The sequence below is a fragment of the Ranitomeya imitator genome, chromosome 2 (assembly GCF_032444005.1).
Source record: "Ranitomeya imitator isolate aRanImi1 chromosome 2, aRanImi1.pri, whole genome shotgun sequence".
Lineage (NCBI taxonomy): Eukaryota > Metazoa > Chordata > Amphibia > Anura > Dendrobatidae > Ranitomeya > Ranitomeya imitator.
The window spans coordinates 329,969,762-330,041,850 of record NC_091283.1 but is presented as its reverse complement, the minus strand read 5'-3'; the positions used below and the strand labels follow the sequence as shown (position 1 = coordinate 330,041,850).

Below are 72,089 nucleotides of genomic sequence, written 5' to 3'. Positions count from 1 at the left end.
GTCTTTAAGGTCAAAATAGGCTGGGTCATGAAGGGGTTAACCGAAAAAAGGACTCGTCTGGCTACCCAAAATGTTGATGATCTAACCTTCATTAAAATGAACCACTCCTGGATTTCGAATTATTTTGCCCCACCTTTCCCGGCTGACACCTAGCTTTCCTATGAAAAGGTCTTGCTTGTGGACTGGTCTGACTGAGTTTTCCAATCTCGTAATTTGCAGCAGCTGTTTGTCCAGCATACGACATGTTTACACCTCCCTAAATGGGCAAACTCCCCCAACGGGGCCGTGGTCTCGCCACTTGGCGCAAGCACCCGTGAGAGTGCCGTTTGTCTGAAGAGGTGGGTGTGCACGCTTTTGGTTGACGGCACTGCCACTGGGTCCCTCATAGTACAATAAAGTGTCTCTGGCGGTGGTGGCGCGCAACCAACGTCAGACACACCGTTGTAACATGAGGGGCCCTGGGCCTGTACAACCTATTTTAAAGTGCCTACAGCCTACTTTTCTTATGGTAGGCCTACCAAGCCTGTCTGCGGTCCCTCCTTCCAATAGTCCTCCACTGACCAGACCAATGCTGGCCGTGTACTCCTGGAACCTATTTTAAATTGCATAGAGCATCCTTTTTTTAATTGTAGGCGTACTAAGTCTGTCTGCGGTCCATAATTGAAATTCTCCTCCACTGACCAGACCAATGCTGATGAACTACGCTGTACCACGGTTCGAGCTACCCAGTCGACACTTCTTTTGCGAGAAAAGCCATCCCAGCCCTCCACCAGCATGAAAAAGTCTGCATTGTCCATGCACTCAGGCAATCTAAGAGTAGAAAGGTGCACCTGACAACAGACGCATGGACCAGTAGGCATGTCCACGGAAGGTTACGTGTCCATTACGGCGCACTGGGTTAATGTGGTGGATGCATGGTCCACAGGGGACAGCCTACTAAGTCTGTCTGCAGTCCCTAATTCAAATTGTCCTCCGCTGACCACACCAATGCTGCCTGTGTACCCCTGTAACCTTTTTTAAACTGCATTGAGCCAAATTTTTTGTTTAAGGCCTACTACCTGTCTGTCTGCGCCACTCAATACAGCTGTCCTCCTCTGAAAAAAGCTGAGCGTCAATTGTCTGGTTTTCAGCCTATAGGAATTTGAAAACTGCATTGGGGCTACTACTTCGGTAGGGCCTACTAACGGTGTCTGCCGCTCCAAGGTGTTCTCCTGGTTGCCTTTCCTGAGCTTCAATCTTCAGGCTCGTCTTAAATAGTTTTTTAATCGAACTGCAGTGGGGCTACTAGTTTGGTTGGGGCCTACTAAGATTGTCTGTCGCTCCAAGGTGTTCTCCTGGTTTACTTTCCTGAGCTTCAATCTTCATGCTCTCGTTAAGTAGTTGTTGAAACAACACTGCATTAGGCCTACAAGTTGGGTCTGGGTCGTAGAGACGGTGTCTGCCGCTCCAAGGTGTTCTCCAGGTTGCCTCTCCATAGCTTCAATCTTTATGCTCTCGTTAAGTAGTTGTTGAAACAACACTGCATTAGGCCTAAAAGTTGGGTCTGGGTTGTAGACGGTGTCTGCCGCTCCAAGGTGTTCTCCAGGTTGCCTCTCCATAGCTTCAATCTTCATGCTCTCGTTAAGTAGTTGTTGAAACAACACTGCATTAGGCCTACAAGTTGGGTCTGGGTCGTAGAGACGGTGTCTGCCGCTCCAAGGTGTTCTCCAGGTTGCCTCTCCATAGCTTCAATCTTTATGCTCTCGTTAAGTAGCTGTTGAAACAACACTGCATTAGGCCTAAAAGTTGGGTCTGGGTTGTAGACGGTGTCTGCCGCTCCAAGGTGTTCTCCAGGTTGCCTCTCCATAGCTTCAATCTTCATGCTCTCGTTAAGTAGTTGTTGAAACAACACTGCATTAGGCCTACAAGTTGGGTCTGGGTTGTAGAGACGGTGTCTGCCGCTCCAAGGTGTTCTCCAGGTTGCCACATAATCGAAGCTGCATAGAGCCTATTTTGTTATTTTAGGCCTACTAAATCTTTCTGCCGTCCCTCCTTCCAATTGTCCTCCACTGAGCACACCAATGCAGACCGTGTACCGATGTAACCTTTTTTAAACCTGAGTCGAGCCAACTTTGTGGTGTAAGGCCTACTTGTAGTGTCTGGCTGCGCCACTCAATACAGCTGTCCTCTTTACAAAAAATGACCTGCAATTATCTGGTTTTCAGCCTATCGGAATTTTAAAACTGCAGTGGGCCTACTAGTTTGGTTGGGGCCTACTAACAGTGTCTGCCGCTCCTTGCTGTTCTCCTGGTTTCCTGTCCTGAACTTCCATTTTCAGGCTCTCGTTAAGTTGTTGTTAATGTTAGACTGCATTTGGCCTACTAGTTGGGTTGGGGCCTACTATCGGTGTCTGCCGCTCCTTGCTGTTCTCCACTGAACAAAGCTGTGCAGCCTGTTTACTACTGTTGCCAATTTTGAACTGCATTTAGACTACTTACTGATTTGGGCCTACTCTCTGTGTCAGCCTCTCATTACAGTTGTCCTCCACTGAACAAAGCAATGCCCCCTGGTTAGTCCTGTTACCAATTTTGAACTGCATTTAGCCCACTTTATTCTTTGGGCCTATATCTGTGTTTCCTCCTCATCCTGCCCATTGCCCAGCCAGTGATAGATGAGTCTGCTGGTACATTGCCCCAGACCACTACATTCCCCTTGCACGCTACACAGCCAGAATCTGACCCTGCTGAAATTCAGGTTCCCCTTCCCACATAGTATACCACCTTACAAGGGGACAAAGAGGAAGGTGAAGATAAAAGTGCAAGTTCCATCATCAGGTGGGGGGGCATACTCGTTGGCGACGTCACTGGCACAGGGCCCCTCATAGTACGCAGAAGTGTCGCTGCCGGTGGGAGGCGCCCCCGCCGTGCAAACACACCGCCGTACTTTGAGGGGCCCTGTGCCAGTGCCAACGAGTGGGCCCCCCCTGCTTGCTCAGGATCACAGCACTTGCAAAGTTTAAATACTTACCTCGCCCTGCTCCACTGCCGGGACGTGGTCCAGATTTCTTGGGCCCACAAAATACTTGAACCAGCCCTACCCTCAACAACTTTAGCCAAATGACCCCCAATTTCCAATGCCTAACTATTATTGTAAGGGAAATTAAGATTGACAAGCTTCATTAAGAAGAATGGATGTTTTTGCCATTAAAATGGGCACTCTAGGTGTTTTCCTGGCCCCCACTCACTGCCGACTATGCTGCCCCATTGACTTGCATTGGGTTTCGTGTTTCGGTCGATCCCGACTTTTGAGATAGTCGGGTTTTGCGAAACCCGACTCGACTCTAAAAAAGTCAAGGTCGCTCAACCCTACTAACGAGATTTAAAGTCGTTACTTCTTTTGAGCTGAGCCTCGTATGTACCAAGTAGCGTTGTAGCACAGAGCTATACATTTTAATTTTCACATCATCGGCAATGTCACGACGTTGTAAAATGTCGCTAATTTCACCATCAAGGCGACGAATAACACTGTCGCGGATGTTATCTGTAGCATCGGGTCTTAATTTGTCTAGCTCCTGTTTGGGCACTAGATACATTTTCTCTGTATGCTCCATTATTTTCCTGCGAGCAGGCTTGTTATTATTGGAATTGCAAAAGCTAAAAGAGGACCGATAAAACCGCCGGCCTGCTTTAGTAGCCGCAATACAATTGCGGGTGTTGTAATATGGCCACATACATAATGTGCCCATATAATGAGACTGGTGTTATAAACCATGTGTAAAAATGAGAATCCTAGGATATAATTATATAACAAGTCCATCTTATAGGATAAAATTATATAACTGGCCCATCTAATAGGATATAAAAATAAACAGCTTGGTGTTATCCCAGAATCAAATTCACAATATCAAACTATATCAAAAGGGGAAATCAGCCAAGGAGGGACAGCTGGCTACCAGCTGTCAGGCAGGGGAGGGGCGGGGTTACACACTTTTTTTTTTAATCGGGGCTGATTACTTTTGTGAGCTCTGCAATTCAGTGTTTCACCATAAAAACAATCACAACTGCCAGTATTTTTGTAAAGCCTGTCAGAGAGAGAATTGTGTAGAAAGCAGTGCCGACCAACAGCCCAGGTGCCCTGTTTGCAGAGTTTATTGCCGCTCGAGCGAGTGCTTAGATTATCACAAACAATTGGGTGTAGGCGACCCAGCATTCTGCAGGCTTAAAACATTTTGTGATAAATGCAACCATTTTGTTCTCAGAAATAGCGAAACAGAGCATAAATGTAATGGTTTGCGCTGTCCTGTATGTCGGAAACTGAAAAACGTAAGCGACAGAAATTTATACGAGACACTCAGGACTATCTACAAAAACGTGTATATAGATGGCAAAATCCCTCCTTTCGTCCGAACTACCGAGGATACAGATATACGGACGGTTCTTCAGCCTCAAGCTCGGACAACGAACGTATGGAGCTTCATCGGTCTTTTTTAGGCCAAGGTCGGAAATACAACACACGAAGAGGACGAGGAGGGGGGGCCAATGTTTCAGAGACAAATCGTCACACCATGAACACCAGGTCTCAGGTAATGAGTCCAATCTAGTGATAAATATATCTAATAAATCATTGAATACATCGCAATTACGTTTGTTGGAGAAAGGGTTATCTTTTTGTCCAACTTATAAATTTAATGCCTTTCAGTTGAATGTTGATCTAGAGAGGTTTTACAGGAATCTACGATTAAAAGCATACTTCTGTGAACAAGCACCTATGACCACACAGGCAGTAGTGACCAAGGCTACACCCATTAATTTGAAGGATTTGGGTTTAAAACTACGGAGCAATTTTTCTCCACCAAAGAGTTGTGCACCAGTTGAGACTTTTATAACATTGATTGACAGGGAGGTTTCTAATTTTTGCAAACAAATTGTAAGAGGGGACTTTACATTCAGATCTAACTTGGGGCAAACAGAACGTACGGCTCTTAAAACACTAATGAGTGATAAGGATATAGTGATAAAGGCAGCGGATAAGGGGGGTGCAATTGTCATCATGGACTATTCATTTTATCGTTTAGAAATTTTATCTCAGTTAGCGAATAGAAATGTTTATCAGCCGCTTACTAACAATCCTACTCCGTTAATTAGAAATAAAATAACTGTATTACTGGACGAAGCACTATCAACAGGGATTATAGATAAGAAAACTAAAGAATTTTTGACTAACGAATATCCAATTGTTCCAGTATTTTATGTTTTACCTAAAATTCATAAAAATTTAGAAAGACCCCCTGGCAGACCGATAGTTGCGTCCACGGATTCAATTCTATCACCATTGTCTATTCTACTGGAAAAGGTATTGACACCACTTATCAAAAAAACACCAGCCTTTTTGTTAGATACAGGAGCTTTTTTACAAATTATTCGTGAATTAGGTAAATTACCGGAGGGTACGCTTTTGGTTACATTAGATGTAAACAATTTATACACTTCCATTCAACATACTAAAGGAATAAGTGCGACGAAGCAGGTTCTTGTCGATTCCCATATGGAGTCCACTGTAATCTCTTTTTTATTGGAATTATTGAAGTTAGTCTTAACAGAAAATTTCTTTATTTTTGAAGACACCTTCTATGTGCAGACTCAGGGTTCGGCAATGGGGTCCAATGTGGCCCCGCCCTATGCTAATTGCTTCATGTCAGTTTTTGAGTCTGATTACGTATACTGTAATGCACTATTTAAGTCCCATTGTATATTATGGCGCAGATACATCGACGATGTATTCTGCTTATGGAAGGGTACAGGTGAGAGTTTACAGGAGTTTTTCGACCAGATCAATTCAGTCTGGCCTGAGCTTTCTTTTACTTTGAATTTTGATCGTACGGAGATTAATTTTTTAGACACCAAGGTCATTCAAAAATCAGACGGTACACTGACGATAGATCTTTTTGTGAAGGATACGGACCGTAATAATCTTTTGCTGTATCAAAGTTGCCACCCAAAAGCCGTTAAGAGGTCAATTCCTCAATCTCAATTTGAAAGAGTACGTAGAATAGTTAGTGACAGTACCTTGTGCTCCCAACGGTTGGATGAGATGGAGACTAAATTTTTGCAGAGGGGTTACCCACGTCACATTTTACAACAAAGCCGTAGAAATGTGAGTTTGCGCTGTCCTGTATGTCGCAGACATATAAATAAATTCGATGCCCATCTTTGTTACATGCGGAAGTATGTAGCACAGGATGAGTCAGATTGTTATATCTTTTATGATTTTGAATGTATGCAGGAGACAGGCACGCACATCCCGAATTACATTTATGCTACAACGCTGTATGGCCACCCCTCCTGGGAGTTTGAGGGTGATACCTGTGTACATGACTTTGTACAGTTCTTTACAAGCGGTAAATTTTCAGATCATACATTTATTGCCCACAATGGTGGAAGATACGACTCATACTTTATTGTTAAGGAACTGATTTCTGAAAAACTACAAGTACAGTTGATAACCCAAGGTGGCCGTCTCTTGTGTGTGACGCTACCCGATTTGTCTATAAGATTCATAGACTCTCTAAATTTTATTCCCATGAAACTCAGTAAATTACCACAGGCCATGGGCCTTTCAGGCGGCAAAGGATATTTTCCACACTTTTTCAATACCAGAGAAAACCAAAACTATGTAGGTCCCATACCTGATGTAAAATATTATGGGGTGGAGTACATGTCACCTGGTGAGAAGGTAGAGTTCCTGGAGTGGTATGAGACACAGGTAAATACAACTTTTGACTTCAAGGCCGAACTAAAATCTTATTGCAAACAAGATGTTGAAATTTTGAGACACGCTTGCGAGATCTATAGAGAGCGTATTATGCAGATGACACAGAAAAATCTTAAAAAATACTGTAAGCGTCAAAAGCAACGGATTGTAGTGAGCAGATGTGTTGATCCTTTTCAGCTCATCACCCTGGCCTCAGTGTGTATGACAATGTACAGGTTTAAATTTCTTCCAAAAAAGACAATCGCCATTTTACCTGGTGATAATTATCACAAGGCAAAAAAGCGCTACTCGACACCAGCTATACAGTGGCTCATGTATGTAGCCCACTCCGAGAACATCGACATACAGCACGCTTTGAGAGGCGGTGAAAAACAAGTCGGGAAATATTTTCTAGATGGTTATGCCTATGTTAGCGGCCAACACATAGCCTTTGAATTTCAGGGGTGTTTTTACCACGGATGTCCCGTGTGCTATAATGAAAATGACACGAATAAGGTCACAAGCACGTCCTACAGCCAGTTATATTATACCTTTTTAGCTAAAAAACGTTACTTACAGTGCTGCGGGTACACAATAAGGGTGATGTGGGAGCATGAGTGGAATGAAATGGTTGAAAATGATTCTAACCTTCAAGCATTTCTCCGTCAGATGGAGTTTCCCATTCCTTTAGACCCCCCGTGATGCGCTTTATGGCGGCCGAACTAACGCCATTAAGCTCTATCACCATCTGGAAGAAGGGGAGACTTTACATTACTACGATTTCACCAGTCTGTACCCCTTTGCAAACAAAACTAAAACATACCCTGTAGGCCACCCAGACATCATCTATGACAATTTTGGATTCATTAAAAAATACTTTGGCATTGCTAAAGTCAAGGTCTACCCGACGAGAGATTTATTTTTTCCAGTTCTACCGGTAAAACTCAACAAAAAATTAATGTTTCCCCTTTGCTACACATGCGCTACAAATTCCCAGGCAGATATTTGTGCCCCTAGTGATGAAGAACGTGCGCTGACAGGCACCTGGTGCACTATAGAGCTCGAGATGGCGATAGAAAAAGGGTATCGGATCGCGCACATCTATGAAATATGGCATTTTCCTAAAACCACTGATGATCTGTTTGCTCCCTACATTAAATTACATCTTAGGGATAAGCAGGAAGCCTCTGGTTATCCTAGCTGGTGTACTGATGACGCCAAGAAAAGGCAGTACATTGACTCTTTTCTTGAAAAAGAAGGTGTCCAATTACGGCCTGAAAATATAGCTGTCAATCCTGCTAAGAGACAGATCTCCAAGATTTTCTTAAATTCTTTATGGGGAAAGTTTGCTCAGAGATCTAATCTATCATGTACCAGCATTGTTAGAGACCCAGATGAGCTTTTTAAGTATTTGTTCCTGCCTTACTATGACATTTCGATGTTGCATTTCCTTGATGATGACACCGCAACCGTTAACTGGAAATATGCAAAAGGCCACCACACACTCAACAAAAACATTTTTATAGCGTGTTTAACAACAGCGTATGCTCGGTTAGAGCTCTATTCGCTGCTGGACCGGCTGCAGGAGAGGTGTCTTTATCACGACACAGATTCAGTTATTTTTGTACAGAGAGATGGTGAGTGGCAGCCGCCTTTAGGCGATTACCTGGGAGAGCTGACCAGTGAAATACCCGATGGTACACACATCACAGAATTTGTATCCACGGGCCCCAAAACGTACGGATACAAACTCAACACCGGTAAAACTGTCTTAAAAGTTAAGGGGATAACACTAAATGTCGGTAACTCTCAATCTATTAATTTCAACAGTCTGAAAGATCTAGTTCTGGACTACCCGCGCAATTCTGCCACAGAAACTCAGAAACGTATTGTCGTACAGCAGCCGGCCATTGTGAGAAATAAAAAGTACTGGGATATTGAAACAAGGTCATTACGCAAAACACAAAAGTGCGTTTATACAAAGCGGCGACTATTAGACGATTTCACAACATTACCTTTTGGGTATTAGTCAAGTATTGTGATGGATACACGTCTGCAGCACCCATTCTCATGCATTCTAGCAGGGCCGTCTAATTCTGGAAAGAGCTATTTTGTAAAACAACTGCTATATAATATTGAAACTAATTTTTCTCAGAAACCTGATAATATTGTATGGTTTTATTCGTGTTGGCAAAAACTATATGATGAAATCTCTCTCTCTTTTCCCCACGCCAGATTTGTGGAGGGTCTGCCGAATACATTCGTAGATGCCGAATTATTGCCACCGGAGAAGGTGAATTTGGCGATTGTTGATGATCTCATGGAGAGTGCTAGTGAAAATTGTGAGATAGAAAAAGCCTTTACCAAGTATGTGCACCACAGAAATCTCAGCATTTTCTACCTGGTACAAAACATATTTTGTCAGGGTAAGAAAAGCCGCACGATAAATTTAAACACAAAGTGCATGGTGCTTTTTAATAACCCCCGAGATAAATTACAAATTTTAACTCTAGCTCGTCAGCTGTATCCCGGAAAAACACGTTTTTTCCTAGAAGCTTTTGAGGATGCCACGCGGGAGCATTACGGGTATTTGCTTGTAGATTTGAGAGCTAATACCCCTGAGGATCTACGCTTAAGGACCGGATTGTTTCCACCAGTGTTGCCTGTGGTCTATGTTCAAAAGAAAAACACTTCTAAAAAGTGAATTTTACGTGGTATCAGACATTCTATGCTGTGTACGTTGTGCTGTAAAGATGTCCGAGAGACTCCGGCGTAACTGGGCTCTCTTAAAAACTCTGGTGAAAGCAACCCCCGCTGTCCGAAAGTCTATTTTGCGCAATGCAAGCAATGATTTAATTACAGCCATAGGCGAGATTGCTTTAAACATCTTAAAAGGCAGGATTCCTCTGAAAGAGCGCCAAAAAGGCATATTAAAGAAGTGGCGTAAAGCTATAAGAACCCGGAGCGACAGATCTCAGACCATAAAGAAAAAGAAGCGGCTACTAACGCAGGCCGGTGGTTTTATCGGTCCTCTTTTAGCTTTTGCAATTCCAATAATAACAAGCCTGCTTGCAGGAAAATAATGGAGCATACAGAGAAAATGTATCTAGTGCCCAAACAGGAGCTAGACAAACTAAGACCCGGTGCTACAGATTACATCCGCGACAGTGTTATTCGTCGCCTTGATAGTGAAATTAGCAACATTTTACAACGTCGTGACATTCCCGATGATGTGAAAATTAAAATGTATAGCTCTGTGCTACAACGCTACTTGGTACATACGAGGCACAGCTCAAAAGAAGTAACGACTTTAAATCTCGTTAGCACTCCTGATCCTGGTCAGCAACAATTGCCAAAGACCGACTCTGATAAAAATCAAGAGGTCGCTGAAGTTGTCAGTCATATAAACCAAAGATATAAAAAGAATGCTGAATTTTTACTAAACAGGTTGCTGCAGAATAAAAATGTCACAGCCTGGAATAATAAAGCCGAATTTATTTTCAAAGGATCCGTAATACCAGGGTCTAACTTACTGGACTTGGTACGTAGTACAACGCAGAGTCATGCTCTGACCGGCCGGAATTTACCGCCGGGTTGGGAGTCATTTATGTAGGCTATGGCAGAGCTAAATATACCATCTACAGTTGTGGGTAATCCCACTACTAGGAAGCTTTTAGAGGAATTAAAAATTTCCAGCAGCGAGACACACGCTGTATCTACACCGCAGAAGCTAGCTCCGTCGCCATGTACAATTCAGTCTTTACATTCCCCGTCATTAGGCATCACACGCGGAACTCTAATGCCTAAAAAAGGTCTCTACCGTTGCTACAAACCATGTGGCTCACAATGTAAAGAATGTAGTGGATAAATGCTGAACTTGACTTGTTAGACTATATTATTTATTTCAGCAGGAAGTGTAATGATGTATGTTCATTGTACTTGTGATACTATTTATTTTGTAAGAAGTGTGTTGATGTATGATCATTGTACTATTTAATGTTTTTGCTTTTATACTCTGTAATAATTTTTATAGTATTGAAATGTCTTTGAGATGTATTTATTTTACAGCAATAAAATCTTTTTAAATTTTTACAATATCGTGTCTTTGGTTTTTTAATCGTATAAAACACACCGCTTCTTACTTGCGGGTGTTGTAATATGGCCACATACATAATGTGCCCATATAATGAGACTTGTGTTATAAACCATGTGTAAAAATGAGAATCCTAGGATATAATTATATAACTGGTCCATCTAATAGGATATAAAAATAAACAGCTTGGTGTTATCCCAGATTCAAATTAACAATATCAAACTATATCAAAAGGGGAAATCAGCCAAGGAGGGACAGCTGTTTTTAATTGTATAAAACACACCGCTTCTTACTTGCAGGTGTTGTAATATGGCCACATACATAATGTGCCCATATAATGAGACTGGTGTTATATACCATGTGTAAAAATGAGAATCCTAGGATATAATTATATAACAAGTCCATCTAATAGGATATAATTATATAACTGGCCCATCTAATAGGATACAAAAATAAACAGCTTGGTGTTATCCCAGAATCACATTCACAATATCAAACTATATCAAAAGGGGAAATGTTATGGTCTGGTGATTATGGAGCGACATGAGACTAGCTCTGAGCAGGTGGTATCTACACTGACCGCAGACCCTAAGCTCAACACACAACTAGAAGCAGCCGTGGATTGCTCCTAACGCTCCCTATGCAACTCGTCACAGCCTAAGAGCTAACTACCCCTAAAGATAGTTTTCCTGCTTCTATCTTGCCTCAGAGAAAATCCCCAAAGGAAAGACAGCCCCCCACATGTAATGACTGTGAGAGGAGAAGGAAATGACATACGTAGTATGAAACAAGATTGAGCACAGGAGGCCACTTCTAGCTAGAAAGGAAAGTACAGAAAAGAGCGCTGTGCGGTCAGTAGAAAAACACTAGAAAAAGTCCACCGCAGAGAAATGCAAAAATCTCCACACCTAACTAAAGGTGTGGAGGGCAAACTCTGCTGCCCAGAGCTTCCAGTTTAGCTAAATAGATCCATACTGATAAACTGGACAAAAGAGCAAAAACAAGGCAGTACAAAACAACAAGTCCACAATAAGTGAACTGCAAAGGAATGAAAGGACTTAGCTTAGCAGAACTTGGTCAGAGTGTCAGGAAAGTCCAAAGAGCAATGACTCCAGGCAGAGACAATTGAGAACTGGCATTGATTGAGGGCTAAGGCCAGACTAATATAGCCGAGCCCAAAAGACAATCAAAGGAAACAGCTGAGAAGCTAAATCCATGAAGCAGCCATACCACTAAAGACCACAGGAGGAGCCCAAGAGCAGAACTCACAAAAATACTACTTACAACCAAGAATGGAATTCACAACAGGGAAATCAGCCAAGGAGGGACAGCTGGCTACCAGCTGTCAGACAGGGGAGGGGCGGGGTTACACACTTTGATAGAGGCGTGTCCACCTGTCAGATTGAGTTTGACGAAAGGACCCGATTATAGACTACTGACTGGTATAGAACACTTAATTATTATTAGTATCCTATGTAGGTAATTAATAGCACCTCTCACTTTCATAGCTATATAGCATTAATTGCCATTCATATATACTGACACTTTACAACAGTGTTGTTTTTTAATATATTTATTATTACATATATGCTGCTTCCTCCTGTATTATATGTATCCTGCACGGATGCACTAGCTATGCACCTTTCACTTCTATCTATCACTGAGACACTTTATGTGCAGGCGCTGTATATCCCGTCAGTATCCTAGCGGTATTTACCATCCTGCGGTGAGCGCTTGTGGTTACTTCCGGTTTCGGGTTACTGTGGAGACGCGTCTGTAGTGTGGCTGACTCCGCCCCCTGTCCTGACGCGTCGGGGAGGGGATTGGACAGGCCTCATGTGACGCTGACCGGCAGTGACGTCCGAGCCGGCGTGTTGAAGCAAGCACCATTACAAACCGCTGCCACCACTGATTACACCCTCTATTTAAACTGTACAATAGCCACTATGTGCTGTGACTATCCCCCTGGACGAAGCATACCGCGAAACGCGCGTCGGGGTCCTTGTACTGAGCTGCATGTTTAGGTAATATGCCCTTATTAATTCTTATGCCTTTTATATGCACTATATGCACCTTTTTTTAGCGGTGCAATGTGTGAAATGTCCTGTTTAATAGGATAGGGTTCCTTTTTCCTTATAAGCACTATTGCTATATACTGAACTTCATGGTGTTAACCCTCTCCTTTATTTGATTATAGTCTACTGAGACTCTATAGATCATATATAGACATCTTGGACTTTTTTGCATATACCTGCCCCCTCCTCTTTATTACTGTTAGCTGCTTTGTATGTATGTATGTATGTATGTATATATATATACACATATACATACACACTTCTTTTTTCCATTAAGGCACATGACTTTGTAGCATGAATATATATACACTTGTGTAGCAACACACTATTATGTGCTCTGATTGAACTGCAGAGATAATTATGAAGTGGGCTTTGTATGATAGGACATTTAATAACATATAGGTGATTTATTGCTACTATAGGTACCTTCACACTCAGCGACGCTGCAGCGATACCGACAACGATGTCGATCGCTGCAGCGTCGCTGTTTGGTCGCTGGAGAGCTGTCACACAGACAGCTCTCCAGCGACCAACGATGTTGGTAACCAGGGTAAACATCGGGTTACTAAGCGCAGGGCCGCGCTTAGTAACCCGATGTTTACCCTGGGTACCAGCGTAAACGTTAAAAAAACAAACACTACATACTTACCTTCAGCTGTCTGTCCCCGGCGCTCTGCTTTCCTGCACTGACTGTGAGCACAGCGGCCGGAAAGCAGAGCGGTGACGTCACCACTCTGCTTTCCCGCTGGCCGGCGCTCACAGCCAGTGCAGAGAAGCACAGCGCCGGGGACAGACAGCTGAAGGTAAGTATGTAGTGTTTGTTTTTTTAACGTTTACGCGGCCCTGCGCTTAGTAACCCGATGTTTACCCTGGTTACCAGGGAAGACATCGCTGAATCGGCGTCACACACGCCGATTCAGTGATGTCTGCAGGGAGTCCAGCGACAAAATAAAGTTCTGGACTTTCTGCAGCAATCAACAACATCGCAGCAGGATCCAGATCGCTGCTGCGTGCCAAACTGAACGATATCGCTAGCCAGGACGCTGCAACGTCACGGATCGCTAGCGATATCGTTCAGTGTGACGGTACCTTTACCCTATCATTATATAATTGTTTGGCAATTATTTTAGGCATGTCTTTGTGTGTCAATTGATCTTGTGGTATATTCCTGTATGCAGACAGTATTATTCTGTCACATGTGTTTCCACTGGCTACTATGAGACTTGTTAAAGTTTTTATCTTTTTTTGTGATTAATAAAATATTGGTACTTATATTGGCATAAAGCTTCCGGTTGTTTTTTCTGATTGACCATGTACGTCAGAATAGTCATTACTCTTTCTCTCTGTTCCCTGCAACCTTGAGCAGAGTTGCTTGCAATAAGAAAATCGTCCAAGTAAGGGACTATTATAACACTGGGGAACACAATTTTTTTAGGAGTTAGGTCAGACAACTGTTCTTAACTAATTTTTGGATGCCGAGTCCAGAAATGATCTCAGTTTTTCTCTATAACGTCACGTTTTTGAACTATAGGATTTTTGTCTTCTCAAAAATATGTAAACTACTGTACCTAAAAAGTGGTTTTTTTTTTAAATAGTACAAATAGGCATTTATGACGAGAGGAAGAAGGAGCAGACATGATCTGAAACAAAGGAAATATGTACATATGTAAATAAAACACTGAGATGGAAAGTTACAAGCTTTGAAAACTAACAAAGAAAAAAATCATAAAAGATATATAAATTACAACTAAGCGCCCAATGTAAAGAGAAAAGCTATCACAAATCCTATTTATTCCTACTATAAATTTTTTGTGCAAAGATATTGATAATTACGACGTATTGGGAGCTGCACACACCTCTCACCACACTGTCTCAGTTGTGACCAGGGCTGCCACTAGAAATTTCGGGGCCCCATACTGGCAAAATTTTTGGGGCCCCCTTGAGACTCCGCCCAGGCACCACCCCAGCCACGCCTCCACGCTCCACCCCTCGAACTGTCCACAGTCCCACCGCTCTCTCTTGGAAAAACTCCACTTCTCACCTATCACACATTAACAGTTCCCATCACCAGATCACACATATAGCCGGCAGCTTTTGTTTTGGCCAAAAGATTTTTTAAGCCGCCACCATAACACGGTAGACACTTTTGGCCGGGCCCTACTCTACTGTAACCTATTAAATATTTGTTAAAATATGCAATACAATTTAGGTATATTTTTATTTATTTTTCAATTTTTAAAATGACCAATAATATCACATACAAGGAACAAATACCGCTACACCATGACCAGATGACATATTACCACCACAGTGATCGAATAATATCACATACAAAGAACAAATACCGCTACACCATGGCCAGACCGCATATTACCACCACAGTGATCGAATAATATCACATACAAGGAACAAATACCGCAACACCATGTCCAGACCACATATTACCACCACATAGTGACTGAATACTACAATTCTGATCAGTAACTAAAAAAAAAAAGCACCATACTATCACCATAAGTGCCATTATACACAGGAGATCTGTACTTAGTATGCAGTGTCTGTGTACAGATAATACAGTGATCACTAGTGAAATTATACACAGGAGCTCTGTATACAGTATACAGTGTATAATGTCAGTGTGTAGGTAACACACTGACTCACCAGTGACGTCTCTAGGTGAAGTCCTTCATCTTTCATCCAGCACAGACCGCCATCATTTCATCCAGCCAGGACTTCTCTCTGCAGGAAATAACACAGTTATCTCGAGCTCCGCTTGTAGAATACATTACTTAATTTTTCCCACCTTCTACATTACACCACATGAAGAAAAAGAGGCGACATAGTGTCACTCTACACAGTAACAGGACCGCCCCATTTAAAACCGTGTCCTCAAAAAATAAAATAAATACATCACTGCAGTAATAATATCCCTAAATTAGCCCCTATGGTAATAATATTCCCCATCCTGGCCACCGTGTGTCTCATTCCTGGCGTCAGCCACATGTTCTCCCATCCTGCCCTCATGAGTATCCATTCTGCCCCATATGATCTCCCCATCCTGCCCCATATGATCGCCCCATGTGATCTCTCCATCCTGCCCCATCTGTCTCCATCATATCCATCCTGCCCCATGATCCTGCACGATCTGTCTCCAATCATGCCCCATGTCTCCATTCTGCCCCCTATGTCTCCAACCATGCCCCCATGTCTGCAATCCTGACACTTGTCTCCAATCATGCCCCCTGTGTCTCCTTTCTGCCCCATCTGTCTCCAGTCATGCCCCCATGTCTTTCATCCTGCCCCGTGTCTCCAATCATGCCCTGTATCTCCATTCTGCCTTGTGTCTCGCATTCTGCCCCATATTCCAGCATTCTGCCCCAATGTCCAGCATTCTGCCCCCGGGTCTCACAGTCTGCCCCTGTGTCCAGCATTCTGCCCCTGTCACTGTGTCCAGCATTCTGCCCCAGTGTGTCCAGCATTCTGCCCCCGGGTCTCACAGTCTGCCCCCGTGTCCAGCATACTGCCCCTGTCACTGTGTCCAGCATTCTGCCCCAGTGTCTATTGCATTCTGCCCCACTGTGTCCATAGCATTCTGCCCCACTGTGTCCAGCATTCTGCCCCACTGTGTCCAGAATTTCTGCCCCACTGTGTCCAGAATTTCTGCCCCACTGTGTCCAGAATTTCTGCCCCACTGTGTCCAGCATTTCTGCCCCACTGTGTCTAGCATTTCTGCCCCATTGTGTCCAGCATTTCTGCCCCACTGTGTCCAGCATTTCTGCCCCCCCCCCCCCCGGGTCCCCCTGGATCGCAGCTCTCAAAGAAAAAAAAAAAAACAAGGGTTCTTACCTGGCCATGCTCCTGCGCCGGGCGAAGCTCCCTCCAGGCTCCACACAGACGCACTCGCAGGGCCCGGCAGCTGACAATGACGTCAGACGCCGGCGAGTGCGCACTGCGGCCCTATTCAGCTGCCAGCCTCAGACTGGCTGGCGGCTGTTAACTATTGACGTGCGGGCGCGGGCCCGCACGTCAATAGCGTGCCGCAGCGCCTGCAGGGTGGGCCCGGTGAGCAGATGAGACGGGGCCCGATGCGGGCCCCCTCTGCTCACCGGGCCCCATACGCCAATAATGCCCTGATGGCGGCCCTGGTTGTGACTACTCTTACAAGTTGCCACGTAGCTCTATATGAGTCGAATTGTAATCAGATAACAAGTCTTATTACAGATATCAGTGCAATTGTGTTTCTCTGGCAGGTAAGTTGTGGAGGAAAAACTTGACGTGCTAGAAAAAAAAACTGACTACATTTTTGGAATCAGCATGCCAATTTTAGTATAAATCAGCTCAAAAACCTAACTCAACAGAAAATTTTTTTCAAATTGTTCCCCAGTGTAATATTTTGTTCCCTTATGTGGGCCATCATTTCCGCTATTTTTTGTGAATATTCGCGGAGCAATTGAGATCCCGAACGGGAGGGCCCTGTATTGGAAATTTCCTATTTGTCCCTGTATGGAGACCGCCATCCTGAGAAATTTTTGGGATTGTTCGTGGATGGGCACATGATAGTATGCGTCGGTTAAGTCTATCACGACCATGTAGCAATTCGGGAAAAGGATTTTTATGGTAGACTTTATTGTTTCCATTTTGAGTTTCTGATTTTTTACGTATTTGTTTAAGTTTTTTAGATTTATAACCATCCAAAAGGACCCGTCGGGTTTCGGTACTAGAAACAGAAGGGAGAAAAAAAAAACCTTGCCCTATTTCTAGAGGGGAGATTTCCCAAATTACAGATTTCTGTAGTAGGGAAATAATTTCTCTCTCTAACGCCGCTTGTTCTGCTGCCGAAGTTCTTATTTTTGTCACTACGTAATTTTTTTTTCGGGGGGGGGGGGGGTAAAGAAACAAAATCTATTTTTAGACCAGATTGTATGAGTTTTAAAATCCAGATGTTGTTGGATATTTTCTTCCAGGCGGGAAGGAATGAGGGGAGTCTTCCCCCCACCGTAGAGAGAATGTCATTTAGAGGGCTTTTTGTCACGGGAAGTGTTGCCGAAAAGGTAACCCCTATCCCTTCTTCCCATTTATTCTGCTCTCTGGGGGGCTCTCCGACAAAAAAATCTCCGGTTCCGAAAGGACTGTCTGAATAGGGCTGGTCCCAGATTTGGAAACCCCTTCTTTTTGTCTCCAGCTTTCTGGAGGATGTCAAGGGATAGAACATAATTTTAGCTTTCTTTGGATGTCCCCAGGCTAACTCTTAACCCATAAAGTTCTTCTGGCTGCGTTGGAGAGAGCAGCGGCCTTGGATGTTAAGCGCACGGAGTCCGCTAGGAACGCTGCTGCCCTAATTACAGGGATTGAATCCAGCAACTCACTCCTGGGTGACCCATCTTTAATCTGGCTTTCAAGCTGGTCAATCCACACCATTAAAGATCTAGAGGTGAAGGTCGCTGCAACTGCAGGTCTCAAGCTACCCCCAGCCGATTCTCATGCCCCTTTAAGAAAAGTATCCGCTTTCTTGTCTAAAGGGTCTTTGAGGGTACCCATATCCTCGAACGGGAGCGCAAATTTTTTCAAGGCTTTGGCCACTGCTACATCCAGTTTTGGTGCCTTGTCCCAGGAAGTGGATGCCTCGTCTTCAAAGGGATACTTCCTTTTAAGCGAGGGCACCGAAGAATTTCTCCTATCTGGTTTCTCCCACTCTTTTTTAATCAGTGTCTGGACATTGGGATTTAGTGGAAATGTTTTCCGCTTTTTTTGTCCCAGACCTCCGAACATTATATCTTGGGCCGTTCTATCGGGTCTGGGATCCTCAACCCCCATAGTATCCCTAACTGCTCTCACTAGAATATTTTCCTCCTCCAGTGGCAAGCAATGACGGCCCGAATCTTCATCGGAGGAAGATAAGGAGGAATTAGAATTGTCAGAATCCACGTCCTCAGATGAGGACCGGACAGAGTGGGAATATACCGTCTCCTTCACCTTCTCCTTCCCTTTTTTGGAAGATGAAAGGGCATTCTGAACCTTGGATCTAATTATCGTTTTAAGTTCAGATGCGAAATCAGGGGTCTCTTCACACAATAATCGATGAATGCATGATTTACAAAGCTTTTTTTTCCAGGCTACTGACAAAGCTTTGTTACAGGTGGGGCAGGATCTATTTTTCTTTTTCTCCAGCCTCTTCTTTCCCTAATAAGGGAGAAGAGGGAACCCCATTATAAAATATGCACTTTCACAGAGATCACTCACCATTCGGATGTGGACGTAGGTACCGGTTCTGGAGGAGGGCCCGGGTCTGGTAGAGGAAGATCTTGAGGAGAGTTGGTCATTGCAGCAGATCTGCTGTGCTGCGTGGAATGACTGCAAGACCCACTTCTCCTGGTAGTCTTAGGATGTTTTCCTATGGTGCTGCTGTCTCGGCTGCAGTTCCTGCTGAAGATCGCTGTTCTCCATGCTTGCAGGGAGATAGTTGTGCACACATAGTGCACACATAGTGTGACAACTATCTCCCTATTTGAATCGGGCACCACCCTCGGCGTTCCCTGCTAATTCCGGCTGCTACGACACATCCTCCAGGGAGAAAAAGCTACCGCGCATGCACGCGGAGATGACCCGGAAGTTCTGCCGCATTTCCGGAGCGGCGGCCATCTTTGTACACCCGGAGCGTGCGCTTATCGGCACAGGAGCTCCGGGTGATCCAGTGCCCCTTCCTCCCTCAGAGTCGGCGGTGATTCTCCCTCCGCACACCCTGAAGAACCCCTCGGTTCCAGCGGTGGCGGCTTCGGGTGCCGGATGAGCCGCGGCAGGAGCCTCCTCGCTGCCGGAACCCGACTGTCTGGTCCATGATACGGCATCTTTCAGGTACCACCGAAAAGAGGTTCCCCGTCACGGACAGGTAACCAACTGATCTGTAGGTTTCCTGTCCCTGAAGGGCGGATCCTCTCTCTCCGTAGTGCTGTCATGGGAGACCGAGAAATCAAACCTCAGCACATGACGCTCTAGGCCCAGCTTTGGCACAAAGGCAGGAGACCAGCATTAGCCCAGAGGCTTAGGCCGTCAACACAACATTTCACAGTGCACTTAACTGTGCTGGCTCCACACCCGCTAGAAAAACAGGGGAAGCAGGTAATGCTGAGAGCCTACCATGGAGGGAAGCTGTGTCACATCAGGAATGCTGCATTACTGCCAATGATGCACAGGCTGGCTGTTGGCTGAGGGACTTCTCTCAGAGATGTGTCAGCCATGGGCCGCTTGACAGGGGGAAGGGAAGGATGAGACCCTACGATCCCCCCCCCCCCCCCCAAGTCCATACTGGTACAGCAACTGATGGCTGAGGGACCTCATATTCAGAAAGGTGTGAGCCACTGCTTGACAGGGGAAAGGAAGGCCGAGATCCCCTTTAGCCTGTGGACGTTGTACGGACTATCTTCACTCTAGGAGCAACCTCTCATAAAAACATCCCTTGTAGGGAAAACACTGGTGGGTGGAGAAGGGAGGGGCCTTTTAACCTCTCTGCAATCCTGTCCCGCTACAGGTCAAGGAAGGACTACATCTGTGGTGCTGTCTGGAGGGACGTAAAGGAAAAGTGTGTCTTATAGTCCAAGTAATATGGCAAGTTCTAAAGTAATTTACCTTTCTCAATCAATAATACGTCTGGCTGTTCTAAGTTTTTGTAGAATTTTTCAATAACGTATATGGTTTCTCAGAGTTATTTTTGATGGTCAACAAAATACGATTTTTCCAGTAATTCATATATCACACTCTAGGTATGATAATGTTTTCTCCTCTGTGTGATTTTGACTTCTAATTCCTCATGTTTGGTCCTGTTAAAATAAAAAAACTTGTATAAACCTCCCATGCTGGTGCAGATCCAGCAGTGTCAGCACTTGCGTTTTGGGGGCTCAGGTTATTATGTCACACGAGCCCTGTGTCCAATTAGCGCTGGCTTCACTGTTCTCACCTTCAGACAAAAATCGAACAATAAGAGGAAGTCAAAGAGAAGTCGCAGCCCTGGCTTCCAGTTGATGTTCTATACATCTCAGGGCAGGGACAGTGAAGCTGGGGCTGATTGGGCACAGGGCTCATGCTATGTAGCAACCTAATAGAGCCCCAGGAACATGATTGCTGATACCGCTGGAACAGCACTGACATGGAGGGTGAATATGATTTTTTTTTATATTTTAACAAGGCCAAACATGATAACAACCCATTTAAGAAAATACCTTTTCAGTTTAAAAGATTTCCCACATTAAGAACATGAAAAAAGCTTCTCCCCAGAGTGAATTCTCTGGCATTTAAGCAAATCTGATTTATGGTTAAAACATTTCCCACATTCTTTTTCCAAACGTTTTATTGGGATTTTAAAGTTTTAACTGGGAAGGGAAGACAAGGATGGGAAGGAGAGGTAGGGGTGGGATACGAGAGAGGGAGAAAGAAAACATAAGGACCTTCAAGTCCTTGTATAAATTGCAAAATTTTTAACAGGTAATAAAGGCTTAACATTGGGAAAATATAAACCAGACATTATTAAACTTGAGGGAACAGTTGCGTCCATCTAGACCACTTTCTTGCGTATCTGTCAAAATTGTTATTAACCAAGGCCAATTTGTTCTCATATGATTTATGGAAATGGATTTTATCCATAATGTCTTTAAATGGAGGGGGGGTCAGGCCTCTTTCCACATTCTGAACAGGAAAAAGGCTTCTCCCCTGTGTGAGTTCTGTGGTATATAACAAAATCTCATTTCTCGTTAAAACATTTCCCACATTCGGAACAGGAAAAAGGCTTCTGCCCTGTGTGAATTCTCTGGTGCTTACGCAAATCTGATTTCTGGTTAAAACATTTCCCACATTCTGAACAGGAAAAAGGCTTCTCCCCTGTGTGAGTTCTCTGGTGGTAATGAAGATGAGCTTTCTGGTTAAAACATTTCCCACATTCTGAACAGGAAAAAGGCTTCTCCCCTGTGTGGGTTCGATGGTGCTTACGCAAATCTGATTTATGGCTAAAACATTTCCCACATTCTGAACAGGAAAAAGGCTTCTCCCCTGTGTGAGTTCTCTGGTGGTAATCAAGATGAGCTTTCTGGATAAAACATTTCCCACATTCTGAACAGGAAAAAGGCTTCGGCCCTATGTGAGTTCTCTGGTGGCTAGCCAGATACGTTTTACGGTTAAAACATTTCCCACATTCTGAACAGGAAAAAGGCTTCTCCCCTGTGTGAATACTCTGGTGCTTACTCAAATCTGATTTCTGTTTAAAACATTTCCCACACTTGGAACAAGAAAATCTGTTCTCAGCTGTGTGAATTGTTTGATGTTTAAGAAAAGTCTTTTCAAGGGGAAAGCTATTTCCATATTCTGAAGGTGAAAATGGCTTCTTTGATTTAGGAGCAGTTCGTTTTTTAATGCTTATTTTACTAATTTGATTTTCCTTAGTAGTCGGTAATGAATCAGAAGACAGGACCTGTTTCAAAGGATCAGATGACAGACAGATGCTGTGAAGGGATGATGGTATATCTGGAGTAATTGCATTCACTTCAATTGCATCGTGTGGGATCTCAAGATTATCTGATTTAAAAATTGAAGAAGATGTCAGCTGTCCCTCTGATCTCCTGGTACAGTCATCTGCCAAAAATAAAACCAATTATTTTTCAATTAAATATCCTCAAACTTAATATTTTTGAACATTTCTATTTAAACTGTGAATAAAAATGGCAAGTTATGTAAAAACAATCGTAGTTACTTACCGATAACTGTATTTCTCTGATCCCATGACGGCACCACGGAGAGAGAGGGATCCGCCCTCAGTGACAGGAAGCCTACAGGTAAAAAAGGCGGTACCTTTCTCTCACATCAGTTGGTTTACAGAGCATTAAACAGAACTTCAGCTGAACTTAAATTGTTAAACCAAACAAATATTTTAATTTAGACTTATTAGAGGCACCGCGTGACTAAACATTAATAAGTAATCCTAGTGTGCACACCCACACGTGAAGGGAGGGAATGTACGGGTGCCGTCATGGGATAAGAGAAATACCGTTATCGATAAGTAACTACGATTTTCTCTTTCCCCCAATGACGGTACCATGGAGAGAATTTCATAGAATGTACATTTGGGGGGGACCACTGCCTCCAGAACCCTTCTGCAAAAGGTGAGGTCTGAAGAAGAGGTCAGATCTAGTCGGTAATGATTAAAGAAAGTAGAGGGAGAAGACCAAGTAGCTGCTCTACATATCTGCTCAATTGAGGCTCCGGCTCTCTCTGCCCATGAGGTCGCCACTGATCTGGTCGAATGAGCTCTGACCCCCTCTGGAATGTCTTCATTACACGAGGAATACGAAAGGATGATAGCATCTCTTATCCATCTCACCAGTGTGGCCTTTGAGGCTTTATGTCCTTTATTTGGACCCTGAAAGCAAACAAAAAGAGACTTATCCCTCCCTACAGTCCCTCCTGGCTGACAGATATGGGTCAGGCACTTCTTAACAACTAATGTGTGTGTGTGAAACCCCAAAGCTCTACTATGTAGTTGAATCCTGGTTTTGTTCCCACTCCCCCTTCCTCAGCTATGTTCGACTTAAAAAAATCTGTGGCCTGATTTTTCGTGCCTTTGATGTGAAGAGCTGATAATGAAGCTAGATTGGTCTCTGCTAACAGCAGGATGGATTTTGTTACGTCCATCAATGCTCAAGACCTGGTGCCCCCGTGGTGATTCAAATATGCCACCACCACCCTGTTGTCTGAGAACACCCTTACATGATGGGATTGAAGAGAGTCCAGAAAGTGGCTGATATGAAAGAACTCCTGGCGGTGAAATATCCTGTTTGAAGAACCAATTTTCTGCTCTTCTGACCAAGGACCTTGAGCAATTTGTCAAGATCCACCCCCAGCCCACAGGCTTGCGTCTAAGGTTAGTGTTGTAGATATTGGCAACACCCATGGGACACCCCTGACTAGGTTGTCTGGATTCACCCACCAAGCTAGGGAACGTATTGTTTTTGATGAGATTTTTTAAGTGCTTTTCTAAATCTCCCTTTAAACGAGACTCTGCCTCTAGTATGACTTTGGGCCCATCGGACCACTGGAATACAGGCTGTCATTGATCCTAGTATGGACATTGCTTTGTGCAAGGTGATGACCGGGAATTCCCTCAGTTGTGCTACCAGCTGCACCATGTTTGAAATTTTCCCCTCTGGAGACGGCATTCTTGCCTCTTTGAGTCTATCATTATTCCTAGGTACTGCTGCATTTGAGTTGGAATGATCCTGGACTTTGCTAGGTTTAACAGCCATTCTAGGTTTGTCGCTTTGTCCAGCTGTGGACTGCAATGGTGCGAGGATTCGCCAACCACCAGGAGGTCATCCAGATATGGACCTATCAGAATATTTTGCTCTCTTATGTGAGCCATGACCTCCGCCATTAGTTTCGTAAACACCCTCAGGGCCCTGGCTAGGCCAAAGGGGAGGGCTCTGAATTGCTAATGTTTTAACTCCCCTAGCATCATTACTGCCACCCTGAGGAATTTCTGATGATCTAAGTGGATTGGCACATGGTAATATGCGTCTTTTAAAATCGATGAGTCATGAAACAAGACGGATAAAGCGGTCAAACATGTCTTTATTGTCTCCATATTGAATTGTTGAGTCACTAGATATTTGTTTAGTTTTTTCAAATTTATTATTGTCCTGTAAGTTCCATCCAGTTTTATCCAAAAAAAATAGAGGGGAGTAAAATCCCATGCCTTTCTCCTAGTCTGGGAATTCTTGCAGGAAATTTTTTGCTAATAGATTCTGTATTTCTTTTTGGAGGCCTAGTTGCTCGGCTTCTACCTTCCTTTGAGGGGTTATGACAAAGTGACGGGATGCGATAGTATGGAACTTCAGATTTAGACCTGTTCTTATTATATTTAAGATCCATGCGCTCCCCGATATTTTTTCCCAGGCTGGAAGAAAGTAGGCCAATCTCCCTCCCACCTGGGGCCCACCTTCATTGGGGTGGTTTTTTGTTTTTGGGTTTGTTGAACATGAACCTATTCCCTCAAAATCTTTTATCCTCCCATCACTCCTTTTGACCATTAGGGGGCTTTCTACGTATGAATCTCCTACTCCGAAAGGGCCGTCTATAGAACTGGTTGGGAAACCCCAGGATAGCTTTTTTCTTATCCCCTGCTTTATCAAGAATGTCGTCTAGGGTTGGCCCAAATAAGAATTCTCCTTCGCAGGGAATGGAGCATAGTTTGGCTTTTGTTTGTAGATCGGGCCAGCATTTGAGCCATAAAGCCCTTCTTGCCATGTTTGAAATGGAAGCGACCCTTGCCGCTAACCTAACTGAGTCTATAGAGGCGTCTGATAGGAACGCAGCTGCTCTTTCATTATTGAGACCGAGTCCAAAACTGATTCTCTCGGGGATTTAGCTTTTAGTTGTGACTAAGTGGTCTAACCACACCAATAGGATTCTGGCGGTGCATGTGGCAGCTATGACTGGTTTTAATCCCCTCCCCTGCAGCCTCCCAAGCGCCTTTCAAGAATATTTCAGCCTTTTTGTCCAGGGGGTCTTTCAGGGTCCCCATGTCCTCAAAAGGCAAGGCAAATTTTTTGGAGCCTTTTCACCAGAAAGAACAAACAGGGTCGTCAAAGGGGTATTTTCTCTTTGGAATCAGGAGGACTTTGTCTGAACTTTTCCACTCCTTTTTTATTAAAGATTGTATTTTATCATTTAAAAGGAACGCTCTTCGTTTCCTCTGCTCTAGTCCGCTAAACATAAAGTCCTGCGCCGTTCTTTTGGGCCGGGACTCTACCAGCCCCATTGTTGTTCTAACAGCTTTTACTAAGGCATCAGTTTCTTCAAAAGGGAAGCAATTGCAACCCCCCTACGAGGACGAAGAAGATGAGGGTGAAGAGAGTGAGCTACTGGAACAGTCGCTATCTTCCTCACTGGTACTCGATTCCGGGGATCTATGTCTGGATTTGCGCTTTTTTTTTTAACTTTTAATACCTTTAATTGCATCTTCCACCTGGTTTTTGATCAGTTCTTTTAAGTCAGATGCGAATCTCGGGGACTCTTCACATATTGTATGTTCTATATATGTAGCACAGAGCATTTTCACCCACGCAGTGGGCAGCTGTAAAGAGCAGATTGCGCATACTCTGTGCTTGGATTTTGTTGCGCATTTCTTTCCCTAAGAAGACACAACAAACCCTATTTAGAAGATGAACTTTCACGAAGGTGATGACACAACTCGAACCGCTGATGGCATTTCGGATCCACCGGGGCCTCTGCTGCGCTGGCATCCCGAACTGCGACGCTGAGAAGAGACATCTCCTTGTTGCGGTCACCGCTGCGGGTGGTGGTGCTGTTGCTGCCGATGCTTATTTGGAGGGGACTGCAGGGTTTGCTCTACCAGTTGCTCCTGGTCACCCATAGTGAAACCGAGCATCGGATGCGCACTCTGGATTTCCCAGAGATGCCCTGTGGCCAGCGCACGCGCCTCACTTCTGCAGCGTGCGGCCTCCAGGAGGCAGCGTCAGAAGCAGCCGCCGATGCCCCAACTAGTAGCAGCGCTTCCCTGCAGGCAGCCGCCACCACCATCCTCTCCTGGGTCACAGGTGGACCGGCGATGTAACACCAGGTGACCGCCGCCACCTTCTACCGGCTGTAGGAATCCACAGAGAGAGGCAGATGGGATCCTGCTTCACTGCCTCTCCCCCTCGCACACGGCCCTCCGACCCCGGAACCGTGGCGCTTCGGGGAGAGAAGAAGACCATCATGCCTGAGGCAGGGCTCCCCGCTGCCTAGATTGGTCAGATGGCGCCCCCGGCCTCCCACGACGACTAGTCAATCAGGTATGCTGTAGGTTCCCCATCAGGGACAGGAAACTGAACTGATGTGGGAGAGAGGTACCGCCTTTTCCACCTGTAGGTTTCCTGTCCCTGAGGGCGGATCCCTCTCTCTTCATGGTGCCATCATGGGGGAAAGAGAAATTTGAATTATTCACCAAGAAAATGACAGTTCTCAGTCTAATAGAAAACCTCATAGGATGAACCAGTAGAGCGTGGTGTTCAACTGTTTGTTCATTCTGCCTCCCAAATATGGAATAAAAAGCCACCAAGCAACGTTTGTAGAAACAAAACTAAAAAAAAATATATATTATAATATATATATATATATATATATATATATATATATATATATATATATATATATATATATATACACACACACAGTGGGGCAAAAAAGTATTTAGTCAGTCAGCAATAGTGCAAGTTCCACCACTTAAAAAGATGAGAGGCGTCTGTAATTTACATCATAGGTAGACCTCAACTATGGGAGACAAACTGAGAAAAAAAAATCCAGAAAATCACATTGTCTGTTTTTTTAACAATTTATTTGCATATTATGGTGGAAAATAAGTATTTGGTCAGAAACAAACAATCAAGATTTCTGGCTCTCACAGACCTGTAACGTCTTCTTTAAGAGTCTCCTCTTTCCTCCACTCATTACCTGTAGTAATGGCACCTGTTTAAACTTGTTATCAGTATAAAAAGACACCTGTGCACACCCTCAAACAGTCTGACTCCAAACTCCACTATGGTGAAGACCAAAGAGCTGTCAAAGGACACCAGAAACAAAATTGTAGCCCTGCACCAGGCTGGGAAGACTGAATCTGCAATAGCCAACCAGCTTGGAGTGAAGAAATCAACAGTGGGAGCAATAATTAGAAAATGGAAGACGTACAAGACCACTGATAATCTCCCTCGATCTGGGGCTCCACGCAAAATCCCACCCCGTGGGGTCAGAATGATCACAAGAACGGTGAGCAAAAATCCCAGAACCACGCGGGGGGACCTAGTGAATGAACTGCAGAGAGCCTGGACCAATGTAACAAGGCCTACCATAAGTAACACACTACGCCACCATGGACTCAGATCCTGCAGTGCCAGACGTGTCCCACTGCTTAAGCCAGTACATGTCCGGGCCCGTCTGAAGTTTGCTAGAGAGCATTTGGATGATCCAGAGGAGTTTTGGGAGAATGTCCTATGGTCTGATGAAACCAAACTGGAACTGTTTGGTAGAAACACAACTTGTCGTGTTTGGAGGAAAAAGAATACTGAGTTGCATCCATCAAACACCATACCTACTGTAAAGCATGGTGGTGGAAACATCATGCTTTGGGGCTGTTTCTCTGCAAAGGGGCCAGGACGACTGATCCGGGTACATGAAAGAATGAATGGGGCATTGTATCGTGAGATTTTGAGTGCAAACCTCCTTCCATCAGCAAGGGCATTGAAGATGAAACGTGGCTGGGTCTTTCAACATGACAATGATCCAAAGCACACCGCCAGGGCAACGAAGGAGTGGCTTAGTAAGAAGCATTTCAAGGTCCTGGAGTGGCCTAGCCAGTCTCCAGATCTCAACCCTATAGAAAACCTTTGGAGGGAGTTGAAAGTCCGTGTTGCCAAGCGAAAAGCCAAAAACATCACTGCTCTAGAGGAGATCTGCATGTAGGAATGGGCCAACATACCAACAACAGTGTGTGGCAACCTTGTGAAGACTTACAGAAAACGTTTGACCTCTGTCATTGCCAACAAAGGATATATTACAAAGTATTGAGATGAAATTTTGTTTCTGACCAAATACTTATTTTCCACCATAATATGCAAATAAATTGTTAAAAAAACAGACAATGTGATTTTCTGGATTTTTTTTTCTCAGTTTGTCTCCCATAGTTGAGGTCTACCTATGATGTAAATTACAGACGCCTCTCATCTTTTTAAGTGGTGGAACTTGCACTATTGCTGACTGACTAAATACTTTTTTGCCCCACTGTATATATATATATATATATATATATATATATATATATATATATATATATATATCCAATAAAAAGTTCTATTCATCTTACAAAAACAAGTCCCCACTCAGGTCCATCATCTGTCAAAGGAAAAACAGAGGTTTCTACATTGTTAGTGGCTCAAAGGCTCTTGAAAAGCAACATGGCTTCCATAAACCAATCCAGCAAAATGCGCTCTCCCAAAGTCAAATATCCCCCTCACTTCTGAGTCTTACAGTGTGCTCAAACCACATTTAGAATTAATGTATTTGGCATTTACAGTCAAGAAACGGGGTGCTCACTGTTGAATGGGATGCTCTGGAGTAAAAAGTCAATAGATCAAAATGGTAGAAATTTATCTAACGTTTTGTTGTGCTGAAACAAGAAAATCCACAATTTTGGATAATAGACCCATATGAATACAGATGTGTTTAAATCATCAACATTTCGGCGCAAATCTGCCTTTCTCAAGATACATCTGTTTTTACAGGTGTAAAGCAGAAAGAAGCAGGAGGCGAAACGTGCGTCGGGGTGAGGGGACACCATAAGTACAAGGTAACATACCCTTTCACTGCATTGTATGATATTTGGCTTCCACACTGGTCCACTCTAGGGGGTTGTTTCGGGTCGCATACCTTCATCAGCATTTTTTGCCTATGTAAACAGAGGCCATTGTGCAGATTGATTACCTTTTTATAGGTTAGTAATGTATTGTTTGGGCTGTATATGCTGACTATTATATGACTGTGATGAAAAACTACCTTCTTGAGGACATTACCGCTTGGAATAGTGTCCAGATTGATTTGTTTCTTTGAGGAGTTACTTGCTAATATTTACTATATATCACATTGTGTGTATAGGTATAGATATCTGTGAATGGTGGTGTCCCCTACGGTATTGTTTGCTTTTTTATCATGTTATTTTTAATATTTATTAATAAACATTGGTTTTAATAATGATTTGGGATCTCTTCTCTCACATAATGATGTGGGATTAGTTGGTAGGTACAAAATGAGGGAAGGACAACCTCTTGTAACCTATGAAATTTTGAGACTACCTTTGGAAGATAAAAATAAACTGCATGTACGGAGGCTGTCTGGACAAAGCTTGTATATCACTAATCCTTCTTGCGGAGGTAAGCGCAACTAAGAGAGCTGTTTTCAGGGATAGAATTTTAATCGGGGAATCATCAATAGGCTCAAATAGAGCTTGCGTTAAAGCTAAGAGAACAATAATAATAATTTTTATTTATATAGCGCCAACAAATTCCGAAGCACTTTACAATTTAGCGGGGACATGTACAGACAATAAATTCAGTACAAGTTAAGACAATTTAAACAGTGACATTAGGGGTGAGGTCCCTGCTCGCAAGCTTACAATCTACAAGGAAATGGGGGGACACAATAGGTGAAAAGTGCTTGTTATTTCAGGTCTGGCAATTATAATAAATAGGGATTTTCATATAAAGCTGCATGATCCGGTCAACAGCCCATGTGTTTAAGTGCAATAGTCAAGTATCAAGTGCAGTTATCATATGCATGGAGGGTGTGGAGACAGATGAATAGTAGGGTGCAGATTCACATGCAGATAATATTTGGAAGGAGGGAACAGCACAAAGTTAGTTTACTGAGTAGTTGATTTGGTAGGGTTTTTAAAGCGCGCTTGAATAGATCGGGGCTAGGTATCAGTTTGATCGTCTGGGGACGTGCATTCCAGAGAGCTGGCGCAGCACGAGAGAAGTCTTGGAGATGGAGGTGCGAGGTTCGGATTACGGGGGATGTTAGTCTTAGGTCATTTGTAGAACAGAGGGCACGTGTAGGGCGATAGACGGAGATGAGAGAGGAGATATAAGGCGGTGCAGAACTGTGGAGAGCTTTGTGGGTGAGAGAGATGAATTTATACTAGACCCTGTAGCGAATGGGTAGCCAGTGTAATGATTGGCACAAGATGGAGGCATCAGTGAAGCGGCTGGACAGAAATATGACCCTGGCTGCCGCATTTAAGATGGATTGGAGAAAAGAAAGTTTGGAAAGAGGGAGACCGATCAGAAGAGAGTTGCAGTAGTCCAGACGAGAATGAATAAGAGCGACAGTAAGAGTCTTAGCAGTTTCAAAGGTGAGAAAAGGTCGGATTCTGGAGACAAGATTTAGGTCCCATGGAACTACTTTTTGTTTAATGATTGGTCTAGATCTCGTAACTGCCTTGAAGAATCTGACTATCCAATGATTGCTGGCCAAATTTCTATTGTATAGTGCACCTAGAGCCAAAACTTGAACCCTAAGCATACTTGTGGCTAGGCCCATATCGAACCCTTTTTGCAGGAATTCTAAAATTTGGTTAATACAGGGTTCCTGATCAATCCGTGTTTCTGAAACTGATAAGAATTTTCTCTAAATCCTAAGGCAAAAGTTTGTTGTAGAGATTTTCCTACTTTTGAGTAATGTATTTACCAGGTTTCGCTAAAAACCCCTCCCCCTTAGTAACGACCTTTCAAATTCCACGCCGCTAGATGTAAATTGGCCACGCGTGGATGGAGGATTGGGCCCTGGGAGAGGGGATTTGATATTTCTTGAAGAATCCATGGCTGAGAAATGGACCTTCTAGGCCAGAACGGGACTATCAGGATTATTTGGGCTCCGTCTTCCCGTATTTTCCTCAGAACTATTGGGATTAAGTTCAGAGGGGGAAACGCATAGGTGAGATTGAAGTGCCATGGGCTTAGAAGAGAGTCTGCTGCATACGGATTGTCTCTGGGGTTTAAGGAGCAGAATCGATGTAGCTTTCTGTTTCCTCGGTTGGCAAAGAGATCTATGTCTGGACAACCCCACAATTGTATGATCTGATTGAAGATGGATGAGTTTAGTGTCCATTCTCCCTATCTGACTTGGTTGCGGCTTAGATAGTCGGCCATGTGTTAGGACTGGCGGAACGCACCAAGAATAAGATGTAATATTAATAGATGCGTTCGCAGTCCAGGGTCCACCGTGCAGGTGAAAACCTGCTGCCAGTAAATGGCAGCGTAATATGGCGGTGGAAGCGAACCCAGTTAAGCCACTGGTCCGCAATACCGCACCTAGGAGTGCAAGCAAGGAGTCAGCGAACTCAACCCCAAGACTCAGGATTGAAGTCCGATCAGACTACTAGCACTCAACACCGCAACTGGGTGTGTTAGGTAACAGTAATAATTAGAGCACCGAAGTGCGAACTGTGCCGTGCTGGCAGACACCACTAAGAACCCAGACGTGGGTCAGGAGGTGCACTACTGGCGCGTGGCGCCGCACTGGCGGTCACAGCAATAGACGCTGATACGTGTGTGACACGTTGAGTGGTTAGTCGGGCGCTAGATAGCAGCCATACACCATACGCGAACAGTCATACAATAGGGTAGGGGTATTTAATGAACGACTTGCACTCACAACAAACACACATATACAATTGTACACTAGCGCATGGCCGTGCGGTCATGCGAAGCTTATATAGCTGCAGTACTTTCAGGACCTGCCAGGAGGACCAATGGGAACCACTGCAGCATCTGAGCATTTGACCCTCGATCTCCAACGGGAGATCTCACCCTGGGCATGCTCAGAAGGGAAAAAGCAGGACTTAGTCTCAAAAGCGTCCACTCGCTGCTGCCCAGCCCTGGCTTTAATGGCAAAAGCTGGAGAAGCAACAGCAAGCCTAAGCACAGAGTGAGACTGAGCCAGACGCAAGGACCGTCGTCTCAGCTGAGCAGGTTTACCTGCGGCAGGAGAAGAATGGGAGACCACAGCAGAAGCGGGAACTCGACCCCTAACACCATAATATTGGACTTCCCTTTTAAGTGAAGAGCCTTGAGTGATAGTAGATGATTTTCAACCATCTGAAAAATACGATCCGCGACCTCCATTAATGAACCGGAACGAGTACCTCCTTGATGGTTAATGTAGGCTACGGTTACCTGGTTGTCGGAAAAAAGTCTGACGTGCCGACCCTGTAGAGGTATAAGAAAACTACTTAAAGTGTGTTCTACCGCTAATAACTCCTTTAGATTGGATGACAAACTCTGTTCGGATTGAGACGACAGCCCCTGGACCCAAATACTTTCCATATGTGCCCCCCATCCCCTGGGGCTAGCATCTGTAGTTATTATCCGAGTTATATGATTTGTCCAGGGAACCCCCCTACGTAAATTTGGTATGTGTGACTACCAATGTAGTGATTGAATAGATTCAACGGACAATGAAAATTTACTGATAAGATGAGCTTTCAGGCGACGGGAATTTTGAAAAGGTCCCACTGTAGTGTTCTGGTATGATATTGACCCCAGAGAACCGCCGGAATACACGATGTGAGTGAACCCAATAGTGACATTGCAGCTCTTACAGAGACTGATGGATTATTAATCATTCTGGTTGCTAGTCCCTGGATACCATCCACTTTTGAATCCAGCAGACGACACTCCTGCCGACTGGAGTCTATGGTAAGACCCAGAAACTCCTGAACTTTTAAAGGTTCTAGACGAGATTTTTTGAAATCAATAATCCATCCCAATTTGTGTAACACACATTCTCCAATTGGTTTTTGCAATGTGACTCTGAATGTCCCACAATCAATAAGTCATCTAGGTAGGGAACTATTAATATGTCCTGTTCGTGAAGGTGTGCCATAACTTCTACCATGACTTTAGTAAACACCCAGGGTGCAACCGCGACTCCGAAGGGTAGTGTATGATATTGTAAGTGCTGTCCTGAGCCGTGTAGTGAATCTGCCACCCTAAGGAACTGTTGGTGATCTACGTGTATCGGGACGTGATAATAGGCGTCTTTCAGATCTAGGACAACCATAAAGCAATTGTTAAAGAAAAGTTTTATTGCCGTCTTTACAGATTCCATTTTAAAAGATGGGACGGGACCAGCAAAAATTTATTCAGGCCTCTCAAATTAATGATGGTACGAAAAGATCCGTCAGGTTTTTTGACAAGAAAGAGAGGGGAGTAGAACCCTTTTCCTCTTTGTACCGCGGGCACTTTGATCAGAACCCCTTTTTTCTGAAGTTCCTGAACTTCCCGACTCTAGTGCCATTTGTTCTGCAGAAGAACGGATGGATGTTAAAGTAAATGTATCATGAGGAATCCTTTGGAACTCAAATTTAGGCTAGTTTCAATAACGCTGAGAATCCATGGACTGTTTGAAGTTTCTAACCAGGCAGGATAGAAGGCTGAAAGCCTACCCCCTACCTGGTCCGGCAGTCATTGAGGTTTTTTTTTATAGTCCCGAGAGGTATTAAACATATAAGCGGTTTATTCACATGAGATCATGCGGTGCAGGGAGGGTATGTGAATACAAAGAGGATGACAGCTGTTTCGTGCTAGGTGAGCACTTCAACAGATCCAATGACGAGTGAAGAGAGAGAGGGCCTTTTAACTAAATAGTCTTCCAGTCCCTCCCATTATTCACTTCGTCATAATGAACAATTAGTCACTATCCGGAGGAAAAAAGGGGGAGTGAAACAGTGAAAAGTTAAAATACAATAAAAACATTGACGGGTGACGAAGAATATCATTTAGGAAGAAATATACTATAATATGATAACCAATACACAGGAATTTTTTACAAAAAAACAGACATGTCAACTTTATCGTTGAACCCTGTTGGTCCAGAAGCATTGGCTCTTAATATCCACTTTGCTTCATTACGCAGAAGCATACGATTTAAATTACCGCCATCCTGCGGTAGGGCAGTTTTCTCTATCCCCGCAAATCGAAGCAATTTTGCATCACCTCCATGTTGTTCATTCATGTGCTTTATCAAACGGGGGACCCCCTTGCCTGTGCGCAATGAATGGAGATGTTCTCTGAATCGAACAAACATTGTTTCCCGATATAGAAAAAACTACAAGGGCAATATAAAATATAAACCACAGGAGTTGTTCTACAAGAGATGAAATCACGTACTGTATGCATTATTGGGCCAATTTTTAAATTAGTTCCTGTTTGATGTTGATTACAATAATTACAATGCCCACAACGGAAATTTCCTTTGGGTGCAGTATTTCGGAGCCAATTATTATGAGATGAAGTTACCCGATTTCGAACTATTAAATCCCCTATATTTTTACTGCGGCGGCAGGCAAAAAGGGGACCCTTCTCTGTCATTTCCTTCAACGCTGGATCTTGGCAGAGAATTTGCCAATTTTTCCGAATTGCTGTTCTAATTTGTGCGTCCATAGGACCATATTTAAAGCAGAAAACAAATTTTCTATCATTCTTAGATGTTTTTTCTGTTATATTCTCTGTTTCTGCTCGTTCCAACGCTGAGTTCAAGACAGATTGGGGATACCCCCTATTACTGAACCTTCCATATAATTCTTGGGATTGCCTTTGAAAACTCGCATCATTACTGTTTATTCTTTTTACTCGGAGGAACTGGCTGTAAGGCAATGCTTTCTTCACGTACATTGGGTGGGCACTATTGAAATGCAGCAGGGAATTACAAGAGGAAGGTTTACGATATACCTCTGTATGCAAATTACCACCAATTACTTTTAGGCTCACATCCAAAAATGTTAATTCTGTACCTCCAAACTGGTGAGTGAACTGCATGTTCATGGTGTTGGAAAGCGCCAGGTGCTCCACGAACTGTGTGAATGAAGCCCGGTCGCCGTCCCACACCACGAACATGTCGTCCACAAATCTCACATAAAATTTTATGTACTTGAGATATGGATTTTTCTCAGAATATATATACCTCTCTTCAAATACAGACAGGAAGAGGTTAGCCAGGGTACAGGAGACTGGTGTACCCATGGCAGTGCCCTCCACCTGTCTGTACCAGGTATTATCGAATTGGAAAGTGTTATTTTTCAAGACAAAAGTCAAACCTTTTTTAATGAATGAGATAGTATTGGGGTCCGTAGGGGTACTTTTCAAGATTTCTTGGATCGCCTCCACACCCGCATCTTGTGGGATGCGGGTGTAAAGGCTTTCCACGTCTATCGATGCTAAAGAAAATCCCTTTTGCCAGTCAAAGCCTCGCAGAGTTTTTAAAAAATGCTTAGTGTCCCTTATATATGCCGGTGTATCGCATAATAAGGGTCGCAAAAGCCAATCCATATAAGCCGACAAGCGTTGGAACGAGCAGAAACAGAGAATATAACAGAAAAAACATCTAAGAATGATAGAAAATTTGTTTTCTGCTTTAAATATGGTCCTATGGACGCACAAATTAGAACAGCAATTCGGAAAAATTGGCAAATTCTCTGCCAAGATCCAGCGTTGAAGGAAATGACAGAGAAGGGTCCCCTTTTTGCCTGCCGCCGCAGTAAAAATATAGGGGATTTAATAGTTCGAAATCGGGTAACTTCATCTCATAATAATTGGCTCCGAAATACTGCACCCAAAGGAAATTTCCGTTGTGGGCATTGTAATTATTGTAATCAACATCAAACAGGAACTAATTTAAAAATTGGCCCAATAATGCATACAGTACGTGATTTCATCTCTTGTAGAACAACTCCTGTGGTTTATATTTTATATTGCCCTTGTAGTTTTTTCTATATCGGGAAACAATGTTTGTTCGATTCAGAGAACATCTCCATTCATTGCGCACAGGCAAGGGGGTCCCCCGTTTGATAAAGCACATGAATGAACAACATGGAGGTGATGCAAAATTGCTTCGATTTGCGGGGATAGAGAAAACTGCCCTACCGCAGGATGGCGGTAATTTAAATCGTATGCTTCTGCGTAATGAAGCAAAGTGGATATTAAGAGCCAATGCTTCTGGACCAACAGGGTTCAACGATAAAGTTGACATGTCTGTTTTTTTGTAAAAAATTCCTGTGTATTGGTTATCATATTATAGTATATTTCTTCCTAAATGATATTCTTCGTCACCCGTCAATGTTTTTATTGTATTTTAACTTTTCACTGTTTCACTCCCCCTTTTTTCCTCCGGATAGTGACTAATTGTTCATTATGACGAAGTGAATAATGGGAGGGACTGGAAGACTATTTAGTTAAAAGGCCCTCTCTCTCTTCACTCGTCATTGGATCTGTTGAAGTGCTCACCTAGCACGAAACAGCTGTCATCCTCTTTGTATTCACATACCCTCCCTGCACCGCATGATCTCATGTGAATAAACTGCTTTGATTGTTCAAATACCGGTGAGTGCGCTTTCAGTCTCTTCTTATGTATCATATTGGATCTGTTTTTCTTAAGCAGCACCAAGGTATAATCTTTTCAGCGGTTTTTTTGTTTAGTTTGTTTTCTGACAAAAGGCTTAAACAGTGCATTTTTTTGCCCCTGGAGCAGTAAGGGTCTAGCGTATAGCGGCTGTGCGATTGCATTATTTTGCCCCTGGAGCAGTAAGGGTCTAGCGTATAGCGGCTGTGCGATTGCATTTTTTTCTCTTTACTCTGTATTAAACATATATCCTCTACCTTTCCTTCTATTATTATCATATCTGGGTCTCTCTCTATTCGACCTTCTGCGGCTAAACCATCCTTTATTTTAATCCCGTCAATAAGAGGGTCTTCCTAGGTAAGGGAACCATTTCTTATTATCGCCCGCCTTTTCTAATAGTTCATCAAGAACTGGTCCAAATAAATGTGCCCCTTCACATGGAATGCTACACAGTTTTGATCTGGCTTGCAAATCTCCTGCCCAACATTTAATCCATAGAGCTCTACGGGCTGCGTTACAAAGGGCTGAAGATCTGGCGGCTAATTTAACAGAATCTGCTAATGCGTCTGACAGAAAAGCTGCTGCCTCCTGGATTATAGGTAGGGAGGATAGGATCTCATTCCTGGGAGCCTTATTCTTGAGTTGATCCTCTAAAGCCACACCATCAATGACCGTGCCTTGCAAGTGGCTGCAATCGCTGGTCTTAGGGATCCTGCTGATGTTTCCCAAGCCCCTTTCAGGAAAACGTCAGCTTTCCTATCTAGTGGATCTTTTAGATTTCCTAGATCTTCAAACGGAAGAGAGGTCCTTTTACATGCCTTGGCCACTGCTGTGTTTAGTTTTGGAGCCTTGTCCCATGAGGATGAAGCTTCTTCCTCGAATGGTTATCTCTTCTTAAATGCCGGTGGAAGTGAACCTTTCCTTTCGGGTTTTTTCCACTCCTTCGTAATCAATGTATTTATCTTATCCACCACCGGAAAAGACCTTCGGGACGGGATTTTCGATCTAGGCCTTTAAACAATGTCCTGCATGGAGCATTCTGTATGGGTCTCCTCGATCCCCATTGTGTTGTTTACCGCTTTAACAAGATGGTTTACTCTGTCTAGCGGCAAGCAGGAGTGACCGGACTCTGTCTCTATAGATGAAGAGGATGACTGAAAGGAATCAGAGCTCAGTTCACCCGAGTCCGACCCCAAATCCGAAATTGGGGACCTAATATGTTTGCTTCTCCTGACATCCGTTTTCTTGGACATGGATTTAATAGAACCTTTAACTTCCTAAACATATCCCTTAGAGTGGAAGTAAGGTCAGGGGCTTCTTCCTCAATTAAGCATTGTATGCAGGGTTTACATAGCTTTCTGTCATGGCCTTCTGGGAGTGGTTCCCCACATTCGGTGCACTCCCTATGTTTGGCGGAACATTTTCTCCCCTAACAAGGAGAGAGGGAATATAAGGAGAAACAGGAAATCACTAAGTGAACTTTCACGCAGATCATTTACCCAAACGTGCAGTGATTGGTACCATAATCAGTGGGGGGGGTCCTTCCTAGCCGGCGATGTTTTACAGCTTGAGGACTTGCTCTGCCTCGATTTTTGGGTATCCTTGCCTCCACCAGCGTGACTACTGCCACTAGATCGCCGCTGGGATATAATTAAAGGCTCCTCACTGGGCTGAATCTGCTGCTTGTCAGGCAGTGGTGCTCCCTGCTCCAGAGACTCCATCATTACAATGAGTCAGAAGCACTCAGCAGTCAGACTCCTCATTAAATACCCCCAAGGTACCGCCCCCTGATGGGGGTCAGCAGGCTCCAGGTGATCTGCCCGGTACCATGATTAAATGTTGGAGTGCCTCTCCCAGGGCCGCGCCCCGGACCGACCGTAAACAGACCTCCGCCCCCCCGAAGGCCCATCCGCAAACCTACCCCCCCACCAAATAATCGCAGGGTACCAGGATCCGGCGAGGATGCGATAGCGACATCGGCCGGCGCGGTCCCACTGCGCATGCCCCGCCGCGTCGCCAGCCGCATCATCCAGAAACACCCCTTCCGGTCGCGACAGCGGTGAGCACGGTCGAGGAAGCCAGCACCGCCCGGCTCGCACATCACCACCAGGCCGCGGATAGATTCCGGGAGGACTCCCGGGTGCGGCCACGGCAGAAGACCCCATATACTCACCTGGTACCTGACGACGACGGATCACTTAAGAGGCAAGCATTTAGATAAAAGCTTCCCCTCTCTGCTGATACCGACACCAGCAGTTCCCCTGCCGTGTGGTGCTTCCGGTGTCCTGGACAGACCGAGGTAGGGGACCCCTGCTACCTGAATGGGCTTGCCAGGACTGGGTTATCTTCATTTCGTTGACCTTCTTCATAAGGCCTGTCTGAAGAGGTTCCCCTGTCAGGGACAGGAAACCAACTGATGCGGGAGAGAGGTGCCGCCCTTTTATGTCTGTAGGTTTCTTGTCCCTGAAGGGCGGATTCCTTCTCTCTCGTGGTGCTGTCATGGTGACTGAATAAATGGTGATCACATGATTGTGATATGGCCAGACTACACCACCGATAAAGCAGCCATAGCTGGTGACTGAGAAGAATCGTGACTTCTCTGCATTTAGTGGTTACTACTCACCTGGGTAGTCATATGTAGGAATCTCCTCTTTACACCGCTCATCACCCCTCACATATGTCTCTGTAGTATTAATATAGGTCAGATCTTCACCCTGAAACAAATATGGTAAAAGTCACAGACAGATGGAGAAATCACATTTATGATCAGCTCTAATCCTACCATCTCCACCGTTCTCATTACACAAGTATAAAACATATAATACTGGTGGATAAAACAAGACTGAGCACAAGACCTTCACAGCCGTGTACACATCATAGGGGAGATGTGTTATGGAAATTTGGTTTGGATAAATCTATCCCTGTGTGTGCTGCGGCCGTTCCCAATAAGACTGAGTATTTTGAGCGCTCAAGGAATGAGACTGCACACCATTGTGTCAATAACATTCCATCAATACTGACGATTTATTGTACATACATAGTTTTATAATTGCATATAGAAAGGAGTGGTTAGGGGTGGCTAGTTAATTACCATATTGTCTAGCTCCTCGGTTATCTTAATATATATGGAATATGGTGATTAATGCACAAATGAATGCTGACTAAGCAACTAAAATGTAGTTCTCTGTATCTAGGACAAAGTTGAGACATCTGATCATCACTTAATACATCTGGCGTTGTTCCGCTTTTTTTGTGTGGAAATCACCGAACAGTCTGTCTGGCTTATATCAGTTTATGTCAGCCATTTTAACGAACTGATTATAAACTAGCTGAGTATATAGATATATTAGCTGTGGATATATGAGTATATATAATTATAGTGGAGTATACATGCAAGTGAGATCTACATGACATATATATTTCTATCACAGATGTCACTCATGACACCTTCTCTCCATCTACCTGATGATCCTGAGCAACATTGGGATCTTCTTGTTTACAGTCCTGTGGAAGAAGAGGACGGGGACATCTCTCTGGTGTTGTCCTCTTACTGGATAGATCTGGAGGAAACACATACAGGGACTGAATTCATTCTTTACATACAGATAATTATAGGCCGTGTGTATTTAGTCCGGTCTATTACCTGGTGATATGATAGGCTGGGGAACCTCCGTCATGATGTCCTTGTACTGACCTTTTTGTCCTTCTAAATACTCCCACTCCTCCATGGAGAAATAGATGGAGACATCCTGACACCTTATAGGAACCTGACATACAATGATACAGTCATGCCCCGAACCCTTCATATTGTTACTGTATAATGTTCCAGCAGTGTCACCTCTCCAGTCAGCAGCTCAATCATCTTGTAGGTGAGTTCTAGGATCTTCTGGTCATTGATGTCCTCATGTATCAGGGGGTGAGATGGAGGCCCCGTGATTGGGCTCAGGGGTCTTCCCCATCCCTCAGACACAGGGTCCTGACAGCGCTCACTAGAGGTCTTCTTCACCACTGTGTAATCCTGGTAATGGAGAGACATATTAATAAATCTCACTATAGACATTTCCAGAGTCCTCACCTCTCCAGTTCTGTCCATCTGTTATTACCATAGATAAGAATGATGTAATGTGACATCATTGGAATCTCTCACCTCTCCAGTAAGCCGGAAGAGGATCTCTAGGGTGAGGTGTAGTATCCTCTCCGCCATCTTGTCTCTGTCCATATTCATCTTTGATGGGTAATTCAGAAAAATTATCTTATATACAAGATCATCACAGAGGGTCCGATATTGTAGAGACCTGAATGAGAAGAAGATGAGCCGATGTAACATCATAAAAATCCTGTGTAGTAATACAATTACTGAAGATAATAAGGGAAACATATCTTTACATCTACTAATAAAACTAGATAAAATATTTTAGGCCACAGACAACAGGCAGTTTCTTCCTCGGAATCGGCAGCTGAATACGTTCCTCATAGACTCATCTTCCATAACGCTAATTCTCGTCTCATTTACCGACATTGGAATCGGCATTAGCAATACTGCAGGAGATATTCATTACACGCGAAAGGAGAATAAACTACTTAATGATGAGGACGACATCTTCATCTTCTACTACGGCTCTAGAAACATATTTGGCCAGAGTCCGTCACTGACCCCATCACCACCGGCCGTCTATATGAATGTTTCCCGTCTTCCCCGCACTGTAATCTTCTACCACGTTAGATCTCAGGTCATATTCACACACAGAAGTTTGAGGCTTTTATGAAAGACTAGATGGTGGCCCGATTCTAACGCATCGGGTATTCTAGAATACGCATGTATGTACAGTCATGGCCAAAAGTATTGACACCCCTGCAATTCTGTCAGATAATACTCATTTTCTTCCTGAAAATGATTGCAAACACAAATTATTTGGTATTATCTTCATTTAATTTGTCTTAAATGAAAAAACACAAAAGAGAATGAAGCAAAACATTGATCATTTCACACAAAACTCCAAAAATGGGCCAGACAAAAGTATTGGCACCCTCAGCCTAATACTTGGTTGCACAATCTTTAGCCATAATAACTGCGACCAACCGCTTCCGGTAACCATCAATGAGTTTCTTACAATGCTCTGCTGGAATTTTAGACCATTCTTCTTTTGGCAAACTGCTCCAGGTCCCTGATATTTGAAGGGTGCCTTCTCCAAACTGCTATTTTTAGATCTCTCCACAGGTGATCTATGGGATTAAGGTCTGGACTCATTGCTGGCCACCTTAGAAGTCTCCAGTGGTTTCTCTCAAACCATTTTCTAGTGCTTTTTGAAGTGTGTTTTGGGTCATTGTCCTGCTGGAAGACTCATTACCTCTGAGGGAGACCCAGCTTTCTCACACTGGGCCCTACATTATGCTGCAAAATTTGTTGGTAGTCTTCAGACTTCATAATGCCATGCACACGGTCAAGCAGTCCAGTGCCAGGGGCAGCAAAGCAACCCCAAAACATCAGGGAACCTCCGCCATGTTTGACTGTAGGGACCGTGTTCTTTTCTTTGAATGCCTCTTTTTTTTCTCCTGTAAACTCTATGTTGATGCCTTTGCCCAAAAAAGCTCTACTTTTGTCTCATCTGACCAGAGAACATTCTTCCAAAACGTTTTAGGCTTTTTCAGGTAAGTTCTGGCAAACTCCAGCCTGGCTTTTTTAGGTCTCGGGGTAAGAAGTGGGGTCTTCCTGGGTCTCCAACCATACAATCCCTTTTCATTCAGACGCCGAAGGATAGTACGGGTTGACACTGTTGTACCCTCGGACTGCAGGGAAGCTTGAACTTGTTTGGATGTTAGTAGAGGTTCTTTATCCAACATCCGCACAATCTTGCGTTGAAATCTCGTCAATTTTTCTTTTCCGTCCACATCTAGGGAGGTTAGCCACAGTGCCATGGGCTTTAAACTTCTTGATGACACTGCACACGGTAGACACAGGAACATTCAGGTCTTTGGAGATGGACTTGTAGCCTTGAGATTGCTCATGCTTCCTCACAATTTGGTTTCTCAAGTCCTCAGACAGTTCTTTGGTCTTCTTTCTTTTCTCCATGCTCAATGTGGTACACACAAGGACACAGGTTGAGTCAACTTTAATTCATGTCAACTGGATGCAAGTGTGATTTAGTTATTGCCAACACCTGTTAGGTGCCACAGGTAAGTTACAGGTGCTGTTAATTACACAAATTAGAGAAGCATCACATGATTGTTCGAACAGTGCTAATACTTTTGTCCACCCCCTTTTTTATGTTTGGTGTGGAATTGTATCCAATTTGGCTTTAGGACAATTCTTTTTGTGTTTTTTCATTGAAGACAAATTAAATGAAGATAATAATACCAAATAATTTGTGTTTGCAATCTTTTCAGGAAGAAAATGAGTATTATCTGACAGAATAGCAGGGGTGTCAATACTTTTGGCTATGTATGTATGTATGTATGTTATGTATGTATGTATAGCAGCCACGCAGTACATAACAATGGCCACGCAGTACATAACAGTGTAGGCACCATATCATGTTAAAAAAAATAATTAAAATAAAAAATAGTTATATACTCACCCTCGCGAGACCGCTAAGTCTTCTGGGTAATTTCACACTGCATCTATGGGAACGGAAGCTGGCGGCAGCCGCACGCGCATTGGCGGACGACTGAAGGTGAGAATAGCAGGTTTTTTGTTTTTTTATTATTTTTAACATTAGATCTTTTTATTATTGATGCTGGATAGGCAGCATCAATAGTAAAAAGTAGGTCACACAGGGTTAATAGCAGCGTTAACGGAGTGCGTTACCCGCGGCATAACGCGGTCCGTTAACGCTGCCATTAACCCTGTGTGAGCACTGAATGGAGGGGAGTATGGAGCGGGTTCCGGGCACTGACTGGATGGACGTAGGAAGGGACAAATTCTCGACCGGACTGTGCCTGGCGGCCGCGACCAATCAGCGACGCGGGATTTCCGTTACAGACAGAAGTACCCCTTAGACAATTATCGATATAGATGGTTTATAAGAACAAGACAGGAGTTATCTAATGCTAATGTCTCCATGTACAGTGTTTTTTTTCTGGATAGGTTATTTTTTAGCATTTTTGCTTTGGATTCCATATAACATATATACTTGAGTATAACCTGAGGCACTTACTTTTGACACGAAAAACTGGGTAAGCTTATTGACTCGAGTATAAGCCAGGTATATATTGTCCCCTCATCCCGATCCTGGTATGCATGGCTCCTTATCCCTATGCATGACTTTTTAATTTAAAAAAAAAAAAAAAAGACAAAAGAGCAAATACATCATTCTCAACTACCTGGGCACCCTTCATCGTTCTGGCCACCGGAGCCTGGAGCTCTTCCTGTACTGAGCGATCATGTGGCCCTGCTCATTAGGTAATGAATATGCGCCTTCACCTATGGGAGTGGAAAGGCGTGCATATTCATGACCTTAATGAGCGGTCCCACATGATCACTTGCAGGAAGAGCTCCAGGTGTAGGAGGCCAGAACGAGATGCAGTGCCAGCACCAAGGGCGCGCTGGTAGGCGAGTACGATGTATGGCTGGAAGCCGGCGGCTGCGGCTGGCACTGTGAGCCACTACAGCAGCGGCACAGGCTTTAGCCACAGCCACCGACTCCTGCCTCTGTGACCCGATGACCGCCACTCCCCCTCCGGTTTTCTGGGACCACGATTCGTGTATAAGCTGAGGGGACGTTTTCAGCACACACACAAAAAAAAATGTGCTGAAAAACTCGGCTTATACACGAGTACATAAGGTATTACATGAAAGAAACAAGAGATAAAATAAAATTGAGGATGGATGTACTGGGGAACCAAGAAGGTGGCACTGTAAGGTATCAAGAATGGGGATAAGGGAGGATTTATTACCTAGTGGTTTTGGTGGTAACAGATTGTGTGGGGCTTCTTGTACTATCATATTGTGCGGAGGATATCGATACTGTGGGAACATTATACAGTGTGGAGGCCAATAAAGGAGCCCCGTACTATGAGATTAATACAGGTTTCCTTGGTTCCCGTCTTTCATAGTTGGGTCATTTGTATCTATCAGCGGAAAAGGAACAAAACCATTGTGATTCCTATAAGGAGACAACACAAAACCCCCTAAATATAACATTTTATAACAACCCCACAATCTGTGACTCTTCAGGGTAAATCGCTCTCTCCCCATTGGATTAGAGCTGATACTATGAAGCTAAAGTGACTAAACAAACTTTCTGTCACCTCCATAAAGGGGCACTTCTCAGTGTTTGTCAGAACTGTCCGAGGATTATTAGAGGGGATAGTTCCCCCCAATTAGAAGGGACACCTGTGGATAATGGGGTCTTTACCTGCTGCACTCCACATAGAGAATAATGGAGCCTCCAGCACCGACCTCCACCCGCAGAGCCACACTCCACATAGAGAATAATGGAGCCTCCAGCACCGACCTCCACCCGCTGAGCCGCACTCCACATAGAGAATAATGGAGCCTCCAGCACCTACCTCCACCCGCAGAGCCGCACTCCACATAGAGAATAATGGAGGCTCCAGCACCGACCTCCACCCGCAGAGCCGCACTCCACATAGAGAATAATGGAGCCTCCAGCACCGACCTCCACCCCCAGAGCCGCACTCCACATAGAGAATAATGGAGCCTCCAGCACCGACCTCCACCCGCAGAGCCGCACTCCACATAGAGAATAATGGAGCCTCCAGCACTGACCTCCACCCCCAGAGCCGCACTCCACATAGAGAATAATGGAGCCTCCAGCACCGACCTCCACCCCCAGAGCCGCACTCCACATAGAGAATAATGGAGCCTCCAGCACCGACCTCCACCCCCAGAGCCGCACTCCACATAGAGAATAATGGAGCCTCCAGCACCGACCTCCACCCGCAGAGCCGCACTCGACATAGAGAATAATGGAGCCTCCAGCACCGACCTCCACCCGCAGAGCCGCACTCCATATAGAGAATAATGGAGCCTCCAGCACCTACCTCCACCCGCAGAGCCGCACTCCACATAGAGAATAATGGAGCCTCCAGCACCGACCTCCACCCGCAGAGCCGCACTCCACATAGAGAATAATGGGCCTCCAGCACCTACCTCCACACAGAGAATAATGGAGCCTCCGGCACCGACCTCCACCCGCAGAGCCGCACTCCACGTAGAGAATAATGGAGCCTCCAGCACCGACCTCCACCCGCAGAGCCGCACTCCACATAGAGAATAATGGAGCCTCCAGCACCGACCTCCACACAGAGAATAATGGAGCCTCCGGCACCGACCTCCACCCGCAGAGCCGCACTCCACGTAGAGAATAATGGAGCCTCCAGCACCGACCTCCACCCGCAGAGCCGCACTCCACATAGAGAATAATGGAGCCTCCAGCACCGACCTCCACCTACAGAGCCGCACTCCACATAGAGAATAATGGAGCCTCCAGCACCGACCTCCACCCCCAGAGCCGCACTCCACATAGAGAATAATGGAGCCTCCAGCACCGACCTCCACACAGAGAATAATGGAGCCTCCGGCACCGACCTCCACCCGCAGAGCCGCACTCCACGTAGAGAATAATGGAGCCTCCAGCACCGACCTCCACCCGCACTCCACATAGAGAATAATGGAGCCTCCAGCACCGACCACCTACAGAGCCGCACTCCACATAGAGAATAATGGAGCCTCCAGCACCGACCTCCACCCCCAGAGCCGCACTCCACGTAGAGAATAATGGAGCCTCCAGCACCGACCTCCACCCGCAGAGCCGCACTCCACATAGAGAATAATGGAATCTCCAGCACTGACCTCCACCCCCAGAGCCGCACTCCACATAGAGAATAATGGAACCTCCAGCACCGACCTCCACCCGCAGAGCCGCACTCCACGTAGAGAATAATGGAGCCTCCAGCACCGACCTCCACCCGCAGAGCCACACTCCACATAGAGAATAATGGAGCCTCCAGCACCGACCTCCACCCGCAGAGCCACACTCCACATAGAGAATAATGGAGCCTCCAGCACTGACCTCCACCCCAAGAGCCGCACTCCACGTAGAGAATAATGGAGCCTCCACCACCGACCTCCACCCGCAGAGCCGCACTCCACATAGAGAATAATGGAATCTCCAGCACTGACCTCCACCCCCAGAGCCGCACTCCACGTAGAGAATAATGGAGCCTCCAGCACCGACCACCTACAGAGCCGCACTCCACATAGAGAATAATGGAGCCTCCAGCACCGACCTCCACCCCCAGAGCCGCACTCCACGTAGAGAATAATGGAGCCTCCAGCACCGACCTCCACCCGCAGAGCCGCACTCCACATAGAGAATAATGGAATCTCCAGCACTGACCTCCACCCCCAGAGCCGCACTCCACATAGAGAATAATGGAACCTCCAGCACCGACCTCCACCCGCAGAGCCGCACTCCACGTAGAGAATAATGGAGCCTCCAGCACCGACCTCCACCCGCAGAGCCACACTCCACATAGAGAATAATGGAGCCTCCAGCACCGACCTCCACCCGCAGAGCCACACTCCACATAGAGAATAATGGAGCCTCCAGCACTGACCTCCACCCCCAGAGCCGCACTCCACATAGAGAATAATGGAGCCTCCAGCACCGACCTCCACCCGCAGAGCCGCACTCCACATAGAGAATAATGGAGCCTCCAGCACCGACCTCCACCCGCACTCCACATAGAGAATAATGGAGCCTCCAGCACCAACCTCCACCCGCAGAGCCACACTCCACATAGAGAATAATGGAGCCTCCAGCACCGACCTCCACCCGCAGAGCCGCACTCCACATAGAGAATAATGGAATCTCCAGCACTGACCTCCACCCCCAGAGCCGCACTCCACATAGAGAATAATGGAACCTCCAGCACCGACCTCCACCCGCAGAGCCGCACTCCACGTAGAGAATAATGGAGCCTCCAGCACCGACCTCCACCCGCAGAGCCACACTCCACATAGAGAATAATGGAGCCTCCAGCACCGACCTCCACTCGCAGAGCCGCACTCCACATAGAGAATAATGGAGCCTCCAGCACCGACCTCCACCCGCAGAACCGCACTCCACATAGAGAATAATGGAGCCTCCAGCACCGACCTCCGCCCGCAGAGCCGCACTCCACATAGAGAATAATGGAGCCTCCAGCACCGACCTCCACCCGCAGAGCCACACTCTACATAGAGAATAATGGAGCCTCCAGCACCGACCTCCACCCCCAGAGCCGCACTCCACATAGAGAATAATGGAGCCTCCAGCACCGACCTCTACCCGCACTCCACATAGAGAATAATGGAGCCTCCAGCACCGACCTCCACTCGCAGAGCCACACTCCACATAGAGAATAATGGAGCCTCCAGCACCGACCTCCACCCGCAGAGCCGCACTCCACATAGAGAATAATGGAGCCTCCAGCACCGACCTCCACCCGCAGAGCCACACTCCACATAGAGAATAATGGAGCCTCCAGCACCGACCTCCACCCGCAGAGCCGCACTCCACATAGAGAATAATGGAGCCTCCAGCACCGACCTCCACCCGCAGAGCCGCACTCCACATAGAGAATAATGGAGCCTCCAGCACCGACCTCCACCCGCAGAGCCGCACTCCACATAATGAATAATGGAGCCTCCAGCACCGACCTCCACCCGCAGAGCCGCACTACACATAGAGAATAATGGAGCCTCCAGCACCGACCTCCACCCGCAGAGCCGTACTCCACATAGAGAATAATGGAGCCTCCAGCACCGACCTCCACCCGCAGAGCCGCACTCCACATAGAGAATAATGGAGCCTCCAGCACCGACCTCCACCCGCAGAGCCACACTCCACATAGAGAATAATGGAGCCTCCAGCACCATCCTCCACACAGAGAATAATGGAGCCTCCGGCACCGACCTCCACCCCCAGAGCCGCACTCTACGTAGAGAATAATGGAGCCTCCAGCACCGACCTCCACCCGCAGAGCCGCACTCCACATAGAGAATAATGGAGCCTCCAGCACCATCCTCCACACAGAGAATAATGGAGCCTCCAGCACCGACCTCCACCCGCAGAGCCGCACTCCACATAGAGAATAATGGAATCTCCAGCACTGACCTCCACCCCCAGAGCCGCACTCCACGTAGAGAATAATGGAGCCTCCAGCACCGACCTCCACCCGCAGAGCCGCACTCCACATAGAGAATAATGGAATCTCCAGCACCGACCTCCACCCCCAGAGCCGCACTCCACGTAGAGAATAATGGAGCCTCCAGCACCGACCTCCACCCGCAGAGCCACACTCCACATAGAGAATAATGGAGCCTCCAGCACTGACCTCCACCCCCAGAGCCGCACTCCACGTAGAGAATGGAGCCTCCAGCACCGACCTCCACCCGCAGAGCCGCACTCCACATAGAGAATAATGGAATCTCCAGCACTGACCTCCACCCCCAGAGCCGCACTCCACGTAGAGAATAATGGAGCCTCCAGCACCGACCTCCACCCGCAGAGCCACACTCCACATAGAGAATAATGGAGCCTCCAGCACTGACCTCCACCCCCAGAGCCGCACTCCACGTAGAGAATGGAGCCTCCAGCACCGACCTCCACCCGCAGAGCCGCACTCCACATAGAGAATAATGGAATCTCCAGCACTGACCTCCACCCCCAGAGCCGCACTCCACGTAGAGAATAATGGAGCCTCCAGCACCGACCTCCACCCGCAGAGCCGCTCTCCACATAGAGAATAATGGAGCCTCCAGCACCGACCTCCACCCGCAGAACCGCACTCCACATAGAGAATAATGGAGCCTCCAGCACCGACCTCCGCCCGCAGAGCCGCACTCCACATAGAGAATAATGGAGCCTCCAGCACCGACCTCCACCCGCAGAGCCACACTCTACATAGAGAATAATGGAGCCTCCAGCACCGACCTCCACCCCCAGAGCCGCACTCCACATAGAGAATAATGGAGCCTCCAGCACCGACCTATACCCACAGAATAATGGAGCCTCCAGCACCGACCTCCACCCGCAGAGCCGCACTCCACATAGAGAATAATGGAGCCTCCAGCACCGACCTCCACTCGCAGAGCCACACTCCACATAGAGAATAATGGAGCCTCCAGCACCGACCTCCACCCGCAGAGCCGCACTCCACATAGAGAATAATGGAGCCTCCAGCACCGACCTCCACCCGCAGAGCCGCACTCCACATAATGAATAATGGAGCCTCCAGCACCGACCTCCACCCGCAGAGCCGCACTACACATAGAGAATAATGGAGCCTCCAGCACCGACCTCCACCCGCAGAGCCGCATTCCACATAGAGAATAATGGAGCCTCCAGCACCGACCTCCACCCGCAGAGCCACACTCCACACAGAGAATAATGGAGCCTCCAGTACCGACCTCCACCTGCAGAGCCACACTCCACATAGAGAATAATGGAGCCTCCAGCACCGACCTCCACCCACAGAGCCACACTCCACACAGAGAATAATGGAGCCTCCAGTACCGACCTCCACCTGCAGAGCCACACTCCACATAGAGAATAATGGAGCCTCCAGCACTTACCTCCACCCGCAGAGCCGCACTCCACATAGAGAATAATGGAGCCTCCAGCACCGACCTCCACCCGCAGAGCCGCACTCCACATAGAGAATAATGGAGCCTCCAGCACCGACCTCCACCCGCAGAGCCGCCCTCCACATAGAGAATAATGGAGCCTCCTGCACCGACCTCCACCCGCAGAGCCGCATTCATCATAGAGAATAATGGAGCCTCCAGCACCGACCTCCACCAGCAGAGCCGCACTCCACATAGAGAATAATGGAGCCTCCAGCACCGACCTCCACCCGCAGAGCCGCATTCATCATAGAGAATAATGGAGCCTCCAGCACCGACCTCCACCCGCAGAGCCGCACTCCACATAGAGAATAACGGAGCCTCCAGCACCGACCTCCACCCGCAGAGCCACACTCTACATAGAGAATAATGGAGCCTCCAGCACCGACCTCCACCCCCAGAGCCGCACTCCACATAGAGAATAATGGAGCCTCCAGCACCGACCTATACCCACAGAATAATGGAGCCTCCAACACCGACCTCCACCCGCAGAGCCGCACTCCACATAGAGAATAATGGAGCCTCCAGCACCGACCTCCACTCGCAGAGCCGCACTCCACATAGAGAATAATGGAGCCTCCAGCACCGACCTCCACCCGCAGAGTCGCACTCCACATAGAGAATAATGGAGCCTCCAGCACCGACCTCCACCCGCAGAGCCGCACTCCACATAGAGAATAATGGAGCCTCCAGCACCGACCTCCACCCGCAGAGCCACACTCCACATAGAGAATAATGGAGCCTCCAGCACCGACCTCCACCCGCAGAGCCGCACTCCGCATAGAGAATAATGGAGCCTCCAGCACCGACCTCCACCCGCAGAGCCGCACTCCACATAATGAATAATGGAGCCTCCAGCACCGACCTCCACCCGCAGAGCCGCACTACACATAGAGAATAATGGAGCCTCCAGCACCGACCTCCACCCGCAGAGCCGCACTCCACATAGAGAATAATGGAGCCTCCAGCACCGACCTCCACCCGCAGAGCCACACTCCACACAGAGAATAATGGAGCCTCCAGTACCGACCTCCACCTGCAGAGCCACACTCCACATAGAGAATAATGGAGCCTCCAGCACCGACCTCCACCCACAGAGCCACACTCCACACAGAGAATAATGGAGCCTCCAGCACCGACCTCCACCCGCAGAGCCACACTCCACATAGAGAATAATGGAGCCTCCAGCACCTACCTCCACCCGCAGAGCCGCACTCCACATAGAGAATAATGGAGCCTCCAGCACCTACCTCCACCCGCAGAGCCGCACTCCACATAGAGAATAATGGAGCCTCCAGCACCTACCTCCACCCGCACTCCACATAGAGAATAATGGAGCCTCCAGCACCGACCTCCACCCACAGAGCCGCACTCCACATAGAGAATAATGGGGCCTCCAGCACCGACCTCCACCCGCAGAGCCACACTCCACATAAAGAATAATGGAGCCTCCAGCACCGACCTCCACCCGCACTCCACATAGAGAATAATGGAGCCTCCAGCACCGACCTCCACCCGCAGAGCCGCACTCCACATAGAGAATAATGGAGCCTCCAGCACCGACCTCCACCCGCAGAGCCGCACTCCACATAGAGAATAATGGAGCCTCCAGCACCGACCTCCACCCGCAGAGCCGCCCTCCACATAGAGAATAATGGAGCCTCCTGCACCGACCTCCACCCGCAGAGCCGCATTCATCATAGAGAATAATGGAGCCTCCAGCACCGACCTCCACCAGCAGAGCCGCACTCCACATAGAGAATGGAGCCTCCAGCACCGACCTCCACCCGCACTCCACATAGAGAATAATGGAGCCTCCAGCACCGACCTCCACCCGCAGAGCTGCACTCCACATAGAGAATAATGGAGCCTCCAGCACCGACCTCCACCAGCAGAGCCGCACTCCACATAGAGAATAATGGAGCCTCCAGCACCGACCTCCACCCGCAGAGCCACACTCCACATAGAGAATAATGGAGCCTCCAGCACCTACCTCCACCCGCAGAGCCGCACTCCACATAGAGAATAATGGAGCCTCCAGCACCTACCTCCACCCGCAGAGCCGCACTCCACATAGAGAATAATGGAGCCTCCAGCACCTACCTCCACCCGCACTCCACATAGAGAATAATGGAGCCTCCAGCACCGACCTCCACCCACAGAGCCGCACTCCACATAGAGAATAATGGGGCCTCCAGCACCGACCTCCACCCGCAGAGCCACACTCCACATAAAGAATAATGGAGCCTCCAGCACCGACCTCCACCCGCACTCCACATAGAGAATAATGGAGCCTCCAGCACCGACCTCCACCCGCAGAGCCACACTCCACATAGAGTATAATGGAGCCTCCAGCACCGACCTCCACCCGCAGAGCTGCACTCCACATAGAGAATAATGGAGCCTCCAGCACCGACCTCCACCCGGAGAGCTGCACTCCACATAGAGAATAATGGAGCCTCCAGCACCGACCTCCACCCGGAGAGCCGCACTCCACATAGAGAATAATGGAGCCTCCAGCACCGACCTCCACCCGGAGAGCCGCACTCCACATAGAGAATAATGGAGCCTCCAGCACCGACCTCCACCCGGAGAGCTGCACTCCACTTATATGGCTGCTCTCTCTGTGAGAACAGGACCTGTGATGACGTCACATGAGGGGAGGAGTCACATGATCAGGGGCCTCAGTGTATGCAGGACTCTGCTGTGCTTGTTGTCATGGTGCTGGATGAGGGGAAGTTTATGTGTGGGTTTCGAAGGGGTTTACAGTGTGGATGTAGTGGAGCCATGTGAGTACGAGGTGTACGAAGCGGAGCCGTATGTGTACGAGGTGTACGGAGCAGACTGTATATAACAGAAGTACTGGTTGTACCCTGCGCACAGAGCGGAGCCGCATGTGTATGAGGTGTACGGAGTGGAGACGTATGTGTACGAGGTGTACGGAGCAGAGAGGCGTGTGTGTACGATGTGTTCGGAGCAGACTGCATATAACAGAAGTACTGGGTGTATGCTGCGCACAGAGCGGACCCATGTGTGATGCTTCGGGTATATAGTCCGCAGTGCAGACACTTGCTGAGTGGGATCCCAGTGATAAGAGAATCTCCGCTGCTCCCTCCATTGATGCCGTACACAGTGCTCCTTGGATCTGAACATTGTTATTATTAAACATAAAGGGACCAGGTGAGGGGGAAAGGTAGACTGAAATTGTCACACAATGTACTCTAAAAAATGGAGGCACATTACCCCGGGGGCGTCTGCGCGTCCTTGTGAATCTTAGGCCACAAATAGAGAGTGGGAATGGTAGGTTGTGAAATCATCAGGGCCGTAGCCAATTCCTTAGTAATGGTCCCACTCTCTAGCTCTACCAATGATGGTATGTAATTGTGTGGTATATGTGGACAAGAGGCTGAAGGTGAGCTTCTTATACCACACCTTATTGGTCAGATGGCAGAAGGCCTCTTTCTCGTCCTATCCTGGACACGGTACATTGATGACATATTGCTGATCTGGCAGGGCTACAGGAGTTCTGTTGTGAATTCTGCTTTTGGGCTCCCTCCGGTGGTTGTAGGTGGTAATGCAGTTGTCCCTGGGCTGCAGTCCTGGAGGACAGGTGTATCTGCTGATTGCAATTCTGACTGGGGTAGTTAGGTTTGCAGGACTCATTAGTCCTTGCCAGTCCTGGAGGCACTACCAGGAGACAGGCCAGTACACCGGAGATGTGGAGGGGACTGTAGGATGACAACAACTCCGCAGCAGGACCACTACCTCAGCCTTTGTGCAAGGAGGAACAGGAGGAGCACTGCCAGAGCCCTGCAAAATGACCTCCAGCGGCCACAATTGTGCATGTGTCTGCACAAATGGTTAGAAACTGACTCCATGAGGATGGTCTGAGTGCCTAACGTCCACAGATAGGGGATGTGCTCACAACCCAACACCATACAGGACGCTTGGTGTTGTGAATTCTGCTTTTGGGCTCCCTCCGGTGGTTGTAGGTGGTAATGCAGTTGTCTCTGGGCTGCAGTCCTGGACAGGTGTATCTGCTGATTGCAGTTCTGACTGGAGTATTTAGGTTTGCAGGACTCATTAGTCCTTGCCAGTTGTCAATGTTTCTTGGAAAGTATTGGCTCTCTTTCTGGCTTCTGATGCTTAGCTGCCAATTCAGCAAAGATAAGTGTCTGTTTCTTTTTCTATGGCACACAAGCTGTGTGCTTGTTTTTGATTGTATTCCTGCTCTGAGTTTAGTACTCTCTGGAGTTGCATATAATATTTGTGGGGGGCTGCCTATCCTTTGGGGTTCTGCTCTGAGGCAAGATAGTATTCCTATTTCCATCTTTAGGGGTATTTAGTCCTCCGGCTGTGACGAGGTGTCTACGGCTTGTTAGGTACACCCCACGGCTACTTCTAGTTGCGGTGTTAAGATCAGGATTTGCGGTCAGTATAGTTACCACCTACTCCATGAAAGTTTTCATGCTGCTCCAAGGTCACCGGATCATAACAGTACAACTGGCCGATAATGAGTTAAATGCATCTCAGAAGAAGGGAAGAAAGGTGTTGAGCCATTTTTTTTTCTTCAGTCTGCTTTATCTTCTCTTCCCTCTTTATCTCTGGGTGGCTGAGGAGCCTTGTGCAAGCATGGATGTTCAGGAATTAGTTTCTCGTGTAGACCAGCTTGCTGCTAGGCTACAGGGTATTTCTGATTATATTGTTCAAACTCCTGTTTTAGAGCCGAAGATTCCTACTCCTAATTTGTTTTTTGGAGACAGGTCCAAATTTTTGAGTTTTAAAAACAACTGTAAACTATTTTTTGCTCTGAGACCTCGATCCTCTGGTGATTCCATTCAGCAGGTTAAAATCGTCATCTCCCTGCTGCGTGGCGAACCCCAGGATTGGGCGTTTTCCCTGGAATCTGGGAATCCGACTTTGCTTACTGTAGACTCCTTTTTTCAGGCTTTAGGATTATTATATGATGAACCTAATTCTGTGGATCAAGCTGAGAAGACCTTGTTGGTCCTGTCTCAGGGTCAAGAGGCGGCAGAATTGTATTGTCAGAAATTCAGAAAATGGTCTGTATAGACTAAATGGAATAATGATGCTTTGGCGGCAATTTTCAGAAAGGGTCTTTCTGAATCCTTTAAAGATGTTATGGTGGGGTTTCCCACACCTTCTGGTCTGAGTGATTCTATGTCTCTGGCCATTCAGATTGACCGGCGCTTGCGGGAGCGCAGAACTGTGCACGCTGTGGCATTGTCCTCAGAGCAGATTCCTGAGCCAATGCAGTGTGATAGGATTCTGTCTAGAACAGAACGACAAGGATTCAGACGTCAGAATAGGTTGTGTTACTATTGTGGCGATGCTTCTCATGTCATTTCAGTCTGCCCTAAGCGGACAAAGAGGATCGCTAGTTCATTTACCATTAGTACTGTACAACCTAAATTTCTGTTATCTGTGTCCTTGATCTGCTCATTGTCATCATTTTCTGTCATGGCGTTTGTGGATTCAGGCGCCGCCTTGAACTTAATGGACTTTGAGTTTTCCAGGCGTTGTGGTTTTCCCTTGCAGCCTTTGCAGAACCCTATTCCTTTAAGGGGCATTGATGCTACACCCTTGGCTAAAAATAAGCCCCAGTTTTGGACACAGGTGACCATGCGCATGGCGCCTGCCCATCAGGAAGATTGTCGATTTCTGGTGTTGCATAATTTGCATGATGCTATCGTGCTGGGTTTTCCGTGGTTGCAGGTACATAATCCTGTGTTGGATTGGAAGTCCATGTCTGTGACTAGTTGGGGTTGTCAGGGGGTTCATAATGATGTTTCATTGATGTCAATCTCCTCTTCTTCCTCTTCTGAAATTCCAGAGTTTTTGTCTGATTTTCAGGAAGTATTCAATGAGCCCAAGTCCAGTTTCCTTCCACCGCACAGGGACTGCGATTGTGCGATTGACTTGATTCCAGGCTGTAAGTTTCCTAAGGGTCGACTTTTCAACCTGTCTGTGCCTGAACATACCGCCATGCGGAGCTATATTAAGGAGTCTTTGGAGAAAGGGCATATTCAGCCATCTTGAGACGCTGTATTGATTATCGCCTTTTGAATAAAATCACGGTCAAGTTTCAATACCCTTTACCTTTGCTTACCGATTTGTTTGCTAGGATTAAGGGAGCTGTTGTGAATTCTGTTTTCAAACTCCCTCCTGTGGTCAGGAATGGTACTTCGGCTAGTTCTGTCAATGAACTTCCTTTGGTGGCGGTGAGTGGTGCTGCTGCTTCTGAGTTTCCTTTCACAGGTGATGAGGCTAATTCGTTGACTGGCTGCTCTATTTAACTCCACTTAGTTCATTGCTCCATGCCACCTGTCAATGTTTCAGTATTGGTCTAGTCCGCTCCAGGATCTTGCTGGTGACCTGTCTACTCTATCAGAAGCTAAGTTCCTGCTTGAATTTTACTGTTTGCTATTTTCCTGTCCAGCTTGTTATTTGATTTTTGTCCTGCTTGCTGGAAGCTCTGGGGCGCCTTCGCCCCGTGAGTCGGTGTGGAGGTCTTGCACCCTCGGTGTGGTTTTTTGTAGGGTTTTGTGTTGACTGCAAAGTTACCTTTCCTATCCTCTCTCTGTTCAGTAAGTCGGGCCTCTCTTTGCTAAATCTATTTCATCTCTGTGTTTGTGATTTTCATCTTGTTTCACAGTCAATATATGTGGGGGGCTGCCTTTTCCTTTGGGGAATTTTCTCTGAGGCAAGGTAGGCTTTGTTTTCCTCCTTTAGGGCAAGCTAGTTCTTAGGCTGTGCCGAGTTGCATAGGGAGCGTTAGGCGCAATCCACAGCTATTTCTAGTGTGTGCGATAGGATTAGGGATTGCGGTCAACAGAGTTTCCACTTCCCAGAGCTTGTCCTGTATTTTTGTCACTATCAGGTTTTTTCTGTGTGCTCTTAACCACCAAAGTGGCCCAAAGTACTAATGCATCTCAATAGAGGGATAAGAGAAGTTCTGAGACCATTTTTTTTTCTTTGCAGTGTGTTTTGTTTCTCTTTTCCCCTTTACATCTGGGTGGTTCAGAACACAGGTGTAGACATGGACATTCAAGGTCTGTCCTCTTTGATGGATAATCTCACTATAAGTGTACAAAACATTCAAGATTTTGTGGTACAGAATCCGATGTCAGAGCCTAGGTTTCCAATTCCTGATTTGTTTTTTTGGTGATAGATCTAAGTTCTTGAATTTCAAAAATAATTGTAAATTGTTTCTTGCCTTGAAACCTCGCTCCTCAGGTGACCCTGTTCAACAAGTAAAGATCATTATTTCTTTGTTACGTGGTGACCCTCAAGACTGGGCATTTTCCCTTGCGCCAGGAGATCCGGCATTGCGTGATGTTGATGCGTTTTTCCTGGTGCTTGGATTGCTTTATGACGAACCTAATTCAGTGGATCAGGCAGAGAAAATCTTGCTGGCTCTGTGTCAGGGTCAGGATGAAGCGGAGATATATTGTGAGACGTTTAGAAAGTGGTCTGTGCTCACTCAGTGGAATGAATGTGCCCTGGCAGCAATCTTCAGAAAGGGTCTCTCTGAAGCCCTTAAGGATGTCATGGTGGGATTTCCCATGCCTGCTGGTCTGAATGAGTCTATGTCTTTGGCCATTCAGATCGATCGACGCTTGCGTGAGCGTAAAGCTGTGCACCATTTGGCGGTACTATCTGAGCATGGGCCTGAGCCTATGCAATGTGATAGGACTTTGACCAGAGCTGAACGGCAAGAACACAGACGTCGGAATGGGCTATGTTTTTACTGTGGTGATTCCACTCATGCTATCTCCGATTGTCCTAAGCGCACTAAGCGGTTCGCTAGGTCTGACACCATTGGTACGGTACAGTCTAAATTTCTATTGTCCGTTACTCTGATTTGCTCTCTGTCGTCCTATTCTGTAATGGCATTTGTGGATTCAGGCGCTGCCCTGAATTTGATGGACTTGGAGTTTGCTAGGTGCTGTGGTTTTTCCTTGGAGCCCTTGCAGTATCCTATTCCATTGAGAGGAATTGATGCTACGCCTTTGGCCAAGAATAAGCCTCAGTACTGGACCCAATTGACCATGTGCATGGCTCCTGCACATCAGGAGGATATTCGCTTTTTGGTGTTGCATAATCTGCATGATGTGGTCGTTTTGGGGTTGCCATGGCTACAGGTCCATAATCCAGTATTGGATTGGAAGTCTATGTCTGTGTCCAGCTGGGGTTGTCAGGGGGTACATGGTGATGTTCCCTTTTTGTCAATTTCGTCTTCCACTTCTTCTGAAGTTCCGGAGTTTTTGTCGGATTACCGGGATGTATTTGATGAGCCTAAGTCCAGTGCTCTACCTCCTCATAGGGACTGTGATTGTGCCATTAATTTGATTCCTGGTAGTAAGTTTCCTAAAGGCCGTTTGTTCAATTTATCTGTGCCAGAACACGCCGCTATGCGGAGTTATATAAAGGAATCCTTGGAGAAAGGTCATATTCGCCCGTCGTCGTCACCGTTGGGAGCAGGGTTCTTTTTTGTGGGCAAGAAGGATGGTTCTTTGAGACCTTGCATTGATTACCGCCTTCTTAATAAAATTACAGTTAAATTTCAGTACCCCTTGCCACTGCTCTCTGATTTGTTTGCTCGTATCAAAGGGGCTAGTTGGTTCACCAAGATAGATCTTCGAGGGGCGTATAATCTTGTGCGCATTAAACAGAGCGATGAATGGAAAACCGCATTTAATACGCCCGAGGGCCATTTTGAGTACCTCGTCATGCCTTTCGGGCTTTCCAATGCTCCATCAGTATTTCAGTCCTTTATGCATGACATCTTCCGAGAGTATCTGGATAAATTCCTGATTATATATTTGGATGACATTTTGGTCTTTTCGGATGATTGGGAAGATCATGTGAAGCAGGTCAGAATGGTGTTTCAGGTCCTTCGTGCTAATTCCTTGTTTGTGAAGGGGTCAAAGTGTCTCTTTGGTGTTCAGAAGGTTTCATTTTTGGGTTTCATTTTTTCCCCTTCTACTATCGAGATGGACCCTGTTAAAGTCCAGGCCATTCATGATTGGACTCAGCCGACGTCTGTGAAGAGCCTGCAAAAGTTCCTGGGCTTTGCTAATTTTTACCGTCGCTTCATCGCAAATTTTTCCAGTATTGCTAAACCGTTGACTGATTTGACCAAGAAGGGTGCCGATGTTGTCAACTGGTCTTCTGCGGCTGTGGAAGCTTTTCAGGAGTTGAAGCGTTGTTTTTCTTCTGCTCCTGTGTTGTGCCAGCCAGATGTTTCTCTTCCGTTTCAGGTTGAGGTTGATGCTTCTGAGATTGGAGCAGGGGCTGTTTTGTCACAAAGAAGTTCTGACGGTTTGGTGATGAAACCATTTGCTTTCTTTTCTAGGAAGTTTTCGCCTGCTGAGCGCAATTATGATGTTGGCAATAGAGTTGTTGGCCATGAAGTGGGCATTTGAGGAGTGGCGTCATTGGCTGGAGGGAGCCAAGCATCGCGTGGTGGTCTTGACGGATCACAAAAATTTGACTTATCTCGAGTCTGCCAAACGGTTGAATCCTAGACAGGCTCGATGGTCGCTATTTTTCTCCCGTTTTGATTTTGTGGTTTCATACCTTCCGGGCTCTAAGAATGTGAAAGCTGATGCCCTGTCTAGGAGTTTTGTGCCTGACTCTCCGGGTATTTCTGAGCCGGCGGGTATTCTCAAAGAGGGGGTAATTTTGTCTGCCATCTCCCCTGATTTGCTAGTAGAGTTATCTCTGAGGTTCATTGTTCGGTGCTGGCTGGGCATCCTGGAATCTTTGGTACTAGAGATTTGGTGGCTAGATCCTTTTGGAGGCCGTCTTTGTCACGGGATGTGCGTTCTTTTGTGCAGTCCTGTGGGACTTGTGCTCGGGCTAAGCCCTGCTGTTCTCGTGCCAGTGGGTAGCTTTTGCCCTTGCCGGTCCCGAAGAGGCCCTGGACGCATATCTCTATGGATTTTATTTCGGATCTCCCTGTCTCTCAAAAGATGTCGGTCATTTGGGTGGTTTGTGATCGTTTTTCGAAGATGGTCCATTTGGTACCCTTGTCTAAATTGCCTTCCTCCTCTGATTTGGTGCCATTGTTTTTCCAGCATGTGGTTCGTTTGCATGGCATTCCGGAGAACATCGTTTCTGACAGAGGTTCCCAGTTTGTTTCGAGGTTTTGGCGATCCTTTTGTGCTAGAATGGGCATTGATTTGTCTTTTTCCTCGGCTTTCCATCCTCAGACAAATGGCCAAACCGAACGAACTAATCAGACTTTGGAAACATATCTGAGATGCTTTGTTTCTGCTGATCAGGATGATTGGGTGTCCTTTTTGCCGTTGGCTGAGTTCGCCCTTAATAATCGGGCCAGCTCGGCTACTTGGGTTTCGCCGTTTTTCTGCAATTCTGGTTTCCATCCTCGTTTCTCTTCAGGGCAGGTTGAGTCTTCGGACTGTCCTGGTGTAGATACTGTGGTGGACAGGTTGCAGCAGATTTGGACTCATGTGGTGGACAATTTGAAATTGTCGCAGGAGAAGGCTCAACGTGTCACTAACCGCCGGCGCTGTGTGGGTCCCCGACTTTGTGTTGGGGATTTGGTTTGGTTGTCGTCTCGTTATGTTCCTATGAAGGTTTCCTCTACTAAGTTTAAGCCTCGTTTCATTGGTCCGTATAAGATTTCTGAGATTCTTAATCCTGTGTCATTTCGTTTGGCTCTTCCAGCTTCCTTTGCCATCCATAATGTGTTCCATAAATCATTGCTGCGGAGATACGTGGCACCTGTGGTTCCATCCGTTGATCCTCCTGCCCCGGTGTTGGTTGGGGGGGAGTTGGAGTATGTGGTGGAGAAGATTTTGGATTCCCATATTTCGAGACGGAAACTCCAGTACCTGGTCAAGTGGAAGGGTTATGGTCAGGAAGATAATTCCTGGGTTTTTGCCTCTGATGTTCATGCTGCCGATCTGGTTCGTGCCTTTCATTTGGCTCATCCTGGTCGGCTTGGGGGCTCTGGTGAGGGTTTGGTGACCCCTCCTCAAGGGGGGGGGTACTGTTGTGAATTCTGTTGTCAAGCTTCCTCCTGTGGTCAGGAATGGTACTTCGGCTAGTTCTGTCCATGAACTTCCTTTGGTGGCGGTGAGTGGTGCTGCTGCTTCTGAGTTTCCTTTCACAGGTGACGAGGCTAATTCGTTGACTGGCTGCTCTATTTAACTCCACTTAGTTCATTGCTCCATGCCACCTGTCAATGTTTCAGTATTGGTCTAGTCCGCTCCAGGATCTTGCTGGTGACCTGTCTACTCTATCAGAAGCCAAGTTCCTGCTTGAATTTTACTGTTTGCTATTTTCCTGTCCAGCTTGCTATTTGATTTTTGTCCTGCTTGCTGGAAGCTCTGGGGCGCCTTCGCCCCGTGAGTCGGTGCGGAGGTCTTGCACCCTCGGTGTGGTTTTTTGTAGGGTTTTGTGTTGACCGCAAAGTTACCTTTCCTATCCTCTCTCTGTTCAGTAAGTCGGGCCTCTCTTTGCTAAATCTATTTCATCTCTGTGTTTGTGATTTTCATCTTGTTTCACAGTCAATATATGTGGGGGGCTGCCTTTTCCTTTGGGGAATTTTCTCTGAGGCAAGGTAGGCTTTGTTTTCCTCCTTTAGGGCTAGCTAGTTCTTAGGCTATGCCGAGTTGCATAGGGAGCGTTAGGCGCAATCCACAGGTATTTCTAGTGTGTGCGATAGGATTAGGGATTGCGGTCAGCAGAGTTTCCACTTCCCAGAGCTTGTCCTGTATTTTTGTCACTATCAGGTTTTTTCTGTGTGCTCTTAACCACCAGGTCCATTGTTGTCCTAACCACCAGGTCATAACAGGGAGCTAGTTGGTTTACGAAGATTGACCTTCGGGGGGCATATAATCTTGTTCGTATCAAGCAGGCTGATGAATGGAAAACTGCGTTTAACACGCCCGAAGGCCATTTTGAATACCTTGTGATGCCACTCGGGCTCACTAATGCTCCATCTGTTTTCCAGTCCTTCATGCATGATATCTTCCGGACTTATATTGATAAGTTCTTGATTGTATATTTGGACGATATTTTGATTTTTTCCGATGATTGGGAGTCTCATGTGGAACAGATCAGGATGGTATTTCAGATCCTTCGTGACCATGCCCTGTTTGTGAAAGGGTCTAAGCGTCTCTTTGGGGTGCAGAAGGTTTCTTTTTTGGGCTTCATTTTTTCTCCCTCGTCTATAGAGATGGATCCGGTTAAGGTTCAGGCCATTCATGATTGGATTCAGCCCACATCCGTGAAGAGCCTTCAGAAATTTTTGGGTTTTGCAAATTTTTATCGCCGTTTCATTGCTAATTTTTACAGCGTGGTTAAACCCTTGACCGATTTGACGAAGAAAGGTGCTGATGTGGCGAATTGCCCTTCAGGAGCTTAAACGCCGATTTACTTCTGCTCCGGTGTTGCGCCAACCGGATGTTTCTCTTCCGTTTCAGGTTGAGGTTTACGCTTCTGAGATTGGGGCAGGGGCCGTTTTGTCTCAGAGGGATCCTGTTGGTTCTTTAATGAAACCGTGTGTCTTCTTTTCCCGTAAGTTTTCGCCTGCTGAACGCAATTATGATGTCGGCAATCGGGAGTTGTTGGCTATGAAGTGGGCGTTTGAGGAGTGGCGACATTGGCTTGAGGGAGCTAAGCACCGTATTGTGGTCTTGACCGATCATAAGAATTTGATTTACCTCGAGTCTGCCAAACGACTGAATCCTAGACAGGCTCGATGGTCCTTGTTTTTTTCCCATTTTGATTTTGTGGTCTCGTACCTTCCGGGTTCTAGGAACATTAAGGCTGATGCCCTCTCTAGGAGTTTTTTGCCTGATTCTCCTGAGGTCTTAGAACCGGTCGGTATTCTGAAAGAAGGGGTGGTCCTTTCTGCCATTTCCCCTGATTTACGACGGGTTCTTCAGGAATTTCAGGCTGACAAACCTGACCGCTGTCCTGTGGGGAAACTGTTTGTTCCTGACAGATGGACTAGTAGAATGATTTCTGAGGTTCACTGTTCCGTGTTGGTTGGTCATCCTGGCATTTTTTGTACCAGAGACTTGGTTGGTAGGTCCTTTTGGTGGCCTTCTTTGTCGCATGATGTGCGTTCTTTTGTGCAGTCCTGTGGGACTTGTGTGCGGGCCAAGCCTTGTTGTTCCCGTGCTAGTGGGTTGCTTTTGCCATTGCCGGTCCCTGAGAGGCCCTGGACGCATATTTCTATGGATTTTATTTCTGATCTTCCGGTTTCCCAGAGGATGTCGGTTATCTGGGTTGTTTGTGACCAGTTCTCTAAGATGGTTCATTTGGTGCCTTTGCCTAAATTGCCTTCCTCTTCGGATTTGGTTCCGTTGTTTTTTTAGCATGTGGTCCGTTTGCATGGTATTCCGGAGAATATTGTGTCCGACAGAGGTTCCCAGTTTGTTTCTAGGTTTTGGCGGGCCTTTTGTGCTAGGCTGGGCATTGATTTGTCTTTTTCTTCTGCGGTTCATCCTCAGACAAATGGTCAGACCGAGCGAACTAATCAGACTTTGGAGACTTATTTGAGATGCTTTGTGTCTGCTGATCAGGATGATTGGGTAGCTTTCTTGCCATTGGCCGAGTTTGCCCTTAATAATTGGGCTAGTTCGGCTACTTTGGTTTCACCTTACTTTTGTAATTTTGGTTTTCATCCTTGTTTTTCTTCTGGGCAGGTTGAGCCTTCTGACTGTCCTGGTGTGGATTCTGTGGTTGACAGGTTGCAGCAGATTTGGGCTCATGTGGTGGACAATTTGGTGTTGTCTCAGGATGAGGCTCAACGTTTTGCTAACCGTCGTCGGTGTGTTGGTTCCCGGCTTCGGGTTGGGGATCTGGTCTGGTTGTCTTCCCGTCATGTTCCTATGAAGGTTTCTTCTCCTAAGTTTAAGCCTCGGTTTATTGGTCCTTATAGGATTTCTGAGATTATTAATCCAGTGTCTTTTCGACTGGCGCTTCCGGCCTCTTTTGCGATCCATAATATCTTCCATAGATCTTTATTGCGGAAATATGTGGAGCCCGTTGTTCCCTCTGTTGATCCTCTGGCCCCTGTGTTGGTTGATGGGGAGTTGGAATATGTGGTTGAGAAGATTTTGGATTCCCGTTTTTCAAGGCGGTGGCTTCAGTACCTTGTCAAATAGAAGGGTTATGGCCAGGAGGATAATTCTTGGGTTTTTGCCTCTGATGTCCATGCCGCTGATTTGGTTCGTGCCTTTCATCTGGCTCAATAAAAACTGAAAATGTAGGCCCTTTAAAAAATAGTGAGGAAAGAATGGTTGTAGATGACGAGGAAAAAGCTAACATATTAAACAACTTCTTCTCCACAGTATTCACGGTGGAAAATGAAATGCTAGGTGAAATCCCAAGAAACAATGAAAACCCTATATTACGGGTCACCAATCTAACCCAGGAAGAGGTGCGAAACCGGCTAAATAAGATTAAAATAGATAAATCTCCGGGTCCGGATGGCATACACCCACGAGTACTAAGAGAACTAAGTAATGTAATAGATAAACCATAATTTCTTATTTTTAGGGACTCTATAGCGACAGGATCTGTTCCGCAGGACTGGCGCATAGCAAATGTGGTGCCAATATTCAAAAAGGGCTCTAAAAGTGAACCTGGAAATTATAGGCCAGTAAGTCTAACCTCTATTGTTGGTAAAATATTTGAAGGGTTTCTGAGGGATGTTATTCTGGATTATCTCAATGAGAATAACTGTTTAACTCCATATCAGCATGGGTTTATGAGAAATCGCTCCTGTCAAACCAATCTAATCCGTTTTTATGAAGAGGTAAGCTATAGGCTGGACCACGGTGAGTCATTGGACGTGGTATGTCTCGATTTTTCCAAAGCGTTTGATACCGTGCCGCACAAGAGGTTGGTACACAAAATGAGAATGCTTGGTCTGGGGGAAAATGTGTGTAAATGGGTTAGTAACTGGCTTAGTGATAGAAAGCAGAGGGTGGTTATAAATGGTATAGTCTCTAACTGGGTCGCTGTGACCAGTGGGGTACCGCAGGGGTCGGTATTGGGACCTGTTCTCTTCAACATATTCATTAATGATCTGGTAGAAGGTTTACACAGTAAAATATCGATATTTGCAGATGATACAAAACTATGTAAAGCAGTTAATACAAGAGAAGATAGTATTCTGCTACAGATGGATCTGGATAAGTTGGAAACTTGGGCTGAAAGGTGGCAGATGAGGTTTAACAATGATAAATGTAAGGTTATACACATGGGAAGAAGGAATCAATATCACCATTACACACTGAACGGGAAACCACTGGGTAAATCTGACAGGGAGAAGGACTTGGGGATCCTAGTTAATGATAAACTTACCTGGAGCAGCCAGTGCCAGGCAGCAGCTGCCAAGGCAAACAGGATCATGGGGTGCATTAAAAGAGGTCTGGATACACATGATGAGAGCATTATACTGCCTCTGTACAAATCCCTAGTTAGACCGCACATGGAGTACTGTGTCCAGTTTTGGGCACCGGTGCTCATGAAGGATATAATGGAACTAGAGAGAGTACAAAGGAGGGCAACAAAATTAATAAAGGGGATGGGAGAACTACAATGCCCAGATAGATTAGCGAAATTAGGATTATTTAGTCTAGAAAAAAGACGACTGAGGGGCGATCTAATAACCATGTATAAGTATATAAGGGGACAATACAAATATCTCGCTGAGGATCTGTTTATACCAAGGAAGGTGACGGGCACAAGGGGGCATTCTTTGCGTCTGGAGGAGAGAAGGTTTTTCCACCAACATAGAAGAGGATTCTTTACTGTTAGGGCAGTGAGAATCTGGAATTGCTTGCCTGAGGAGGTGGTGATGGCGAACTCAGTCGAGGGGTTCAAGAGACGCCTGGATGTCTTCCTGGAGCAGAACAATATTGTATCATACAATTATTAGGTTCTGTAGAAGGACGTAGATCTGGGGATTTATTATGATGGAACATAGGCTGAACTGGATGGACAAATGTCTTTTTTCGGCCTTACTAACTATGTTACTATGTTACTATGCATGTTACATCCTGATCGGCCTGGGGGCTCTGGTGAGGGTTCGGTGACCCCTCCTCAAGGGGGGGTACTGTTGTGAATTCTGCTTTTGGGCTCCCTCCGGTGGTTGTAGGTGGTAATGCAGTTGTCCCTGGGCTGCAGTCCTGGACAGGTGTATCTGCTGATTGCAATTCTGACTGGGATATTTAGGTTTGCAGGACTCATTAGTCCTTGCCAGTTGTCAATGGTTCTTGAGAGGTGTTGGACCTCTGTCTGGCTTCTGCTGCTTAGCTGCCAATTCAGCAAAGATAAGTGTCTGTTTCTTTTTCTATGGCACACATGCTGTGTGCTTGTTTTTTGATTGTATTCCTGCTCTGAGTGTAGGATTCTCTGGAGTTGCAGATATACATTCCACGTCTTTAGTTAGATGGGGGAATTTTTGTATAATCTGCTGTGGATATTTTTGGAAGGGTTTTAATACTGACCGCACAGTACTCTGTCCTATCTGTTATGAATAGGTAATTCAGAACCACAATGGACCTTGAAGTTCAGAGCACACAAAGTGACCTGACAATAACCAAAAAACATAGGACGAGCTCTGAGACGTGGGAACTCTGCTGACCGCAATCCCTAATCCTATCACACCACACTAGAGGTAGCCGTGGATTGCGCCTAACGCTCCCTATGCAACTCGGCACAGCCTGAGAAACTAGCTAGGCCTGAAGACAGAAAAATAAGCCTACCTTGCCTCAGAGAAATTCCCCAAAGGAAAAGGCAGCCCCCCACATATAATGACTGTGAGTAAGATGAAAACACAAACACAGAGATGAAATAGATTTAGCAAAGTGAGGCCCGACTTACTGAATAGACCGAGGATAGGAAAGATAGCTTTGCGGTCAACACAAAAACCTACAAACAACCACGCAGAGGGGCAAAAAGACCCTCCGCACCGACTAACGGTACGGAGGTGCTCCCTCTGCGTCTCAGAGCTTCCAGCAAGCAAGAAAAACCAATAAAGCAAGCTGGACAGAAAATATAGCAACAAAAGTAACACAAGCAGAACTTAGCTTATGCTGAGCAGACAGGCCACAGGAACGATCCAGGAGGAAGCAAGACCAATACTAGAACATTGACTGGAGGCCAGGATCAAAGCACTAGGTGGAGTTAAATAGAGCAGCACCTAACGACTTAACCTCATCACCTGAGGAAGGAAACTCAGAAGCCGCAGTACCACTCGTGACCACAGGAGGGAGCTTGATCACAGAATTCACAACACCTATCCTTTCCTATTTTAGCTAGAGTAGCCTCTTGTGCTAAATCCTGTTTTCTGCCTGTGTGTGTCTTTCCTCTCCTACTCACAGCCAATATTTGTGGAGGGCTGCCTATCCTTTGGGGTTCTGCTCTGAGGCAAGGTAGAATTCATATTTCCTTCTATAGGGGTATTTAGTCCTCCGGCTGTAACGAGGTGTCTAGGGTTTGTTAGGCACACCCCACGGCTACTTCTAGTTGCGGTGTTAAGATCAGAATTTGCGGTCAGTACAGTTACCACCTACTCCAGTGAAAGTTTTCATGCTGCTCCAAGGTCACCGGATCATAACAGAGTTCATGTCCTTCTTGAATATCAACGATGAGAACATCTTCATCACATACAAAAGTGGTGGCGATGCCATTGAATTCCTTGATGTAACAATAAATACAGATACTAATGGCGAGATACAAACTGATATATTCCGCAAACCTACTTCCACAAACATGGCACTGCACGCCTCCCCCTCACACCCTGGGCACATCACTCAATCCGTCCATGATGCTGATTTTAGAATACAGGCGGAGGACCTGAAACGACGGCTAGTAGCATAATAGGGCAAAGCATTCTTCTAGACAGAGCCTTCTATATAAATCTAAGGTAAGGAAGGACCAGGACATTGTTCGGTTTGTCACTCATTTTCACTCCCAATTCCCACTTATGAGGAGCGCACTTGATAGGTTACAGCCCATCCTAAAGGCAGAGCCCATTATTTCAGCATTCTTACCTGAGAGGGCTGCCATCACGGCACGACATTCCAAGAACCTATGTAACCATCTGGTTCGTAGTCATTACGTGGGCGATTCAGCCACTACATTCCTTGATTCATTTGCGAGGCAGCGTGGGTGCGTCCCATGTGGCCGCTGCGTGGCGTGCTCAGATGTTACATAGTTACATAGTTATTAAGGTTGAAGGAAGACTATATGTCCATCTAGTTCAACCCATAGCCTAACCTAACATGCCCTAACATGTTGATCCAGAGGAAGGCAAAAAAACCCCATGAGGCAAAGAGTAAGCTCCACATTGGGGAAAAAAATTCCTTCCCGACTCCACATACGGCAATCAGACTAGTTCCCTGGATCAACGCCCTATCAAGGAATCTAGTATATATACCCTGTAACATTATACTTTTCCAGAAAGGTATCCAGTCCCCACTTAAATTTAATTAATGAATCACTCATTAAAACATCATACGGCAGAGAGTTCCATAGTCTCACTGCTCTTACAGTAAAGAATCCGCATCTGTTATTGTGCTTAAACCTTTTTTCCTCCAACCGCAGAGGATGCCCCCTTGTCCCTGTTTCAGGTCTATGATTAAAAAGATCATCAGAAAGGTCTTTGTACTGTCCCCTCATATATTTATACATTAAAATAAGATCACCCCTTAGTCTTCGTTTTTCCAAACTAAATAGCCTCAAGTGTAATAACCTATCTTGGTATTGCAGACCCCCCAGTCCTCTAATAACCTTGGTCGCTCTAGTTCAGCTATGTCTTTCTTAAACACCGGAGACCAGAACTGTGCACAGTATTCTAAGTGTGGTCGAACTAGTGACTTGTATAGAGGTAAAATTATATTCTCCTCATGAGCATCTATGCCTCTTTTAATGCATCCCATTATTTTATTTGCCTTTGTAGCAGCTGCCTGACACTGGCCACTGAATATAAGTTTGTCATCCACCCATACACCCAGGTCTTTTTCATTGACGGTTTTGCCCAGAGTTTTAGAATTAAGCACATAATTATACATCTTATTACTTCTACCCAAGTGCATGACCTTACATTTATCCCTATTAAAGCTCATTTGCCATTTATCAGCCCAAGCTTCTAGTTTACATAAATCATCCTGTAATATAAAATTGTCCTCCTCTGTATTGATTACCCTGCAGAGTTTAGTGTCATCTGCAAATATTGAAATTCTACTCTGAATGCCCCCTACAAGGTCATTAATAAATATGTTAAAAAGAAGAGGGCCCAATACTGACCCCTGTGGTACCCCACTGCTAACCGCTACCCAGTCCGAGTGTGCTCCATTAATAACCACCTTTTGTTTCCTATCCCTGAGCCAGCTCTCAACCCACTTGCACATATTTTCCCCTATCCCCATTATTCTCATTTTATGTATCAACCTTTTGTGTGGCACCGTATCAAAAGCTTTTGAAAAGTCCATATACACTACATCCACTGGGTTCCCTTGGTCCAATCCGGAACTTACCTCTTCATAGAAACTGATCAAATTAGTCTGACATGAACGGTCCCTAGTAAACCCGTGCTGATACTGGGTCATGAGGTTATTCCTCTTCAGATACTCCAGTATAGCGTCCCTTAAAATGCCCTCCAGGATTTTACCCACAGTAGAGGTTAAGCTTACTGGCCTATAATTTCCGAGTTCAGTTTTTGTTCACTTTTTGAATATTGGCACCACATTTGCTATACACCAGTCCTGTGGCACAGACCCTGTTATTATGGAGTCTTTAAAGATTAAAAATAATGGTCTATCAATGACTGTACTTAATTCCTGCAGTACTCGAGGGTGTATCCCATCCAGGCCCGGAGATTTGTCAATTTCAGTGATTTTTAGTCGCCGCCGCACTTCCTGCTGGGTTAAGCAGGTGACATTTAATTGGGATTTTTTATCACTAGACATTTTGTCTGCCATGGGATTTTCTTGTGTAAATACTGATGAAAAAAAGTCATTTAGCATATTGGCTCTTTTCTCATCCTGATCCTCATCCACCATTTCACCCAGACTATTTTTAAGGGGGCCAACACTATAATTTTTTAGTTTCTTACTATTTATGTAGTTAAAGAATATTTTAGGGTTATTTTTACTCTCTCTGGCAATGAGTCTCTCTGTCTCAATCTTTGCTGCCTTGATTTGCTTTTTACAGAATTTATTTAATTTTCTGTATTTATTTAATGCCTCCTCACTACCTACTTCCTTTAATTGTCTAAATGCTTTCTTTTTGTCACTTATTGCGCCCCTTACAGCTCTATTTAGCCATATTGGTTTCTTCCTATTTCTAGTATGTTTATTCCCATACGATATATACTGCGCACAGGTCCTATCCAGGATGCTAATAAACGTCTCCCATTTTCTTTGTGTATTTTTGTGTCTTGGTGTTGACCGCTGTGATACGTTTTCGGATTCCGGTCGGTCTCGACAATACGGAATCACATGGACAAGCACGAATGTCGTCTATTACGCAGTGTGTCCTTGTACTATGATATATGTCGGAATGACCACACAGTACACATTAGAGAGCATGTACTCGGCATCGCCGCTGCGGCGGCCCATGAGGACGGATCCACGTCAAACACTCCCACGCAATGTTACATTTTACCATAACTGTGATGCCAGCCTTCTCTGGGTCAGGGGTACCGACATGATCTATGTCCGTGATGGTGGGATCTCTAGGAGACTTGAATCCAGATCGATTTGGACTCTTGACACACTCTGTCCATCTAGGCTCAATGAGAATATTAGTTACGCCCCATTTCAGTGTTCGCCGGCCTATCTGTAAACAAACATGTTAAATGTCACTTTATATGTCTGCTGCTATTATTTTTATGATTGTAACATGGATTTAATTCTAGAAGCTTCCAGTTCATGCACACATGCACTTTTCTTCTGCTCGGTGTCCTTTCATACAGCAATAACCCTATTTGGTGGTACCAGTACTGTGGATGTGGATCACAGCCGTCACAGCACGAGTAATATTCAATGAGAATTGTATCTATATTCATAGGATTTTTCCTTTTTGTCTGGATATGACCTTTGGGTCTGTTATTTGTATTGCTGCAGTGCTGTCTCCCTCTTTTAGACTTTTGTGTGTCCTTTAAATCAATACCTCGTTTGATACTGCTGGAGGTATGATATTCTTCTTATTTGTATATTTGCTCCCTTATGGGCCACTAATTATATGCAGATACTCACTATTGTATTTTGTGATGTCCTTGTTATCATTATATAGTATTATGCCATATATTGTGGTCTGGTTGTGGCGCTCCCTGTCTGTTTGCGCCCTGTCTGCGCAGCCCCTGACAGCTCTCGTCATCTCTACGCAGTGGTTGACATCCGCCCCTGTTGCCTCCCACTGTGTGATGCCGATGACGACTGGCATTGCGGTTGGCATGGTGACAAGCACGTCACACCTGACTGGGGCCGCAGCCTCCAACATGTGAAACCGCTTCCAGGTTACAACTGGAGACTGCGGGACTATAAATACTATGCAT

General features: G+C 45.9%; 1 protein-coding gene across 3 annotated transcripts; it reads right to left on the bottom strand.

Moving 5' to 3' along the window:
* Positions 1 to 21,220: 21,220 nt before the first annotated feature.
* LOC138663572 (oocyte zinc finger protein XlCOF8.4-like) lies at positions 21,221 to 45,344 on the bottom strand. 3 transcript variants are annotated; one of them, XM_069749818.1, is made up of 8 exons: positions 45,234 to 45,344; positions 41,027 to 41,174; positions 40,718 to 40,897; positions 40,523 to 40,646; positions 40,342 to 40,439; positions 39,503 to 39,593; positions 22,635 to 22,706; positions 21,221 to 22,512 (listed from the first exon to the last, which is right to left on the bottom strand). In XM_069749818.1, the coding sequence occupies exons 1-8, from the start codon at positions 45,302 to 45,304 to the stop codon at positions 21,629 to 21,631; spliced, it is 1,668 nt and encodes a 555-aa protein (XP_069605919.1). In that variant the 5' UTR covers positions 45,305 to 45,344; the 3' UTR covers positions 21,221 to 21,628. The 3 variants fall into 3 exon arrangements, with proteins under 3 accessions (XP_069605919.1, XP_069605917.1, XP_069605920.1); XM_069749816.1 differs by lacking the exon at positions 45,234 to 45,344 and having other exon boundaries at positions 41,027 to 41,719; XM_069749819.1 differs by lacking the exons at positions 22,635 to 22,706; positions 45,234 to 45,344 and having other exon boundaries at positions 41,027 to 41,719.
* Between the last annotated feature and the right edge of the window lie 26,745 nt (positions 45,345 to 72,089).

Coding starts and splice junctions, on each gene's coding strand:
- LOC138663572 (XM_069749816.1), bottom strand. CDS start 41,257: ATGTTTCCCTTATTATCTTCAGTAATTGTATTACTACACAGGATTTTT. Junction 40,647..40,717: donor TTGAGCTGCTGACTGGAGAG/GTGACACTGCTG, acceptor ATTGTATGTCAG/GTTCCTATAAGGTGTCAGGA. Junction 22,707..39,502: donor TCCTACATATGACTACCCAG/GTGAGTAGTAAC, acceptor TTTTACCTGTAG/GCTTCCTGTCACTGAGGGCG.